The following is a 72,089-nucleotide window of genomic DNA, read 5'->3' as shown; positions in this document are numbered from 1 at the left end:
TTGCACCCCACAGTAAGCCTAACTCGTTCTATGCAATTGTTGGGGAACAATTAAGAATAATTTGCAGAACGCTGAGGACCTACGACTAAAGCAAGCGGTTTTGCGATCTCTCGATCGACAGGGTCGATATGCACGCGAGGGCAAAATAATAGTTTTCTTTGAACGCTTTAATCGGGCAATTTCAGCAAAAACTAAACAAAAAATTTTCCGTGTCGAATTCATATGTTCATATACGGATGCACTAAAGCAGGCAAAAAATGCACTGGCCTGAGGTGCAGTGATGACCAGAGGAACATTGCGTGTGATGTACGCTAGGTGGAGACTTCATTACTCACCATTACTTCACAGAAATTACACCATGATTTTGCGGAATGCTGTTACCATTGTTGTCGCAGCCAGCAAAAGAAAAAACATATGGAGGACGCTTGAGGTTTGCCTTTAAGAGGTGCGCACCCGTTTGCACCGCCAACTCATTCGCTCGGCATGCTCTTGAGTCACACAATGACGCGCCATGAAGGCGATCGCAGGGCCTACGCCCCCATGGTCCTCTATCTCGCTTGGGAGCACCACGCATACGCATGACTCCTCGCCAGCAGCTATGAAGCCCAGCAAGAGAAAGTGTAATTGTCTGCTTTTTAAATATACCTCTTTAATAATCCCTTAGGGGTGTGGTCTAGGTACTCACCCACTGTAAGACTGCTACAGCACATTTACTTTTAACTACTTATCATCCAAACCCAGATGCGCAAAAAGAAAAAGATTGGTTATCAGGAAATGAAAGGTGTGGTAACTGCATAACTTGGTGGACACCTAAACCGTGCTGTGAGGGAAGGGAGGGAGATGGTAGCAAATGAAGAAAAAAGAAGCCCTAGTCGAGTGCCCCGGACTACTGAGACTACCGGGGGATCTTGAACACCCCTGACATCGCAGAGCACAAGGGCACCGTTTGCATTTCGCCGCCGTCGAGACGCGGCCGTGTTGAACCGACCCTGTACTGTAGCGCAGTAGCCGAGCGCCCTACCTACTGAGCCACTGCGGCGGGTGCTCAAAAAGGCGTCCGTGTGCTGTGTGAAGTCGGTTCTCTTTAAGACCACCAGGAGGTATTATTTCAGAGCCCCCCATTGCAGCACCTCTTTCTTCTTTTACTTCCTGCGTGCGGTTGAGAAGTATGGACAGTTACCGACACTTTAATTTCTTCAAATCAAATTTTCATTTTCAGAAGCGCAGATGACGTCCTAGACACATTTCGAAGTGTTTCATGGCGTCTTATAGCTGGGCGTCAACGAAGGTTGCGTGATGTTCAAGGCATGGGTGTAGGCCTGAGGTGGTCACCTCAGTGGAGGAAAAAGTTGCGCAACAAAGGTAGCAGGAAACGCGTGCCTGGGGTGATCACGTGATGCAGGACAGACCTGCCTCGGTTTCGGGGCACCTTAACACACACAGCTCTAGCGGCAGAAAAGCCAGCTCTAAGTGAATCAATGACCGCAAACTGCAGCTTAATTCTTCTCCCGATGGCGTCGACCTCGTAGCTGCTGTCCCTGTTTCTCCAGCTATTGTAATTTTCCATCTTCCTTATCAGTTTAACGCTCCCAAATTCTCGGCACTCAGCGCTGCCACCGTATCCATCAGAAGGAACCAGTTCAGTTAAGAGATAGAGGCCTATGCCAACGGCAGCCTTATGTATCTGCACAGGAAGGCGAGAAGGCGGACTAACACATCGCTAAGGCTAAAGAAAAAAAAACGGCGGGGGCTCGCTATGCATCAAGCAATGAAAGCAGCGATAGATATGAGCAGCGCGGGAAATATAGGCGGATGAACTGGGCGACCCATAAAGCGCTAGAAGCGGCGGGGAACGTGTTCAGCGCTGTTTAGCAGGAAGAGAAACTGTTCAGGGCGGCGGCTCCTAAAGCTGCGAAAGCAGCCAGGGTGGGCATATATGCGCGCTGCCCACGTTGAAGACTACAAGAAAATTAAGGCAGCGGTTTGTCCAGCAGCCGAATGACCTGGTCGACACCAGAGTCTGGCTAGCGCCATCTATAGGGCATCCTAGAATGTGTTACGCCATTTCCTGCAAAGATCCGGAGTTCCCGGGTTCGAACCCGACCGCGGCGGCTGCGTTTTTATGGAGGAAAAACGCTAAGGCGCCCGTGTGCTGTGCGATGTCAGTGCACGTTAAAGATCCCCAGGTGGTCGAAATTATTCCGGAGCCCTCCACTACGGTACCTATTCTTCCTTTCTTCTTTCACTCCCTCCTTTATCCCTTCTTTTACGGCGCGGTTCAGGTGTCCAACGATATATGAGACAGATACTGCGCCATTTCCTTTCCCCAAAAAAACCAATTATTATTATTATTATTATTATTCCTGCAAAGCATTTCATCTTGACTACGAGACGTACTACGAATTTTTTAACCACTACCTCGCCTGTACAGGTCCCATGCACTCCAAGTCATCATAATGTTCCTGCCACTACGCAGCAAACATAGCCATGTTCTATGATGGAGCCGTCTGCAGCCATCTGGACACTACAGTTCCTGGCATATATCTGTAAGGGAAAGCGTAACAAATTGCAAACTGCTACCCGAAGGGCATACGACGAGTTATAAGTGTTAGCTGGTACACGAAATGATTAACGCATTACATACACAACGGCGGCTGTGTTTACATATTGCGACAGTTTGAAGAATGCTTTATGGTTTGTCAAATCTGCAGGCACGAACTTGGAGTATTTGTCGCACAGCACGCTTACGGGCATGCCGCGCTCTGAGGGCCGGCATTCATACTATGTCCTTCCTGCCTCACGTTTTTATTCTGACTGAAAACCAGCTTCCTTACAATATTTCGTGGTTAGCAATGCAAAATCTTTTTCGTCAGGATAAGTGGCGATCGGCATTTGTGATAACTTTGAAGTTTTTTAACAGGAGACCACACAGCAGACCTAGCATGCTGGAAATGCAGTGAGGTATGAATCTCAAAATGTTTCGGGTGAGCCCCAGAAACTTCATTATCGATAGTAGTTCTGGAACAGCCTATGAAATGGTTTTTTAAGGTGGCTGTTCAACGCCCGCATTGTGTAGATTACAGGGTGTTCAGTGTTTAAAGGCGAGGTATGCTATTTGCAAAATAATTTTCTCCCATTCCTTTCTGCATGGCTCATGGCGATGTCTACTGTCGGTTCTTCATGCTAACTCTGCCTTTAAACTTTGAATGGGCCCCGTGACGTCAAGGGCTGTCATTGGCTCGTCATAGCACATCGCACCCTGTAACTGCTGGCATAAAAGAGCAACATATCTCACTCTTCTGCCTCCTCCCCCCCCCCCCCCCCCCGCCACTCCTTGCGAAGGCACAATCCACGCAGGGGAGATCACTGCACTTGGCACCATTGAGGGTCTCTACATCAGGTGCCGTTAAATTTAAACAGCCCAGTCACATGCTTGCCGGTACCACTAAGTAGGTCCCCTGCTGCCTTCTTCACAATGGCATGTTGCCTTTCACAGATAATAGACAAATACTGCGAAGGAGGGCTTGAGAGGTCCGGCGACAAGTTGTTAAGCATCACGTTTCGTATGTACCCTTCTTCGTGGTACTTTCCCTTCGAGGCTTGCCGCCTGAACCGTGCTTCACTTTTCTCCGTGCGTGTATACAGCTGGATCTAGTTATGAAGCTTGAAAGCTGGCTTCTTCGTCCAACCGTTGGCAATGGGGTATAAGGGAAACCCCGCGGCACAAAGGAGTTTTCTGGAGGCTCCATGCTCGTTCACTTACGGAGTGGAGCGCTCTGCATGCGCAACTGCGTTGCAGTTATCCTTGACAGACGTGCGCATGAGCTTCGTACAGTGGCTAGAGGACACTGCGGAGCAGTGCCGCACTCAGCGCCGCCATGGCAGGTATGACGACACTGGGGAAGTGAATGTGCTGACCGCACTACCTGCTCCAAGTTTCCGCCGCGTTTTGTGTACTACCGCCAGCTGTGCTCTTGGGTTGCATCATGTGCTGTGCTTTCAAGTGTTGCAAGTGGCCTTTTCTGGTTTTATGCGCATTAAAGGCTTATAGCAATAGTGTTCCCGCCGCTCTGAAGGGTTTAATTCAGGTGAGTTTTATTTTATTGTGGAAATTCACACTTTGGCATCAGTGCAACGCAGCATTCCAATGAGTGGTGCATACAATGGTTGTTAAGGGACAATTATGGTGTATGAAAGCCTTTTATCTCTTGAAGGCCTCTTAGTTGCATAGACTCGCCTAACTATAGTAACTAGCATGCGTTTCTATTGAATTTTTTGTATACGTTGGCGAGGTGCTTAGTGTAGGTGCTTGTTGATTATTTCTTCACGAATTCGCAGTTGTCGCTTTGGTTATAATATAGGGTAAAGTAAATCGGCAACAGCTAATTTGCACTACGACGAGGTGCGTGCATGCTGCAGAACATAGTCGAACGCTAAAGTTTATGGGACATGGAGATCGTAAAAAAAAACACGATTGTTTGGCACTCGACTTAAGCATGCAGCCACGAATTGGAATGTATTTGCACTTCCCTGCGCTACCTCAACGCCTGGCCGCACCTCCTGCAGGCGAGGAAATCCAGCTTTTTTGTGATTTTGATGTTCGGAAAAATTTTGTGGTCTACAGTACGTCCTATAGGCAACAAAGCTTACGGGATGCGAGTTCTCGGATTAAAAAAAAAGCAGCGCCGCCTCTCAACCCAGTTGCATGGTGATATTATGGGTGGAAGTACACGCCCTGTCATACATTCCTACATCTGAGGTGATATGTTTGTGTGGCAATGCCTATATAATCCCCCCTCCACCCTCGTATTCTGTTACCTCCTGATTCAGACAGTATACGTACCGTCCTGTTTCAGAACATCCCAAACGTCAAAGGAACTTGAGCGCGGCGAGAAGCCGCACATGTGCTGAAAGTTTGGTTAGACGCCTGCATTAGAAAGTAGCTCTAGCACTATCAAAATTCTAAATGCATGTCGCAGGAGTTTTAACTTGTGCGTAATTTGAAAATGTAGCTTTAAATGCACGCACCTAAGACTGTCGTTGAATTTGGCACAGGATATTGACTTGACTGTCCGGACTGCTTCAATCCACTTCTCGGTCGTGCAGCTTACCCGAAAACTTGGATCGATCAAAAAATTTGAGCCTCCCGAGTCACGGGGCCAAATCTAGGGTAATCTAGTTTTCTCTTCATAGACATACAGCATTAAGATGGCTTTCATATTGCACTAGAATTGCAGAGGACACAACTGTAATGACATAAAAGACAGTTTAAACACAATTTCTGTTGTTCCTTTATTGTTTCAAGTTATCTATACAAAAGTCAGTAGCCGTTCTGTTCTAGTTCAGAAGAGAGGACTGCACACTCGTCCCACCCTTTTTCTGAACGAAGTCACACTACCAGTAAATGATGGGCACAAATTTTTGAAATTCTCACGAAAACGCTCGGGCTTAGATAGGACGTATTTTTATCACTCTGCAGTACGCCCTACCATAGATTATGGATGTATAGTGTCTGGATGCATAGTTCAGTGAGACCATCGTACCTTAAACGACTGGATACAGTACGTAACTTAGGTTTGCGTCTTTCCACTGGCGCATATAGGACATCACCCCATAAATAGCCCTTATGTAGAAACTTACGAACCATCACTTGCAGAGGGAAGAACGATGTTCATACAATCACGTGTTCATACAACCGAAACATCCGTCCACTACCTAACACATCTATGACCAAATAGTCACTAAGTGCCTATCTAGAATGCTGTTTAACAACAAAACGTAAAGCACCAGGCCGATACTTTTTCGGTTTGAAGAGATGTGCTAAAACATCGGTGTACTAGACACATTACCTGCAATTGTTAAGACGAGATCCGGTACCTCTATGGTACACTTTCCCAGCAATCTGTGATTTCACTCTTACACAATTCTGTAAAAAACAAACTCCACAACAGCATATCACAAGAATTTCTTACACTCAAGCAAAAGTACAGCTTCACAGATTCCACAACAGACGGTTCAAAAACAGATGCTTACGTTTGAAGTGCAGCGCTACAAGGGAATTGGAATAAAATAGTAAGACTTCCACAGTGCACACCGACCATGTTCACCGCCGAATGTTATGCCATCTGTGTAGTCGTAGAAAAAGTAGGAAATGAGAACCTCGCTAACAGTGTTATTTACACAGGCTCGCTAAATGTGCTTAAAGCCCTTAACTCTAGAAAAATCACTCTGCTGCTTGGCGATGTCATAACCGCCATAACTCAAGGATAAAACATAAAGCCGTGCTGGGTACCAAGTCATGTGGCCATAAAAGGCAATGAAAGAGCAGATTTCTACGCTGTTCAAGCTTGTGGCAAGCAAATCAAAAATGTAAACATGCCCTATAAAGATTGCTTGAACTTAGTACACTGTAAAGCAAGGAAAAAATGGCAGTCCGCCTGGAACAACGAAACAAATAACATCATCTCATCAGCCTTACTACACCCACTGCAGGGCAAAAGCCTCTCCCATGTCTCTCCAATTAACCATGTCCTTTGCCAGCTGCATCCACCCATTGCCTGCAAACTTCTTGATCTCATCAGCCCACCTAACCTTCTGCCAGCCCCTGCTACGCTTACTTTCGCTTGGAATCCACGCCGTTACTCTTAAGGACCAGCGGTTATCTTGCCTTCGCATTACATTAGTTATTTCAGTGGTAGAAATAAATAACCGCACTAAATAAAACCAGGTTTAGGTCAATGTAAGTCGTGTGCACCAGAAACGTTTCAAGGAAACAGTTATCTGCTGTCTCCATATAGGCCACATACAAATTACAACTTCTTGCAAACAAAACAAGACAAACCTGTTTGCAAAGAATGCGGAGATGAACTTACGGTTAACCATCTCTTATTCTCTCACGTGAAACTGGAAAAACTAAGAAGTACTTTGTTGAATTTTGTGACAAATATATTCCTTTTTATCCTACACTGCTTTTGGAATAATGGATATAATGGAAACGTACACGTCTTGCATTTTTAGCTTTTGAAGAGAAGCAGGATTTCTCAAAAAACTGAATTTTTTACCCTCTGGTCTGTTTGAATTTTAATAGACCTCAGCCAAGGGTAATTTTCACATTTCTATAAAATTCAGCAAACAATTCTTCCGATACCTTGTGGCTGGCATATGATAGCCTTAGTTGCTTATGGGCCTTAAAACAACAACCGCAATTTAATTTCATGCTCGAAATTGGAAAAGCAAAGGAAAAAGTGATATTTTTTCCATTTTTTAATCATTGCATCCTTTATCACCCAGCACTGCTCTTAGGTGTCAATGCAATTGTAGATATGTCTTGTGTCTTGGTTTTCTTTAAAAAATGTAAATCGTGACCCAGTGTTTTGTCTGAAACACCTCAGCCATTTCTCATTCCCGAGAAAAATGCTGAGGTTTTTATATGGTTGGTTGGGAGCCTCGAGATCCTTGCCCGGGCAAGGATGGCCGCTGATGTTACCAGACGCATTTAAAAGCTTTTAATAATTACGTACCCATTTATAAATTCTTTTACTTTATCAAGAGGTAGTTACTTTTTAAGCACTCTACACCGGAGACGATTTTTCACCACATTTCTATAAAATTATTCAGAACATTTCTCCTGTACCACGAGCTTGGCACGTGATGGCCTTAGTTGCCGATGCGCCATAAAAGCAGACACAATGCACAACCCATCCTGCTTTTTCTGTCCCGCTCCTGTCTGCGAGGCGGATACAAAACATTCGCCTTAGACCTGCCCCTCTTTGCATGCTATCCGTCAGAAACAGCGTCCACCAGATGTCTTAGAAGAATGGGTTTTTGGGCCGCACCACCAGATGTTACTGGACTTTCTTTGAGAGTTCAGTGTGTACCTATATTTGTAAATAATACTGTATGCCAGCAGGCACACTGCCGCAATAAAAAAAGAAAAGCATGCCATGGAAAGCTTATGGAATGCGACTTTGGTGAAGGAACTTTATTTACAGGCTGGACGCATTGGTTTATATTTAATGATTCACTGTGCAAATAGCCCACTTAACATCAGGCAGCATACAAGACAGCATGCAAAAGCGAGCATCAAGTCGTTTTTGTAGCGATAGCTAAATAACGGTAGCATTTCGAGCCTTCGAGCATTTCGAGCATGGGGTGTGGCACCGACACCCCATGGCGCCTATGCTGTCACGTGGTGCAGAGCAGCTGCCGGTGGCACGGCGCCGTGGCTAATCACGTGGTTGGTCACGTGACCAGCCATGTGGTGCACAGCAGCTGCTTCTGCCAGTGGTGCGGGGTGCCGGTGAAACCGAGCTGCCACAGCTGTGCGCATGCACCATGTCAAGTGGGACGAAGATGAAAAAGGAACGCCCAGCGAAACGGAGCGGCGAAAGACTGACTTTGCAATTCAACTGCGCACGTTCCACTCGGCCAGGTGTAGCTATCGTGTCACTCTGGGCTTAACCAGAGCTAAACCGCCACCATTTTTTTTTGTGGCGCTGTCGGAGCTCTGCCTGTCTATGAGGCTGTTTCATCTAGTGAAAATCAACATTTCTTTCTTGGCGCAACCGAAGCATTCTTTGGGATATGTAAAAATATACATTGGCTTTAGACTTTGGAGCGGAAGGGCAGTGAAGGTGCCGATGAAATTCTGTGCATGTAGTTCTCAGCTTTCGTCCTAGGCATTCTGTCATCACCCTTAGCGCAGGCGGACGAAGGACCTCAATTGATTGTGGCTTTAGTTTTCCGTCATGCTGAGTACGGAGGTTGTACAATGTACGAGGCACACACTGCCATACAAACCACTTTGATCATTCAGGCAGGGAGAAAGCATCCGTCACTTACCTTGATAAGTCCATACGTGAGCATAGGCTATCCTGTAAACCCTAACGTGAAGAAAGGAATACAGACTGCAGCAAAACTGAAAACATGATCAATCCACGTTTTTTTTTTCGTGTTTAAGGGCCATCAATAATGTTTTGTCTCTACTGCTGTGGGTTATACGAAGAAAAAGCTGTACGAAGAGCTCATACAGTTGAAGTTGAGTCAGGTCATGGCAGTCAGATCCATGTTATGCTGATCAAAGAGCATGTGCTTTTCTTTATTTGTTCACTTCTTATTGATACTGTTAGTTACAGGGACGTTACAGGGTTGGTTGAAAACGCAAGCGCAATATATACAGCAGGAAGTGCTCATAACCACAACCATAAACAGTAGTAAAAACTAGAATAAATAGCTCAAATGCCGAACTTGTTGCAACTGAGTTGCGTTGTGAAATGTCTTTAGCAAGAGCACGGTGTGAACACAATGATCACCGAATGCAAAACAACAGCGGGCAATCCGATGAAAACAATGCGATAACAGCATCGTGAGGCACGCTTTCTAAACAAGTACGAAATAAGAGTACAGTGAACATTGAAAATGGTGGAAAATGAATTTCCCTGCCAATCCCCGCCCGTCTCCTATTTTTGGCGCATGCAGAACTACACCTTTTAAAAAAACAATGAAAACAGTATCAAGCACCACTTCTTAATGGGAACAAAGCAACAACAGGACAAGGGCGAACACACTATAAGACGAGTTTACGAACAAGAAAAACAGTATATATGAAGCCGCCTATAGTCAGCGGAAACAAAGGCGCCTTCACTGTGCTCACGACGGTGCATTGGCATGAGCGCACTGAATTCAAATGCATCACGAGAAAGAGTTCAAGCAGTCAGGATTGACTGAGAACTAATATAGTAAAGAGGAATTTGTGCCAGTTTTTAATTTTATTCTTCCTCATGTTCCACTTTGGCTCAACACAGGTAAACTGCATCTCAGGCAAAGGGAATTTCTTTTCCTGTTCAGGTCTTTCTGTATGTAAATTTTTCTGTGCAGCCCGTATAGTCTTTCTCTATATGAATATATGAAGGGTCGCGCCATGTTTTTGTTCCCTTTTTATAAAAATCGCCAGCTTAACATATTCGTTGGCACGAAACTATTTTTCGCCCTCGTGCGTATCTACGTTCTGTCAAATCTTTTCAATGCTGCTGGGTTTTTGTCCTGCGTCTTGGGCATCCTATCAAGTTTTGTTCTTAATATCCTAATTTCACCAGCAGTTGCGCTACGCCACCGCCGTCACGATGCAGTCTGGGAGTTGTGGTACTCCGGCCGGCAGCGGCGTCGGCGTGGGGAGCAGTCTTATTTGCGTCGCCACACAGCGTTTCTTGGCGTGAGTGCTGGACCGATGTAAGGTTGGGGGCGAACAAGTGTGCGAAATTTTATGGTCGTATTCAGGAATCCACAATGTGCATGCTTGATGCGCATGCATTGTCATTTCTGATAATTTGAGCTGTCATAGTAGTGATAGTGCTTTCTCTATTGCATGGAATGAGAATACATGGCTAAAAACCGTAGAAATGTGTTGCCCATCGGTCTTTGTGGATATGTGACATTGCCATTTCAGCAACATGTCATTTATGCCAGAATATCACTCCCGTTTTACTGAAAATAAAAAAAGGACATTTATCTAGTGTTTACCCATAAGTCAACGTGTTCACACTCGTGTTGAGAAAATAGTGAGTGAGTCGCATGGCAGGCGCCCTGGTAGCAAATATTATATTACCTTAAATGAAAAAGAAATTAGAGTTGAAAATGCGCTCGCAAATGAACTCATTTGTCACAGTAATAAAAACCACTGGAACTTTATTTGGCGCATTCAAAACCTCCCCTACTGGCCCCTTTTTTTTAATTTTAAGCGGAACACAACCAACCCGGCGAACACATTGTGAATATATTTATATGTTGACACGAAGCAAAATAACTACTGCATGGACAGTTTTAAATGAGGACTATGATGGAAAAATAGACACCAAACGTACTGTTACACAGCTCTAGTGAAAGACGAGGTGGATGCAATGAATATTAACACGGCGAAATAAGGCGGCAAGAAATCTACACATGCTCTTAATGGCGTGCATCGTTATGCGTAGAACTGTTCTTTTCTGCAAAATGAGCCAAAGTAACGGTCAATCGCGTTTTCATCGTCACCTGCAGGACTTTTAACGACAGGGTCCGAGTAACAAGCGCAACATTGCCGAAGCGGTCAGTTGATCCACTCTCTGCTGCAACTGAATACCCTCTCAGCGCTGCGTCTGCAGTGATTAGCATTGAATCCATAAACTTCGTAGTGACGCCTCTGTTGCATTCAGCTCAACGCAGTAAATGAGACGGCGGAAAACTACTGCGACTGGGTATAATGCCAATCAAGATGCCAATAAAGTGGGCTTCCGTGCAGACAGCGCCACGAAGGACTGCAACCAAGATGACGCTTGGCTTCTTCCCGTAAACAGCCACATGCGCAGTAGCCTTTGTGAAATCGGTCTATTCTTCGCTAACTACTGCTTAGGATGACTGCCTTGGCTTTCCTTTTCTTGTTTGTTTTACACTACTTTCACGTCAGCTCTACGACTGGCATACTCTCTTCCTCGCTTTTACACGGCTTCAACTGCACTGAGTCCCTCACTCATCGCTGTACTGTGGTTGGTCATTCCCAGCAAAGCTGTTGCATGCGCGCACGTGTCTTCTCATATGGGCCACGTCCCAGCACACTCTTCCGCAGTGCGGGCAGTGCAGCTGGTACTGGCAGCTGCGCACCACCTTCTCATGTCTCACTTCACCACCGAGTCGCGTGAACCTCTTGCCGCACTGTGAGCAGGCGTGGGGCCTCCCCTCCGTGTGAGTCACAAGGTGCCTGTTGAGGTCTCCCCTCTGAGTGAACCCCTTTCCGCAGCGGGGACACAGGTGGCCTCTCCCCAGAGTGCATCAGCTGGTGGCGGGTGAGACTTGCTCCCTGAGTGAAGCACTTTTGGCAGACGTGACACATGAAGGGATGCTCGCCCGTGTGGGTCCCCTCGTGTGTGACGGCATTAGCTCTGGATGGAAGCGAACGAAACAAGGAGGGAAGAGCATGTCAGCTTTATTATTTCACGACGCAGAGGTGATAAACTAAGCCCAATGCATGCTACCACACGTGGCCGCGGATCCACCTCCTAGTGTCACTAGTTCATCCAGGAGGAGAGCCGAAAGAAAAAGCGTATTTTTTCAATGATTCAACTGCATCCTGTTGAAACACTTTCCCCTTGTAGCACCAAGCTATTGCCCCCACCTCTTCCTGCCCTTCTTGAATATGGATATTGGAACAGCATTGTTTTTGTCGCAGGTGTATCTACATATTAACAAAAAAAAAACAAGGTGTCTTACTTTTCATTGCTCGAAAAGGGGCAGCAGGCGCAGCGGTACCTTCTCTCTGGCCTCTGCGGGTGCTTGCGCCGCCTGTGCTTCTCCAAGCCGTCTTGCGCAGAAAACAGCTCGCCGCATGCGTCGCAGGAGAAAACCGGTTTCGGTTTTGCTTCGTGATTTCCATTTCCTGAGGGTATAAAAACGGACAATTTGTGGAGAGCTCGGGAACGAATTAGCAGAAGGTTCAGAATTAATCTTCAGTCATCACAAATTCACATCTATACACACGTGTTCAGAAGAGTTACTACCGCTTTGTTATCGTCACCTTGTGAAGTTGCTTGTGCAAAGTACCACGGGCGCAGCTCTGTACTGGCAAGGACAACTGCATGCACGCTGGCCGTTCTTCCGAAGGTGACAAAAGAGCGGGGGAAATAAGACGTTTATGTCAGTGTCGGCGCCAAGAGGGAGGCGAGGGTTTACGGCCACCATCCCAAAGACTTGGCAGACCTAACCAAATGTTTTCCCAGCGCTTCCTTGAGATGCTGACGAGGAGAAAGCTTTCCAATACTGAGGGCGTGGCTAAGTGCTCTCGCTGGCAGGCGAGTATTCGAAGCTCTCGAAAGTTCATTTTGTTATTTTGCTTCTCTCGTTTATTTTGTCTTCACGAGGAGTAATAGCACAAACGCATCACGTATGCTTTAAATTTGACCCTCCCTCCAATCTCACATTATTTTTCCTTCTTTAAGCTGCCCAACCACGAATATTCTGGCGCCATTCGTGGTCCATATATAGAGGGCGTATCACTGTCAGCAATGCTTTCAAACCGGCTTTTTGAGTTAGAAAGGCACTTTTTCAGCATGGCATTGTCAGCAGTGTAGTGTATGAGAATACATCTAAAGGCCAACCGACATGGAGCGAACTATGGCAGGGCGAAGCTCGCGGGGCCAGGACTAGCGCGATGCAAAACCGGCGTGCCGTCACCGTGCTGCGCCAAATGCGGTGAAACATATGTGGAGATAGCTCAGGAGATGCCATGGGGGAAGCAAGGAAAACTCAGGAGAGGCTCTCGCTGTCCGCCAGAAAAGAGTGCAAAAAATCATGCGCTTTCGCAAGTACTACTGGGAGCCACTTAAACCAGCCTGATTCAAGAGCTGGAATGGCAATAATTGACAAATCAGCAGTTGTACTGTCATTTTTTTTTCATTCCTCGCGTGACCTAAACACAGCCATCGTTGGGCTGATTAAACCGAAACAGCATCAAGAAGAAATTCAATTATAAACTAGTATGCAGCAGCCTTAGGCGATTAACACGGCGTTGTCTATGCATATCAACCTCTAACACATGATTTGAAGGAAGAAAGCACGCAAGCAAAAATTTGGTGTTTATACTCCTTTAATACGTGCTAAATACAAAGCTGGTGAACTAAACAGATTAGTTAACTGTTTAATTGTTACTGTTAAGCTTCTGATTTATTGAGAGCCGTGTAGCCCAACATAGGTGATATCCATAATAGTCCTTAGATTTTCGAAAATCTCTTGTCAACGTTAATCAGCTCACCCAACCCATTTGCGGTTGTTCATCGTTGGCGTGAAATGACGAGACCCTCACCTTCCGCGGGCGGCCGCGACCTGAGCGAACGCTGTGCCGTACCAAACGAGGAGCTCCTCTCCGGCGCCCACGGCCTTGGGCGCCCAGTAGTAAACGTTGCCGGAATGCCTGATGGCCACCAGGCACTCCTCCCGCGGACTGGCCGCGCAGTTCACGTAGCGCATCCAGTTGGATCTGTCCCCCAGGAATATCTCGCCGTCTTTGCGGATCGCCTTGGTGTTCTGTCCTCACCTTCAGCCTAGGGACACCGTGAAACAATCTCAGTGAAGCTTTTTCCTTTTCGCCTCTCCATCACAAGCCTGCTGAAAGCTACGATGAAGTAAAGGGGTCGTATATTTACTACATTTTATTTCGGAAATTTCTTTTAGTCCTTTGTCATGGCTTCCCACTGACCTGTGGACGACCCCAAAGACAGAGAAACAAAAGAAATCAGAACGAAACAAAGATCACGAAATGTGGCTCGAGTCGCTTGTATCCTCCAGCCGATGATGGTATTACCTGCTTTGCAGGAGGGTTCCTTTCTGAAAGGTCATGCTCCTGAGCACCACGTTCCATTTCTCGAGTGGCAAGAAATTGACCAGTCTTGCGAACATATTTCTATGAAGTACGCATTGAGAGTCATTGTGCGCCAACAAAAGCTATGAATAATGCTGAAAGATTGAAGAATCCCAGAAACTTTCCGAAAGAATGTATTAAGGGTGGTTTTGGTCAATCTTAGCCTAACGCCAAAGCATAGGAGACAGCAACAATGTCTACACTGATGACTTGTGAAGCTGAATTCAACCAAGGCATGGCAAATACCACGCCTTTAAACACAACTGTTTGCTGTGCTTTTTCAGTAAGCCAGATATTTCGCTAAGACAAAGACTTTGAACCTACTACCTTCCGTAATTGAAAGATCTTGCCAAGAGAGCTTCGGGTCGAGCATTTCGATCATACATCTGGCGATATGTATGTTTATCCTGGAAGGTATAAAGAGTTAGCCTACTCACTGAAAAGTTCCTTCACTTCATATGTGATGGCAGTATAGCCATTGAGTAAAAATATATTCTTTGATAACCATCAAACAGCTGTCACAAGGTGCAAAGACAAGTTCTCTAACCACTGCCTCAATAGTTCTAAAGAAGACCTGTGTCTGAAGCGCCTGCCAGTTGTAGCCATTGCTCTCTCCGTTGTTCTCCACCTTGACGCCCTCATGTGGACCAAAGTAGACCTTCCTGGGCAGTGGTTTCAGCGTGAACACGCCGTGCTGGGCCCCTTTAGTGGTAGAGCGGCTGATGGACAGGGCCCACGGGGAGGGTTTTGTTGGCATGAAGCGGGTCACAACCTCCACCTGCGAACAACGCGCCAGTTTGAGGCTCCCTGCAATGCCACTGGCTAACGTTTTTTATGCACTGGAAATGCACAGATTACACTTTTCATATTCTCTGGAGCTGAAGTTCCAGACTCGACAATTCTCTTCATTTGCGTTCGCTTGAATGTGGTAGTCTTTGAAACGGGCTGAAAGAATGAAAAGGCGTGCATGTGGTGTACACCAGTGAGGTCAAAAGGAAAGGCGCAGTTAACAGTCTCGCTCAAGCTTGGTGGGAAAGGAACCCCGCCATCAGGGCAAAAATGAAACAGGCAGTAAAAGGAGGGAGAGGAAATTTCCATAGTCGAGAGGTCCATTAAGGTGAAGGCGCGCATTTAAGCACCACTGTCTCCGCCGGGCAAGTTCGCTGTGGTAGTGTTCATCGGCTCCCTTTACGCCGGCCGCAAACAGGTAGACGTGAACGCGGTTTGAAGACAGCGTTTTATGATTGCCTTCAAAAGTTTACGTGCTTGGCACTCACCTCCACATCCTTGACGTGGGTCAATGGTCCGTGTTCGGGGCAGTCACCAGGGTAGTCGATTCCGCAGTCATCGCAAACTACAAAGTATCCAGGTCGTGGTTTCAGAAAATGATGCGAGGATGCTGACATTTTGTATGCAATGCTCGCTGACTGAAGGGCGCTCAAACTGTGCCTGAAATATGCACGCCTGGGTGACCATGGCTCATTATTCCATGATAAAAATGAAACCTTCAAGGATGCCTTCTCTGCGCTAGACATTAGCATTGTAAGAAGTTGTCCAAATGGCCGGTCCCTAGTGTGGAGCATGTAAGTAGCCAAGAGTGCCAGAGATTCTAGACAATCTGCACTGCATTTCCTATGTTCATCACTTACTAGTTCTGCTTAAAGACCCATTTACAACGAAGTCCGCATTTCCCGTCATTGTTTTGCAAGCCAGGAATAGGTTTTCAGACTCGCACAGGTATTCCTCGTCTGAGTTTTCCTCGCATTCCATGTACTTGATCTCTTTTCGCTGCCGTCTCAGGCAGCAGTACCCGCTGGAAGACGTCTCGGACGAGGCTGCATTTGATCACAAGATAGGTGCTCTAAGCATGGCTCGTGGCATAGAATCGAATAGAGCAGCTTTAACGGAACATTACGATTCCGTGCTAAAGAAACAAACAATTAAGCTGCAGCATAATCAAGTGTCTTCTATAACATTCTATGAAAGAAAAAACAGCAATCCTCATCATCGTAAAACATCGCACCGTTTGTTATCCCTAGCTATTAACGTCCGAGAACTTAAGCCCATTCAATTGCCCAAAACTCTGCCGATTCTTAGCTGGATTAGCAAGCCATCTTTATTACTTTTGCTTTATTAGCATATGTCTGCTAACGGGGCTCTGTTCCAGCGAAACTCTGCAGAAGATTAGCTGAAAACTGTGGTATTGCTTCTGTCAGAAACAAGCACTCTCATGTAAAGCCCCTCATGTGAAAAATCCTCACCCAAGGGCCATTGGAGTATCTGTAATAAATAAGTAAATAAATAAATAAATGAACGTCAAATCAAGCCTTTCCAGCTGGAAATGCCCAGTTACAACTAGAACTACAAATCGTGTCCAGCTGGAACATTTCTTGCTCTCAGTCTCCAGCTGTAAAATTTTCAGCCCCAGTAGCTACAGCTCGAGTCTCGTCCATGTACGGCGAGAAAATGTCACCCCAGCTGGAAATTCGGCTAGAAAATTTTTTTTCCAGCGTGAATACCCCTGAGGAAAGTTTACTTAGTCTTCATTTCCTCTTCGGACTGCCTTACTGTGCACATGTCATTATAGGCTCACTTTTAGCAAAGAGTGCAGGCATACATGGTCATGCACCTCAACACCAAAAGAACCCTCAATAATTCGTCGTGTATGCTCCCTGTTTAGACCTAGCTTTTAATGTACTGCCGCCCAGCTCTTTATGGCAATGGGTTCGTCACATGCTTTCTGGTCTCACTGAATACCCCTCTCTTGATATCGCTTTCACGAACATGCGAGGTGTACAGGGAATAACTAAATAACGGGGCTTCCCCCAGGAACCTCCGCACTCACAGGAGGGCTGGCCGGATGACCTCTGGTCTTCGGCGTCCTCCGCGTAGCTGACTTCCTTGACGGCACGCTTTGGGTAGCGTCTGTCATCAGCTTCAACTGCACCGAGTCAAATAATGTGGGATACATTAGGTCCCACACGGCATGCGTGTATACGTGTTCTTCGCAAAGGCCGGGAATGGATCGCGCTTTATTTATTTTTTTGTTCGTGTAAAGCAAAGTTACTCCAAAAGCGTTCCTTATGACTTCTTCAGTTGAGCGCTGAGAAAAGCCGCACATATGTAAGCTTGTGTAATCATTCATTCACCACAACCACACTGTGCCAACCAAAGGCATTTAACCCAGACCATAGAATGATAACTGAAACCAAAAAGAGGACAGTGCGATTCAGAGGGCGGCAGAGGTAGGCAAAGTAACCTTGTGAAATCCACTAACCTTCTGAGCGAGCTAATGAAAAGACAGTTATTAAATCTTAGGTCGTGAGCTAGCTAATCTGCAGGATTTCTTAGTGAACTTACATCCGCCACGGCTGAGAGTATTTTCCTGAAAAGACTTCCAATTTCGAACGTACTGTATTTAGGAAGTTTTGAAAGTGGTTGCTGAAACACCCGCCATTGTAGCAAATAAACAGATGAAATGCACATATATATTCTCTAGCAATCCTACCTTGCAAGGGTGAGGAAATTGGTAACTTACGTGTCTTTAAACGTCAATTATCCTCTGAAGGTCCTCTCTTCTCTCGTTCGGCATGATGTCCTTTGACGGGAGGAGCCCCCAGCTGACGGCACCACGCAGTGGGCTTATGTATCTGGCTTGAGCTCGCGTTCTTTGTCCGATGAGCCTGATAATGACGTGCACAAATGAATCGCAATAAGAAACAGCAAGAAATACTTTTTCTGCGGTGCAATATGTGAAGCGGGAGACAAAGATGACGCTTAAAAAGTAAACAAACACTTTGTCTAAATTATAGGAATAATATATCCGGTGGATTCGTCCGAGAGGCTGGATTGAGCTCAGAAAGCATCAGAATGTGCGATTGGCGGCCTAAGACCTTGCACTAATTAAAAGAAATAGGAGTTCTGAATTAGAACAGCCCTTTTTTCGGCATAGCATGGTCAGCGGTGGAGTATATCAGAATATAAGCTAAGGTGTGATAACTAGCAGACTGGTTAACTAATACTGAATAGTTTGTTTCTAACCATTACTGTTAGGCTCCTTAATTATTTAGAGGCATGTAGCCCACGGCAAGCAATAGCCATACCAGTTATAATTTCAGAAACGCATTCACCTCGGCGCTGTGGCCCAATAAATTTTGTCTATTTCGACGAGTTACGTGCACTGGAGAGGTTGCTTTGCCTGCCAGCTTCTCGAAAGCACACATATATTGGCATGATATCAGCCAAATTTGTTGGGCTTTGCCTACAAGCCTTCGAAAGCACATGTCTATTGGCGTGATATTGGCGAAATCTTTTCGGCGACAGCACCAGGGGCCACCGCGTTTTCGAAATTCCAAAAACTGATATGAATACAACTTACCATGGGCTACATACATGCCTTTGTGATTGAAGAGCCTTATGGTAGCAGTTATTAAGTTAATTATTCAATATTAGATACCCAGCCTGTTAGTTAGCACGCTTCACCACTGACAATGTTATGCCGAAAAAAGCGCTGCTCTAACACAATAAGCCTATTTTTAAAAACTGTAAAGTCCAAGGCACATGGTAACTAGCGCTGAAGACAAGGACAGAAGAGCGACGTACGCACAACATGAACACTGAATCGAAGCCGGGAACTACGCTAAGGCGCCCGTGTGCTGTGCGATGTCAGTGCACGTTAAAGATCCCCAGGTGGTCAAAATTATTCCGGAGCCCTCCACTACGGCACCTCCTTCTTCCTTTCTTCTTTCACTCCCTCCCTTATCCCTTCCCTAACGGCGGGGTGTCCAATGATATATGAGACAGATACTGCGCCATTTCCTTTCCCCAAAAAATCAATTATTATTATTATTATTAACTCCGGATCAGTAGCCGAGCGCGCTAACCACTGAGCCACCACTGCGGGTAACTACACAACTCCGGATCAGTAGCCGAGCGCCCTAACCACTGAGCCACCACTGCGGGTAACTACATGCTTCCAAAAACTCAGAATTAAAGGTAAAATTTATTTCAAAAGGTACTTTTTGCATTGCTAGAGCTTAATCTGGTAATAGTGTCGCGCACTTCAGTCAGGCGTCACTGCGCGCAGGCAAGGCACATCATCCGTGTCTATGTGGAGTTTCACATTTACTTAAAATGCAGCGGCAGCTTTCTTGTAGGCTGCGTTAGCTGTTAGGAATCTAAAGGCGCGTGATGAGGTTGCCTGTTGAGTGACGGACGAATACTTATCTTTAGAGCACCAGTCAATACTGTACTGCAACGTTTATACAGTCCTGCACAGCACCCCTACAGTACTGCACATTATTACAGTATATCCGTGCATTCAACACAGACCGCTTCTTCTCCACTGGTCTCAAGGTTTGAGACATTCTTACTGCACCTTAAAGAGTCCACCTAATGTTGGAGGTGAATAAAAAAAAACTATTGGCACAAAATTATTGGCTCAATATGATCGGTCTTGCTCTATATATGGTGGTAAAACGACCAAAAAATTGGCAAAGGCTCTATATATGGTGGTAAAACGACCAAAAAATGAGCAAATTGATCAGTAATTGACAACTTAAATTTACAGAGAAAGTGAGGCTAAACTCGATAGGGGCGACGTACATGCTGTGCTCAGACGTCGTCCCCTTGCTGGCAGGTGGCCTACTATTGCCTGCAGTGACGACACTAGATTTCATGAAGACTGAGTGCAATTCAAACATTTTTATTGGAAGGAACTTCAAGCGCACTGAATTTTTTTCATGCCATTAGGGAATAGTACTGTGCTAAAAGGCTTTTACTGTGTCAGTACTGTGGGGTTAACATAATTTTAACGTCCCGTAATTTGCTTAAGAATACTTCCCGCCAGAGGAGTATTCGAGGCTAAACTCACTTCAGCTTCCCAAAACAAAGACAGAAGGATGAGGTGTTACCAGCGTGTATTGGGCCAGTGTTGGCCCAATATAGGTTACAAGCAGAGCGTCGAATAAGGGACCGCCTGCGCAGAACTGAACCCGTGTCCTTGATTCTCTTGCCATAGTTGTCGGTCTGCATTCGTGAAATGAATCAGTGGGGGTGGGTATCATTAAAAACATGGATGCATATATTTTCTTCTTTTTTTTCTGGAAGAATGGGGACTGCGGGGGGAATTTCAGGCAAAGGTTCAAGTTCAAATATACCGATGATGTTTCAGTAAGTATGCAATGAAAACCATAAAAAGAAAGTGTAACAAGCTCTAAAAAGTATGCATGTGAAAATACCTAAAACCAACAACAACGCGGTCGTGAAACATGCTCTGAGAAAAGTTCCTGAGCTTTCATTGCACCTTAATAAATTGGTCTCGCTAGACATACAAGAGAAAAAAGAACGCTGCATTATGATGCAGTTCTCAAAAAGTATGGATATCCGTAGCACGCCTCTCATTTAATATTTTACCGCAGAGGTGAACAAGAGTTGTAAACTTTTCTGTCACACGCTGTACCGCAAATGACCTGTCTTTAAGCAGTCGTAAGTTTCGTTTTGTGCCGAAGTTTTGCGGTATTATTCGAGTACAGTAAACTGAAAAATGGTTTATGGTGGTTTAATGTCCCAAGGAGACTCAGGCTATGAGGAGCGCCGTAGTGGAGGGCTCTGGAAATTTCAACCGCCTGGGGTTCTTCAGCGTGCATCGGCACCGTACAGTACACGAGCCTTTAGAATTTAGCCTCCATCGAAATCCAACCACCGTAGCCGGGATCGAACCCGCGTCTTTTGGGGTCAGCAGCCGAGCGCCATAACCACTGAGCCACCACGGCGGCGATGCAAGATCGGACGTATTTCCGAACATAGGCGTACATGCCACGTGAATAGTAACGCCGAGAAAGTCTTTTGAATGTTTTCAGCATGCCAGTGTGCGCACACTGAGGGTCGGTGTGGTAAGAGGCGCAAATATGAGATCGTAACTTGCGGGGAATTGCGAGAAGCCATCGCCTACCATCAGGCATGTAGTTGTGGCGGTATAGAAGGCCGTCCCGGAGGGCAAAGTGCGGAGCTCGACGCCATAATATTCTTGAAGGCGCAACGTTTTGTGACGAAGACACAGTGTCTATTAGGGAAGGAAGCCACGGGTCTTTCCTCTGCTCCGCAGGCATATCAACGATGGTAAGAGATGAAAGCACGGGATCTGTCGCCAAGGAGCAGGCAGCGTCGCTGGGAATGTGAGACCGAGACAAAGCATCGGTGCCCATGTGCTTACGGTCGGAACGGTATATGACGCGGTATATGGTATATGTCAGTATTGAAGTCGAAGAGCTCACCGAGCGAGGCGACCGGATGGATCTTTAATAGACGATAACGATAACCATGGTGGTCTGTGACGTCAAACCGGCGACCGTACAGATAGGACTGGAATTTCGTTAGTGCCCATACAATAGCTAAAAATTCCTTCTCCGTGACGGAATAGTTGGATTCAGCTTTGGTGAGCACACGACTCGCATAGGCAACTACGTATTCTTCAAACCCATCTTTTCGCTGAGCGAAGACAGCTCCGAGGCCAACGCCACTCGCATCCGTATGGACCTCGGTAGGTGCTGTTGGATCATATCATAGTGTCGGAGTACTGGCGGGGAAGTCAAAAGATAGCGCAGCGTAGTGAACGCTTCGTCGCACTCGGCCGACCAGCCAGACATGTCATTGTTTCCGCCAAGTAGCTTCGTCAGTGGCGCAATGATCGACGCAAAACTGCATACGAAGCGCCGGAAATAGGAGCACAAACCTATGAAGCATCGATGTTGCTTGAGCGACATAGGTTTAGGAAATTGTGCCACAGCAGGGAGCTTGGCCGGGTAAGGGAGAACGCTTTCCTTGGAGACGATGTGCCCCAAGTTGATCAACTTCCGAGCTGCGAAGTGGCAATTTTTAAGATTCAGCTGCAGGCCGGCATCAGTCAGGCAAGTCAAAACCTGTCGTAAGCGTGCGAGGTGCGTGGTGAAATCGGCGGAAAAGACAACAATGTCGTCCAAGTAGCAGAGGCATATCTGCCACTTGAACTTCCGCAAGATGTTGTCCATCATCCTTTTGAATGTGGTGGGCGCGTTGCACAGATCGAGCGGCATCACACTGAACTCGTAGAGGCCGTCGGGTATAACAAATGCGGTCTTTTCTCTGCCAGGTGCGGCCGTAGGTACTTGCCGGTAGCCGGAACGTAGATCAAGGGAAGAAAAGTAGTCAGCGCCTTGGAGGTAATCAAGAGCATCGTTGATGCGGGGAAGAGGGTAATTGTCCTTGTGGGCAATTTTGTTGAAGCGGTGGTAGTCGACAAAAAATCGGATTGGGCCATCCTTCTTCTTTACAAGTACCACCGGCGAAGACCAAGGACTGTGAGACGGACGGATGACATCACTGTGTAGCATGTCCTCAACTTGTTCACTAATCACGCGGCACTCTGCTGCTGACACACGATATTGTCACGTAGTGGTGACGGCAGTCGAAGCAGCGATGAAGACGGACGAAAGGATCTTCTAAAAGAACTGTTTATTGGGCTGACTTGCACCCAAAATGGACTGAATCACTCGGCGGCGGCGAAGCGACAAGCGTGCTCGGCGGTCGTCGAACAGAATGGCCGCCGCTGTCGGCCGTGCTCAATTTAAAGCTGATAGCGAACATTCGAGATAAAGGGCGCAAAGTTACTAGAACATTCCGGAACAACGTAGAATCAGCTTTGCCTGGCTGCGATCAATCGAGATAAATCTAGTCGCGTCTTGCGTCGCAAACAAAGCGATAAGGTGGTGTCGCGGCAGATTTGAAAAAACGAATAAACACTGCAAATATTCGCGGCATTACTCCCCTCTCAAAGAAGCATCGACCCGATGCATTAAAGCAAATAATGCGACTTAGTAAGGGAAAAAAAACGGATCTTGCGAAAATAGAGCATGGAAATGCAGCGGCCTTTAGCGCGCATAATACGGCTTCAGACGGACTACATGGACAACTTCTGGTCGTACGCAGGCGTCGCTGGGATGCAGTCATTGCGTCAGGGATGACTTCATAATCCAGTTCACCCAGCCGACGAAGAACCTTGTACGGGCCGAAATAGCGGCGCAAAAGCTTTTCACTCAATCCACGGCGGCGAATGGGCGTCCACACCCAGACTTGGTCTCCTGGCTTGTATTCCGCGTTGCGTCTTCGTAGGTTGTAGCGTCTGGCGTCGGACCGCTGCTGATCTTTGATCCGTAATCGGGCAAGCCTTCGAGCTTCTTCTGCGCGTTGAAGGTAGGCGGCAACGTCGACGTTCTCTTCTTCTGTAACGTTGGGCAGCATGGCGTCTAGCGTGGTCGTGGCATCCCTGCCATGGACGAGCCTAAAAGGCGTCATCTGGGTGGTCTCCTGCACTGCGGTGTTGTAGGCGAAGACGACGTAAGGCAGGATGACATCCCAGGTTTTATGTTCGGCATCGACATACATAGCGAGCATATCGGCGATGGTTTTGTTCAGGCGCTCGGTCAGTCCGTTGGTCTGCGGATGGTATGCAGTTGTCCTCCGGTGGCTGGTTTGGCTGTAGCGCAGGATGGCTTGCGTGAGTTCCGCCGTAAATGCTGTTCCTCTGTCCGTGATAAGCATATCGGGGGCGCCGTGTCGAAGAAGAATGCACTCCACGAAAAATTTGGCCACTTCTGCTGCTGTTCCGTTCGGTAGGGCTTTCGCCTCGGCGTAGCGGGTCAGGTAGTCGGTCGCTATGATGATCCACTTATTTCCAGATGTTGACGTTGGAAAAGGGCCAAGCAAGTCCATGCCAATCTGCTGAAAGGGTCTTGAGGGAGGTTCAATGGGGTTCAGAAATCCTGCTGGTCGTGTGGGAGGAGTCTTTCGTCGCTGACAATCTCGGCATGTTTTCACATAGTGTGCGACATCGGCAGACAGTCGGGGCCAGTAATACTTGTCTTGAATGCGGCGGAGGGTGCGAGTAAACCCGAGATGTCCAGCTGTCGGCTCGTCGTGTGAAGCCTGTAGAACTTCTTCGCGGAGACAAGTAGGTACAACAAGGAGGTAGGCTGTTTTGTTCGCTGTAAAGTTCTTCTTCACAAGGACCTCATTCTGCACACAGAAAGAAGACAGTCCTCGCTTGAATGGAGCGGGGGGTGAAGAAACCTTGCCTTCCAGGTACTCGATGAGGCCTTTTAGGTTGGGGTCCGAGCGTTGCTGCTGAGCAAAAGAGCTTGCGCTGATGGGTCCCAGGAAGGCGTCCTCATCGTCGTCCAGCGGCGGTGCATCTACAGGGGCTCGTGAGAGGCAATCGGCGTCAGTGTGCTTGCGTCCGGACTTGTAAACGACGGTGACGTCAAACTCCTGGAGACGCAGACTCCATCGAGCGAGTCGGCCAGATGGATCCTTCAAATTGGCAAGCCAGCAGAGCGCGTGGTGGTCGCTGACCACCTTGAACGGCCGTCCGTAGAGGTAGGGGCGGAATTTCGACGTAGCCCAGATGATGGCAAGGCACTCCTTCTCAGTGGTCGAATAGTTAGCCTCGGCCTTGGAAAGGGAACGGCTAGCGTATGCGATAACCTTCTCCAGCCCGTCACTTTTTTGAACGAGAACGGCGCCTAGTCCCACGCTGCTTGCGTCGGTATGAACTTCAGTATCGGCGTTTTCATCAAAATGCGCAAGGATCGGTGGGGACTGTAAACGACGCTGAAGTTCTTTGAAGGCTTCTGCTTGCGGCGCTTCCCATTTAAACGGCACGTCTGCCTTCGTCAGTTGGGTCAGGGGCTCGGCGATGCGCGAAAAGTTTTTCACAAATCGTCGGTAATATGCGCATAGTCCGAGAAATCTGCGCACTGCTTTCTTATCGGCCGGCGGTTCAAAGTGTTCAATAGCGGCTGTTTTCTGCGGGTCTGGGCGTACTCCTGCCTTGCTAACGATGTGGCCCAGAAACAGCAGCTCTTCGTAGGCAAAGTGGCATTTCTCTGCTTTCAAGGTTAGGCCAGACGACTTGATTGCGTCTAGTACTGTTCGAAGTCTTTTGAGGTGCTCTTCAAAGTTCGAGGCGAAGACAACGACGTCATCTAAATATACCAGACAAATTTTCCACTTCAGGCCTGCCAGCACTGTATCCATTACTCGCTGAAACGTCGCTGGTGCGGAACAGAGACCAAATGGCATCACCTTGAACTCAAACAGCCCATCCGGAGTTATGAATGCTGTCTTCTCGCGATCTCTTTCGTCGACCTCAATTTGCCAGTAGCCGCTCTTGAGGTCCATCGATGAGAAATATTTGGCGTTGCAGAGGCGGTCCAGTGTGTTGTCGATGCGGGGGAGGGGGTAGACGTCCTTCTTTGTTATGTTGTTCAAGCGGCGGTAATCCACGCAGAATCGAAGTGCGCCGTCTTTCTTTCTCACTAGAACAACCGGTGCCGCCCATGGGCTGTTTGAAGGCTGGATGACGTCGTCGCGAAGCATTTCTTCGACTTGATCCCGGATGGCTTGTCGTTCTCGCGGAGACACACGGTAGGGGCTTTGACGGAGAGGTCGGACGTGTTGATCCGTTATAATGCGATGCTTGGCAATTGGCGTCTGTCGCACCTTCGGCGATGTCGAAAAGCACTCACTGTAGTTTTGAAGCAGATTGCGGATCTGGTCTTGTCTGTTCCGGTGCAGGGCTGGGTTGATGTCGAAAGTGGGCGAGTTCTCTTGGTCAGGCGGATCTTCTGCGGAGGGGTCGGAGAGGGCGAAGGAATCTCGTACGTCAGATATTTCGTCGTAGAAAGCAATCGTCGTTCCTCTGTTAATATGCCGGTATTCTTCGCTGAAGTTAGTCAGCAGTACTTCGGCCTGGCCATTGCGGAAATGTGCGATGCCTCTTGCGATGCTGATTCCTCGGTCTAGTAGCAACTGCATGTTCCCCTCGATGATGGCTTCAGTGTTTATGGCTTTCGTGGCGCCTACGGTCACGATAACGCTTGAACGGGGTGGGACGCTCACTTCTTCCTCCAGGACACTTAGGGCAACGTGATTTTCCCGAGTTTTCATCGAAGCGATGGCTTCGTCCGTCGAAAGCGTGATCAGCTTGGATCGCAGGTCGATGATCGCCTGATGCTCATTAAGGAAATCGATACCCAAGATCACTTCGCGGGAGCATTGCGGTAGCACAACAAAGGTCGCAGGATAGGTATGTCCTTTGACAGTCACTCGCGCTGTGCATTGTCCTGATGGCGTAATGAGGTGGCCCCCAGCGGTGCGAATTTGTGGGCCGTCCCAAGCCGTTGTGACTTTTCTGAGCTGCGCAGCGAATGTTCCATTCATCACCGAGTAATCGGCTCCTGTGTCGACTAGAGCGGTAACTTTCCGGCCGTCGATAGTCACTTCTAGGTCGGAGGTCCTGGCTCTTGCATTGCATGTTGCTCTCGGCGTCGGGTCACGGCTTCGTCGCGTATGCGAGTCACGGGTTGGGCGTGTGGTCGAAGCTCCTCTGGGTGGCGGCGTCGATTTCAAGGTAGCTTGCGTCGTGGTCGAGGTTCTCATTGTGTGCGGCGTCGGTGCAGCGAGTGTCGGTTCTTCATGCGGCGTCGCGGGTGCAGCGTCTTCATGGGGCGTGGTCGGTGGAGGATCTTCGGCGTTTAGCTCGTGAGCAACCTCACCTCCAGAGGTTGCTGCCTTTAGTTTCCCCTACGGGGGCTGGGCGACCTTCCTCGTACCGCGGCTGCGTAGCTGCGGCGTGGCGACGCAAAGCGCGAGGTTGACGGCGACGGTGAGCGCGAAAAGCGGTTCGGCGTGTACTCTTCTCGACGCAGGTACTCGTCGATTTCGTGCGGACGTTGTCCGAAGCGTGGTCGTGGGGCGTTAACGGCAAATCCTCGAAGACCGATACGTCGGTACGGGCAGTGACGAAGAATATGGCCGGCCTCACCGCAATGGAAGCACAACGGCCGGTTGTCGGAAGTCCTCCAGGCGTCGCATTTCCTGGGGCTTGAGGGTCGGTCATAGGCTGGGCGGGCGGGGGCTGGGAGGCGGCGTTGTGGACCAAGTGGCTCATCTCGGGGAGGACGTGGGGGTTGTCGTTGGGGCTGAGCAGTCCTTACTGCAGCGGCGTAGGTCATGGCCTGGGGTTCTGTGGCCGTCGGGGTGCCAAGTGCCTGTTGCACTTCTTCCCGTACCACGTCCATCAGAGTCGATGCTTGTGGCTGTGGGGAGGATGGCAGTAATCGGCGTAGCTCCTCTCGGACGATTTCGCGGATAACGTCCCGCAAGCTGTCGCTGGTGGTGGCCGGCGTGTCCGAACGGATTGCACAGACAGAGGAAGGGCGGTTGTACTGCCGAGCTCGGACGTCGAGGGTCTTCTCAATCGTGCAGGCTTCCTGCATGAATTCCTCGACCGTTTTTGGCGGCTGACGGACGAGGCTGCCAAAGAGTTGTTCTTTTACGCCGCGCATTAAGAACTGAACTTTCTTTTCCTCGGTCATCCCGGGATCGGCGCGGCGAAATAGGCACTTCATCTCCTCGACGTAACTGCGGACGGGCTCATTCGGAAGCTGGATCCTGGACTCGAGGAGTCGTTCGGCTCTTTCTTTCCTCACGACACTGGTAAATACCTTCAATAGTTCTCTCTTGAATAGCTCCCATGTCGTAAGGGACGACTCGTAGTTTTCGTACCACGTGCGTGCGGAGCCATCCAATGAGAAGAACACGTGTCCAATTTTTGCTGCATCATCCCACTTGTTGAATGACGCCACGCGCTCAAATTGATCCAACCATTCTTCAGGGTCTTCGCCTAGGGATCCATTGAAAGTTGGCGGCACCCGCGGCTGCTGCAGTATGATCGGTGTCGACATCGTCGGCGAGATTGCGGTGCTCGTAGCCGCGTCTTTTCGCTGTCTTGTGCGGTCCGGCAGTTTCCCGAACTCAGGCTCCTCTCCCTGGAGACGTCGGCTGGCTCGCTGAGCTGCTGGCTCGTCCTCGGGTGCGAGGCGCTCAGGGCTGGCTTCACGACTTGAAGGGGGCGTCCGGAACATGGAAGGCTACCCCGCACCTCCACCAGATGTCACGTAGTGGTGACGGCAGTCGAAGCAGCGATGAAGACGGACGAAAGGATCTGCTAAAAGAACTGTTTATTGGCCTGACTTGCACCCAAAATGGACTGAATCACTCGGCGGCGGCGAAGCGACAAGCGTGCTCGGCGGTCGTCGAACAGAATGGCCGCCGCTGTCGGCCGTGCTCAATTTAAAGCTGATAGCGAACATTCGAGATAAAGGGCGCAAAGTTACTAGAACATTCCGGAACAACGTAGAATCAGCTTTGCCTGGCTGCGATCAATCGAGATAAATCTAGTCGCGTCTTGCGTCGCAAACAAAGCGATAAGGTGGTGTCGCGGCAGATTTGAAAAAACGAATAAACACTGCAAATATTCGCGGTCCTTGTGGGCAATTTTGTTGAAGCGGTGGTAGTCGACAAAAAATCGGATTGGGCCATCCTTCTTTTTTACAAGTACCACCGGCGAAGACCAAGGACTGTGAGACGGACGGATGACATCACTGTGTAGCATGTCCTCAACTTGTTCACTAATCACGCGGCACTCTGCTGCTGACACACGATATGGCCGCTGTCGAAAAGGCGGGTGAGAACCGGTCTCTATGCGATGAGCGACGGTGAAAGTCTGGCCTAGAGGAGTGTGGGCGACGTCGAAAGCGGAGCGAAACGTGTGCAGAAGGGCTCAGAGCTGCGTCCGGTGGGCGGAAGGAAGAGCGTCATCGATCGCGGCTTGGAAAGCGGCGTCGGGCAATAGATCAGGTGCCGAATCGGAATGCAGAGCATTGATGGAGGAACGGCGGGAGGTCACAGGGGCATCCAGGTCAGAGAGAAGGTGGGCACGTTGAATTGAACCAGGAGATTCGCCACGTAGCAGGGTAAGCGGGCAAGGAGATGGATTGTTGATAAGCATCTTCGTGAGACCGCCGTGAACATCAAGAACAGCAGACGGCAGTGGCAGGTTATTGCGGCGGGCAAAGGAAGAAGATGGCGTAAATAAAACCGTGATGGCCGGCATGGCAGGACACGAGAAGGATACAAGCGCTGAAGCTTCCAGAGCGATATGGACGTCTTCAGTGACGGTGAGCTTCTGCGGACACACAAAATGGAGGTCGTCGGCCAGTTCGTCCCACAATGCAGAAAATTTTACCTAAGCGCGGGCACAGTAGATCATGGCGTTAATTTTTGACAGGAAGTCCCACCCGAGAATCACGTTGTGGGAACAAGACGGCAAGACCAAAGATTTAGACACTGTACAAAATGTCATCGATGACAACCCGCGCTGTGCATGTGGCCAAAGGTGCAATCCTCTCTTCGGTTGCAGTGCGAAGCGACAAACCAAAAATGACGTCGTCACTTTCCGACGGCCAGTCCAAACACCAAGTGATCTCGTGCAGTGTTGCGATGCCTCGTCTTCATTGGCGCTTGGTCAGTGATCTGCCTATGCGGCATCACACGCGGCCGTCATGGTTCACTACATTACAAATGATCACACAGCCAGTGCAGAAGTTGGCGAGGTCCGAATGCTCATCTGGCCACATTGATCTATCTTTTTTAGTTTATTTTGGTTGATATTGCGGAGCATGGAGGCTGCAGAGGCACGTCGGAGCATGCGTCAGAGGCTCATTTGTCTTCTGCGCTATATTCATGTTGCGTGTATGGAGTCGCGCGAATATGGTGCCAAGACTTGACAGGTCTCGATCATACTTACACAGCATGAAGCATAGCGCGAGTTTCATATATAATTCACCGCGCCGAAGCCATGGCCGAATGAAACAGTTCCTGTGATGAGCCGCCCCATAGCCGCTTGTTCTAACAGCGCGCTCATTTTTATTGCATGCACTTATGTTCCAGTGCTGAGGCGGGCCTTCAAAATATGGGAACATGATTTTGGTAACGTGAAACTTCCTCTTCTGAATCCGCGATTGACCTATTCACCTGATGGACTGTAGCACTGAGGGCAACTACTAAAGGTAGAACTGTAGTTTTCATCCGTGCAAGTTCGTTTATTTCTCGTGCATTTTGATGTTTAGGAAAGTATCGCGAATCATTTCTTTTCATTTATCTTGTAAGGCGCATGCTTTAAAATAAACATACAAAATCGAGTTGTACTTCCGAGTTTATTGCACAACGGTTGCCTGAATTCGCAACAATTATCTGAGGCGACTGGTTTGAGGGGCAGCTTCTGATGAATCCTCACGAGTCCACAAATTAAATTGTGTAGCCGTTTTTCTTTTTACTTTATTTTTGGTCTCAGAACATCACTGAAGTATCTTTTCCTTGGTTTTGAGCTTTTTATTCCATGCTAAAAAGCGCCTAATATGAAGAGAGTGATGAAATTTACTGAGCACAGGAGCAGTGTGAACTTTTGTTGTTCAAATATGAGATTATGTCTGTTGGTTGCACTGTCACTAGCCAGAATAAATGCTTGAAAGGCCTTTACCACTTGTTGAAATGCTCATGAACCCGTTTCCCTTTTTCGACTGCTGCTGTAAAATGTTCTCACACCCATTTTACGAACAGCCCGAAGATACAACACAGGACAAGAGATGAGCACATGATAAGGCTGAACTAACTGAAATTTTATTGAAAGAAAGCGGCGAAAGGAGACTTGCAAAGAAATGTGCATGCAGAAGACCCCAAAGCAGTAAAAGGGTGAAAAATCAATCGACAGTTACTGGCATACTAGTCAATGATGTAAAAAAAAAATTCCTTCAGGGAAGGTTCACACCACACACGTATCCTTAGCCTTGCCGATGCAGTAAGCCTCAACTCTCTCCCAACAGATTTGTTTATCACTTCCATAAACCACTGATGTGTCGCAGAAATCAGGCGCACAAAGAGACGGGTCATTCTCCGATTTGCATTCACACATAACGTCAGATTAGAATTCGTCTTCCCACCTATAGACTTAAAGTGCTCAGTCAGGCACTTATAGCAGTTTCAGCCACGAAGCAGCGGAATGCAAAAAACAGCATGATCTTTGCGTCGCTGCAGTGCCGCAATGGTTATGGCGCTCAGCTGCTGTCCCGAAAGACGCGGGTTAGATCCCAACCGCAGCGGTCGAATTTCGATGGAGGCGAAATTCTAGAGGCCCGTGTACTATGCGATGTCAGTGAACGTTAAAGAACCCCAGGAGGTCGAAATTTCCGCAGCCCTTCACTACGGTGTTTCTCATTGCCTGAGTCGCTTTGGGACGTTAAACTTTCATAAACCAAACCAAAATACAGTGCAGCCTGGCGGGAACTGCAGAGAAATTTAGACCTCCTTCATCGCTACAACCCAACCTTGACTCTCCCACTTTGCTCAACATGCGGGGCAGCCAAGGCCATCATCATGCTCTGCTGTGGGTATGCACCCAACCCATGGCGGTTTCCCCCATAACCAACCCATTTCATTCCTCACAGGAGGCCGCTCTGCGAGCTGCTCTACCAGCTGACCAAGCATGTCTAGTGGACAGAGCTCTCTGTAAAGCTCTCCGCCTGTGTACTTACAGGAGCAAATACGGGACGGAGCTACGGAGCCACAGCCGGCGCCGTCTGTGATCTCCTGTTCGCGCCGCGAGTCAGTCGGTCGCTGTCCTCCGCTTGCTGCGGAGCACTCTGGAAGTTAGTGCTCATTACAGTTCATTTTGTAGATTATGCGTGTACATTACGTTTTCTTGTGTTTACATAATTATTTCACGTGAACACGAAGCCCGCTAGGTCTACAAAAGTTTGTTAACCACGGTCATTTGAGCCTTGGCAACCATCGGCTAACTGAGGCATAAATAGAATCCACTGGCGACTCCTGGCAAGCCACATACGACTCCGGAGCATCCCAAGCGGTTTCCTGTCTCGATTTGCTTGCCGAAATTCTGGCCTGCTGACCCCACCCTCTGGCTGGCGCAAAGCAACAGATATTTTGCGAGAGCCCGGATCACATCGCAGACTTTCAAGTTTCACCAAGTTGTGTCTGTGCTTCCTCCAGAGATTACCGGAGAAATCCGAGACCTCATTCTTTCTCCACGCCAGACAAACCCTTACAACATTTTGACCGCCGCGCTATGTCTGCAGACTCCTTCATAAGTAGCAGTCCACCCTTGAGGACTTTTTGTTCTTTTCTGAAAATAAAGTTGTTCGGCCTCCTCCTCTAGTTTCCTTATCCAACAGGGGAGGGCGTCCCAGTGGCACTAGCGATAGAGGTGGCGTGATTGTTGCGGTCGCAGAGAACCCTCCCACCTCCTCCCTCTTCGCCCTCGGGAACTCTTCGCGACGGTAGGTTTTGGTGCGGCACTCCGCTGTTCGCCAGCGGGGCGAAGATTCGCGGTAACATTCTCAGCGAGCTCGTCCCGTCCGGCAAATTTTGTAGCAAGCAAGGTGTGTTCCTTCTTTGATGTAAGTGAATTCACAGTTTTGGATATAGCCAGTAATACACTATCAACCAGTTTAAATGGGGAGTACAGCCCAGGGACACAGATGAGAAAGGATTGACACGGACTCGCGTTGCTTCATTCATAGCATTTAGATGGTTGGTGGGCTTTAAAAACAAAAGAGGAGGAAACACACATCTCCATGCCAGTCCCTTTGTCTTGTTTTTCCTTGCGTTGTACTCCACCTGTTTAAAGGCACCAACTAGCCCAACAATCAGCCTTAATACAGTACCAACCATTCTCTGCTCTTTTTTAGCAGTGTTCTATAATGCTGAATATGTCCTTTCATTCTGCATAGACGCTGTTCGCACAGTCTTCTCGACAATGCAAGATGAAATTGAGGGTGTAGTGAAGAAGTGGCTCAGCACGCGCCTTGCAGTCTGAAACAGCTACAAGAAAGGGCTGCTAAGAAAGCCCAGGCAAGCTGATTCCTTTTTTTTTGCAAGCATAGAAATGTTTTTCATATACGGCAATGGCCAAAAGGGTGCATGTATACCCATGACATGGCATTCGCAAAAGGTAGATTGCATGCATTCTGCTATCCACTTTATATTAAGGTGCAAGACACTTTTAGATTTTTTTAGCAGTGCGCACAGTACTACAGGTTGTGATGTTGCTCCATATAGTTTTTACTTTTCTTGCTTTTGGTTCATAATTATTATTTTTTCACCTCCTGAGCTAATTTTCTCAAGCATAAACTGCTTTAACAGACACATTTTTCTGTACAAAGTGCATTATTCAGTTACATTACTATTTTATATTGTGCCCTATTATATTCACAGGGTGCTCGAAACGAAGATGAGCCCTCGTCAGAGTAGTGCTGGACCGACGCGAATAAATGACTTCTGGAAAAATAGCACAAAACACGAGAACAAAGAAAGGAAACAACAGGACCAGTGCTGGTCCTGTTGTGGGCGTTATGTGGACATCCACTATGATCAAAATGAACATCATATGGACGTCTAGTGGACATAAAAGTAGCTAGATATTAGGGAGGACCCATCACAGAGCCAAACCAAAGAGGACGAATCCCTTCAGTTAATATGCGGGTACACCTGCGACTTGCGACGAACAATTAATGTGTTGCAAAATTATTTCGTCGCAAGAAAACCAACTAGGACGCCGCTGCGGCAGTTCCAGGAAGAGGCAAGGGAAATAGCTGCGTATTACAGCAGGAATAAGTTAATACTATGGTGTTGCAATATTGGAAAAAACGTTTCTTTCCTCTCTCCTTCCGGACGAAGTACTGTCGGTGAGAGGTGGATCCGCGGCCCCATGTGGTAGCATATATACATGCAGCTGTGGGCTTCTAGTTTTCCACCTCTGCGCCCTCAGTGAGGCTGACATGCTCACGGTGTCTACTCTTTCCTCCTCCTTTCATTCAATTCCAAACAGAGCGGATGTGACCAGACATGAGTGGACTCAAATGGGCAAGCGTCCTATTGTGTACCCCATTGCTAGAAGGGCTTCACTCAGCAAGCACATTTCACCTGCCATCAGCTGGTCCACTCGGGGGAGAGGTTGCACGAGTGCCCCGAGGGAGGACAGCGCTTCAGACTAGCCCATCACCTGGCGCTTTGCAGCAGGGTACAACACTGGACGGTGGGGCTGCATCCCACCTGTGTCCCCCGCTGCGGAAAGGGGTTCTCCCAGAGGGGAGACCTCAACAGGCACCTAATGACACACACGGGGGAGAGGCCCCACACCTGCTCTCATTGCTGCAAGAGGTTCACGCGACTGGGTGATGTCGTCAGACATGAGAGGGCAGTGCATTGCTGCCAAGGACATTTAAGAGTATCCGAATGGGATGAGTACAGGAGTTGAAGAAACGAATGTGCCCGTCTTATTGTAATCGTTTTTTTTACTCTTGTCCTCGTGCTATTTGCGCAGTCATAAAATACCTGGAAAAGGCTACTTTACATGCAGAAGCTTCGAAGGGTATTAAAAAAGCCTGAACTTCAGCCGAAATGCATCTGCGAATGGAAGGTGTGCATTCTTGCAAAACACTGACTCAGTCACTGCCCCTTCGCAAGTGAAAAGAAGAGAAAAAAAAAAGCGGTAATTCTTGGCTTTATATTGAGAGCACTACAGGATATAATCAAGAACACGGCAAGGAATTGTCTTTGTGCGCGTTGTGCTCAGAAGAAAGAATAAAAATTTAATTGTAAAAACAAGACCGGAGCAGAAGAGACTGCCATCTAGCGGAAGGCGTTAGAACAGGGTGGTAGAGGAGCAAAGTAAAAGCGGGAGAGGGAGCCGTCGCATCACGACATGCCGAGACCCGAAAGTTGCCGAGTTGTCGCTGCTATCTGTTTCAGTGAACTTCCGATTATTGCCTCCGGTCCTGTGTGCACCGCATTCGCTGGTTGTATGGAAGGGCAACCTCTAGTAGCGCGTTTTCAGTGCACCAAGGAGCGACCGATGTTGCGTTGTTAACAGCGGCATCCTTAACTCCGACGACGCTTACATCCACTCGTCTCGCGAGTCGAGCACACCGCCTGGGCTGACGTCCGATTTCATGTAGAGGGAGCCGTCGCATCACGACATGCCGAGACCCGAAAGTTGCCGAGTTGTCGCTGCTATCTGTTTCAGTGAACTTCCGATTATTGCCTCCGGTCCTGTGTGCACCGCATTCGCTGGTTGTATGGAAGGGCAACCTCTAGTAGCGCGTTTTCAGTGCACCAAGGAGCGACCGATGTTGCGTTGTTAACAACGGCATCCTTAACTCCGACGACGCTTACATCCACTCGTCTCGCGAGTCGAGCACACCGCCTGGGCTGACGTCCGATTTCATGTCTTTGTGTAGGAAGGGAAACCCGCTTCGCTACTGGGCGTCGCGTAAGGAGTTTCGCAGATGTCGCGCGCCAATTTTTCGAACCAACAGCCGAGAAGCCGAATTGCTTTCCTGTCTCTGCGGCGTGACTGTTGCCATCTCCCGCAGTTAAGTTACCGCGCTGTTGTGCTTACACCCCGATGCGGTTAGTAGATCCCTATCCCATTGGCTATTTGTAAGGACGGGTTGTTCGAATGTTGTAATGTGATAAACCGCTAGAAACACGGGTAGCTGACATAGAAAGAAGCAGGAGCTTGAAAGGTCGCATTCGGGCCGCAAATCGGTGCCGATGGTTGTCGTTTTTCGGTTGTGCTTCTGTTCGGTGGTCGTTCTTGTCTGTTTGTGTCTGTGTGCCTAATTACAAACGGAAGTGCGTACGTCTTTGTCGAAATCGCGGGGTGCTCGCGAGTAAGCAATCTCGTGAGCACCGGAGTGCACTGGTTAAATTTTAAAGAAATTATAACTGGCTCCGACAAACGCATTTCCGGTTGGTTTCCGAAAGGTGCCCCAGCATCCTAGGCAAATGAATATAAAAGGTTTTTTAAAGGCAATGGGGGAGAGAGTAAATAACCTTCCGACTGCAGCTCACTGCAGCACGGGGAATTTGCTTGCGTGGCCCTTGCTATGACTGACTGCTTTCTTGATAAATCCTAGGTCTTGCGTGTCAGTCTATGGAATGTATGGGACTTTCCTTTAATGTGTTGAGTTATTCAATGCTACCTGCTGGCAATTTGACGCGGCGGAGGAACCCTCCGGCCACGGAGATACTTTGTTAAAATAGTACCAAGGTCGCGCTTCAGCCCGAAAGATGGTTTGGTTTACTTTGTAGGATTTGACGTCCCAAAGAGACTTGGGGATAAATTCGACTCCTGGGGCTCTTTAACATGCACTGACATCGCACACTGCGCGAGCCTCTAGTGTTTCGCCCTCATTAAAATGCGACCGCTGCGGCCTGTAATAAACCAGTGTCTTCCGGGCCAGTAGCCGAGCACCATAACCAATTATCCACCGCGTGTTACCATCGATTGTATTAGCATATAAGGTCTGCGGTCATATTCGCAGTTGGCAGTGAGGTCGTCTCACAATGACTTTACAGTGCTCTTGCAACTTCAGGGTTTTTGCCGTCATATGTAGGCATCCACTGTCAGCTCAAACGTCAGAGGCTGGTGCGAGTGCAGTATGCTCGACAACGCCTGGATTCCAGAGGTGATACACAGACTGTGGAATGGAAGCGGTGGCGGTAGTCCCAAGGGCTCCCTCTCGAAATATTTCGTAGCAGTGGTTGCAGAACCTATGTTGAAGTCTTTTGGTGGTCTACCGCTCTGATGTGACCGAATGTCATCATCAGCATGACTGCGCCCACTGCAGGGCAAAGGCCTGTCTCGATTCTCCAATTGATCCTGTCTGTCCATTTCCCGCTGCGCCCACCGTATGCCCGCAAACTTCTTAATCTCATCCGCCCACCTAACCTTCTCCCGCCCCCTGCTACGCTTGCCTTCTCTTGGAATCCACTCCGTTACCCTTAAGGACCAGCGGTTATCTTGCCTTCGCATTACATGCCCTGCCCAAGCCCATTTCTGCCTCTTGATATCGACTAGGATGTCATTAACCCGCCTTTACTCCCTCACCCGCTCTGCCTGTTTCCGGTCCCTTAACGTTACACCTATCATTTTTGTTTCCATGGCTCGCTGCGTTGTCCTTAACTTAAGCTCTGAGCCCTTTTCATTAGCCTTCACGTTTCTGCCCCGGTAGGTGAGTAGCGGTAAGATACACCTGTTGTGCACTTTTCTCCTAAGGGCATGGGTAAACTGGCATTCATGATGACAAATGCAAGAAGAAAAAAAATACGAGGTTACAATCAGTGAGCAAAACAACAAGATACAATGCTCATTCACTCAAGAAAATTCTCGAGAGGTTTAATCATATTGGAGGACTGGAAAATTGCAGTCGGAAACAACCCTTGGAAAAAAAAACTGCTTGAAAGAGTCAGTCCATGCAAAAATGAATTCGTGAATGGGGTGTTCGGCGTGACAATTGGCTGAAAATTGGAGGGCGGGGTATGATTATTTTGTGTTATAGAGTATGCACAAACAAGAGACAAGAGATTTTGTTGCGTACTGGAAGTAGTGCAATATGGTTGGTTTTCATTAGCGTTGTAGGTGAGTCTAACCTCCTGAATTTGTTATAAATAAACCTAACTGCTTTCCTCTCCACCATCTAGATCTATGTGGTATGTCTATTTATGACTGAATACCATAAACAGAAGTGAAGTCTAATTTGGACCTAATAAACTGAGTATGCAAGGTGTTTGACTTTATATGGGGCATCTTTAAAGGGCCACAGAAAAGAGTGTTCGAGCTTGGCTTTAAAATGCATGCACTATGTTGAATACAGGTGACCATGCTATGTACGAGGCCTCAAAAGCGAGCGGGAAATTTACAATACATTTGTGGGATGTCATTTCTGCTGAAGGACGAACCCCCAAGATAAAAACGTAACTCTTTATTCGATTAGCGATGGCAGCAGACGAGCATACCAACGCTAGGCTAGTCTAGGTAGCGGAAGGAAGAAAGCCGCTCTTCCCAGCCGGGTAGCCTTTTTTTGTAGCCACCGTCGGTGACGCATGCCTCGGTTGAGGCAGCGGTAGCGCTGTGTTTTATCGGTAACGCAGTAGAGCGCGTGGCCGTGTGACGCTGGGCCGGATGATAACAAGGCGGAGGCTGCGCGGAAATGTGCACAATGTGTGTTGCCACATCACCGCCCCCCCCCCCCCCTTCCCCGTGGAGTGGAGAGCCCTCAGGACTTGTAAAAATCTGTTTAGTGTGCCCGATGTCCACAGCGTGTAGTGACAGAAGCAGGCGACGATGCCCGGTGTCGTGGATGGATGCCTGTGGGTACACTGGTATTTCCTGGTTCGGCGGAATCGATGTAGGCTGGTTTCAGCCGGTCAGTAGAGACGCGGACGTCATTCCCGTTAACGCGCAGGGTGAAGGTTTTGTCGTCGCGATGGAGAACTGTGTAGGGTCCGCTATAAGGTGGCTGGAAAGGCCTGCGTACGGTGTCGTCGCGGAGAAATGTGTGGTGCACGTTGCCAGATCTTTGAAGAAGGGGCAGTCTTACAGCGGTGAGCTGCACGTGACAGGCGGAGGGCAGCGATGGTGCGTCGGAGCCGAGCGACGAAATCGGTAGGATCTGAACGTCGTGGTGGTGGATGACGGTGCAGCAAGAAATTAGCCTGGGAGAAGGAGTGGTTCCCCGCAGACAAGCTCTGCGGGTGTAGGCAGGATGTCCGGCTTGAAGGTGGCGCGAAGACCTAGGGCGACGGCTGGGATGGTTTCGAGCCAGGTTGAGGCTCGATCATCCCGTTGGCGCAGGGGTGGTAGCTGATGGTCCTCGAGCGCTCGAACCCGATGGACAGCCCGAGGAGCCTGAAAAGGTGCGATTCGAACTGTCGTCCCTGGTCGGTGGTGACACGGCGAGGGGGCCCGAAGCGAGCAATCCAGCCGGCGAAGGCCGAGGCGACATCTTCCGCGGCCCATGCCTCAGGCCGTCGAGTATACCGATCGATGGCGGTGATGGATGGCAATGATGGATGGCAATGATCCATGGCGATCGATGGCAGTAGCGATAGGCTCCACCTAAGGTTAACGGTCCTATGATATTAAAGTGTACGTGTTGAAAACGACCAGAGGGCTGGGAGAATGCTCCGAGCCGCGAAGTAATATGCCTGGTGACTTTAGCGCGCTAGCATTGAATGCAGGAGCGCGCCCAGATGTGGCAATTGCGCTGCATGCAGTGCCAGACATAGCGGTCGGCCACGAGGCGTGTATGGCGGGATGGCTGAGATTATGTTGAAGGGGCCACGGCGATGGGAAAGGGGCATGTAAGGCCTGCTTCGTGCTGTTGACATGTCGCAGTAAAAAGTCGATCCAGGTATGGGGACTTGTTGCAGCTGTAGTGAGGATCCGCCCTTAAGAAGTTATCGCAGTTCCGACATCCGTAGTTCAAGGCTCGGCGAGGACGTCAGCTGTTATCTGCGAAGAGCTGCTAGCTGCCACTCGTGAAAGCGCGTCGGCGACCACGTTGTCCTCGCTGACATGTTGAATGTCGGTGGTAAACTGGGCAATTGAAAACTAAACATTTTGAACAATTTGCCTGTCTGGTTCTATTTGAAGACGTAATAAACTGGACATCTCGAACCAAAAATTTTTTAAATTTTAACCCAAGGTTTCAAAGCCGACTCGGCTCCTTCATCAGGGGTGACTGAGAGGTGATGAACGGGCTACCTGTCCGGAATGGTGCGGGCGTTGAGGGCACGGTAGTCCATACAAGGCCGTCACTCCTGATGAAGGAGCCGAGTCGGCTTCGAAACTTTGGATTAAAATTAAAACAATTTTTTGGTTGGAGATGTGCAGTTTAGAAACTGGGCTGGTTTCGCTGAACCGGCGGGAGTTTGTCGCGCCGTTGAGAGAAGGCGTAGGTTTATGGTCGGTGTGGATAGAGCAGGTCCGTGCTTCGAGAATTTGGCAAAAGTGTTGAACTGCTTCGTATATCGCCAGAGGTTCTCTGTGGTAAGCTATCAAACTCTACGGGTCGGGGGCCGTGGTTTCATTTGTGGAACTGGCCGCAGAAGGGGGTCGTTTTCCGAGCTGAGAATATCTTGGAGAAAAACGCCAAGGGATGCCTGGTGTTGTCTATGCGTTGCATAAGGGCGGCGCCGACGGTGAAGTTAGAGGCGTCCGTGAAGAGCCCCAAAGGAGCGTCTAGCGTGGGATGGGAGAAAAGTGTGGCGGTGCAGAGAGCAGCTTTGCATACTTTGAAAAGTTCCGCTAAAGCCGGTGTCCACGTGACGGGTTGGTTTCCTCGTTAACCAGCCAAGGCATCATGGAGGGGTGCCTGGTAGTCGGCTGCGTGCGGCAAGAAACGCCTGTAAATGTTCAGCCTGCCGAGAAAACGGCGAAGGTATTTAACAGTGGTGGGTTGGGGGTAATTTTGCTGGTCTGAGATGTGTGGAGGCAAAGGCCGAGTTCCCTCTGACGAAACTTCTTGGCCGCGGAATTTGACAACTGAAGCGCAGAGCGTACTTTTTGGGACACTGACGAGTAGGCCATGGTCATCGAGGCGTTGGAAAAGTAAAAAGTATACGAAGGTGCGTGTGGTGTTCGTCGCCGTTACGGGGAAAAGACCAATATGTCGTCAAGATAGATGAAGCAGAAGTCGAGGCCGCGGACGACTTCATCGATGAACCGTTGAAAGGTTTGTCCAGCGTTCCTCAGGCCAAAGCTCATGAAGGAAAACTCTAACAAGCCTAAAGGGTTACGTAATGACTGCAGTTTTCGGGACGGCGTCTGAATTGACATCTCGCCTCGTTTTGGTTCTTTTCTGTGAGGTTTTAACTGGGAATAAATATGTTCTCCCCGATCAACCGCGGCTGACACGATTGAGAAGTGCCCGGGCCGCACCCCGTGATCGCGCGCGCCGACCAAGGCGGGCCTTGTTCTTTGTGGGAACAAAGGAACAACACTCTGGCTGACACAGTGGCATTTATTTCTGCTGAAGCAATAACGCCAGCTAGGAGCAAAATACACGAATGGATCGAGGTCATCCGACTCAACAGCACGGTTACAAGAGAATGTTCGCCCACGCTAGGGCAACCGAGAAACACCGAAGCCGGAAGGGTCGAGATGCGGGAGGGGGTTCCGAACACGACGCCTCGGCCTGTTAGCGAAGAGCCCGCGCCGAGCAGTCGATGTGCGTCGAGTTCCCGAGCCGAAGATCGAGCGCTATGCGCGGCGTGCACGCGCAGCAATCACGCCGTCCGTGGCGCTTGTTTCACTGCGATGCCGGCGCTCTTCCTTGTTAGTTAGAAATTCGGGAGGGCCCATCGCGGGAACCAAACCAAAGGGGACGAATTCCCTCAGTTAATATGTGGATACACCTGCGGCTTGCGACAAACATTTAAGGTATTCCAATATTTATATTCAAGAAGGGCAGGAAGAGGCGAGGGAAATAGCTGGGTGTTACAGCAGGAATATGCTACAACAGGATGGTGTTGCATTATTTGAAAAAAAAAATAACCCTTCTCTCCTTTCGGACGAAGTAGTGTCGGTGAGAGGTGGATCCGCGGCCCCGTGTGGTAGCATATATGCATGCAGCTGTGGGCTTCTAGTTTTCCCCCTCTGCGCCGTCAGTGAGGCTGACATGCTCACGGTGTCTACTCTTTCCTCCTTTCATTCGCTTCTAAACAGAGCGGATGTGACCAGACACGAGCGGATCGACCCACACGGGCGAGCACCCTTTCGTGTGCCCCATCTGCCAGCAAGCACATCTCGGCTACGGGAGGTGGTGGGTTCGGCTCCTGCCGCCGGCCGGTTACCCACCGGTTTCCTCAAAATGGGTACAAGCCATTCCTCGGCCTGGTGCTTGGCTCCTCAGGGTGCATGGCTTGGAAAAGGAGGCCGCGCCTTCAAATCCCAACACTGTGTGAGGCCGAGTTCAAGGCACTTCTGCGTACTCTGCACTCAGCTGGTCCACTTGAGGGAGAGGCCGCACGAGTGCCCGGAGTGCGGACAACGCTTCAGTCTAGCCCATCACCTGGCGCTTCACAGCAGGGTGCAACACCCTGTGGACGGTTTGGCTGCATCCCACCTGTGTCCCCGCTGCGGAAAAGGGTTCACATCCAGAGGGGAGACCTCTACAGGCACCTAGTGACGCAAATGGGGGAGAGGCCCCATGCCTGCTCAAGTGACTGGGTGATGCCGTGAGACATGAGAGGGCGGTGCACCGCAGCCAGCACCAGCTGCACTTCCCGCACTGCGAGAGGGTGCTTGGACATGGCATATATGAGACGGCACGTGCGCGCATTGCACGGCTCCACTGGGGAAAAAAATTAAAACAAACAAGGTGAAGCCAAGGCAGTCATCCTTAGCGAGCGCTCCTCGTGTGTCCTGTCTTGTGTTTTTTCGTGCAATTTTAACATCTGTGAAGAGTTGCACAAACCAGAATGTGTTTTTATGGCAGAAAGACACCACACGAAGAAACGAACTTGACAGTAGAGAGCGCTAACTAACAACTCGGTTATTATTGACAGATCGCTTCCTTTTATGCAGCAGCTGCTCGTATCAACAAAGTGAAAGAAAAGAATTCACTCCAGTCCTCCTCAAGGGATGACGGGATCTCAGTTGATCTGATATGTCCGTGTGTGAATTGTTTTCTTTCACTTTGCTGATACGAGTAGCTGCTGTATAAAAACAAGAGATCTGTCAGTAGAACCCGAGTTGTTAGAGCTCTGTCCTGTCAAGTTCGTTTCTTCCTGTGCTGTCTATCTGCACTCAAAACAAATTCGACTCAAGCACCAACTAGCCTGCAAACACGTTCCCGCAAGTTATAACTAGCCCCACAGCAAGCCTAACTCGTCCTATGCAATTGTTGGGGAACAATTGAGAATAATTTGCACCCCACAGCAAGCCTAACTCGTCCTATGCAATTGTTGGGGAACAATTAGGAATAATTTGCAGAACGCTGAGGACCTACGACTAAAGCAAGCGGTTTTGCGATCTCTCGATCGACAGGGTCGATATGCATGCGAGGGCAAAATAATAGTTTTCTTTGAACGCTTTAATCGGGCAATTTCAGCAAAAACTAAACAAAATTTTCCGTGACGAATTCATATGTTCATATACGGATGCACTAAAGCAGGCAAAAAAATGCACTGGCCTGAGGTGCAGTGATGACCAGAGGAACATTGCGTGCGACGTACGCTAGGTGGAGACTTCATTACTCACCGATACTTCACAGAAATTACACCATGATTTTGCGGAATGCTGTTACCATTGTTGTCGCAGCCAGCAAAAAAAAAAGAAACGAAAAACAGATGGAGGGCGCTTGAGGCTTGCCTTTAAGAGTGGAACGCGATAGCGTTATCGCACCCCGTTTGCACCGCCAACTCATTCGCTCGGCATGCTCTTGAGTCACACAATGACGCGCCATGAAGGCGATCCCAGGGCCTACGCCCCCATGGTCCTCTATCTCGCTTGGGAGCACCACGCATACGCATGACTCCTCGCCAGCAGCTATGAAGCCCAGCGAGAGAAAATGTATTTGTCTGCTTTTTAAATATACCTCTTTAATAATCCCCTAGTGGTGTGGTCTAGGTACTCACCCACTGTAAGACTGCTACAGCACATTTACTTTTAACTACTTATCATCCACACCCAGATGCGCAAAAAGAAAAAGATTGGTTATCAGTAAATGAAAGGTGTGGTAACTGCATAACTTGGTGGACACCTAAACCGTGCTGTGAGGGAAGGGAGGGAGATGGTAGCAAATGAAGAAAAAAGCCCTAGTCGAGTGCCCCAGACTACTGAGACCACCGGGGGATCTTGAACACCCCTGACATCGCAGAGCACAAGGGCACCATTTGCATTTCGCCGCCATCGAGACGCGGCCGTGTTGAACCGACCCTGCACTGTGGCGCAGTAGCCGAGCGCCCTACCTACTGAGCCACTGCGGCGGGTGCTCAAAGAAGGCGTCCGTGTGCTGTGTGAAGTCGGTTCTCTTTTCGACCACCAGGAGGTATTATTTCAGAGCCCCCCATTACAGCACCTCTTTCTTCTTTTACTTCCTGCGTGCGGTTGAGAAGTATGGACAGTTACTGCAACTTTAATTTCTTCAAATCAAATTTTCATTTTCAGAAGCGCAGATGACGTTCTATACACATTTCGAAGTGTTTCATGGCGTCTTATAGCTGGGCGTCAACGAAGGTTGCGTGATGCTCAAGGCGTGGGTGTAGGCCTGAGGTGGTCACCTCAGTGGAGGAAAAAGTTGCGCAACAAAGGTAGCAGGAAACGCGTGCCTGGGGTGATCACGTGATGCAGGACAGACCTGCCTCGGTTTCGGGGCACCTTAACATACACAGCTCTAGCGGCAGAACAGCCAGCCCTGAGTGGACGAATGACCGCAAACTGCAGCTTAATTCTTTTCCCGATGGCGTCGACCTCGTAGCTGCTGTTTCCGTGCTTCTCCAGCTATTGTAATTTTCCATCTTCCTTATCAGTTTAACGCTCCCAAATACTCGGCACTGAGCGCTGCCGCCGTATCCATGAGAAGGAACCAGTTCAGTTCAGAGATAGAGAGGCCTATGCCAACGGCAGCCTTATGTATCCGCACACGAAGGCGAGAAGGCGGACTAACACATCGCTAAGGCTAAAGAAAAAAAAAACGGCGGGGGCTCGCCATGCATCAAGCAATGAAAGCAGCGATAGATATGAGCAGCGCGGGAAATATAGGCGGATGAACTGGGCGACCCGTAAAGCACTAGAAGCGGCGGGGAACGTGTTCAGCGCTGTTTAGCAGGAAGAGAAACTGTTCAGGGCGGCGGCTCCTAAAGCTGCGGAAGCAGCCAGAGTGGGCATATATGCACGCTGCCCACGTCGAAGACTACAAGAAAATTAAGGCAGCGGTTTGTCCAGAATCCGAATGACCTGGTCGACACCAGAGTCTGGCTAGCGCCATCTATAGGGCATCCTAGAATGTGTTACGCCATTTCCTGCAAAGCATTTCATCTTGACGACGAGACGTACTACGAATTTTTTAACCACTACCTCGCCTGTACAGGTCCCATGCTAAGTCATCCTCCAAGTCATCATAATGTTCCTGCCACTACGCAGCAAACATAGCCATGTTCTATGATGGAGCCGTCTGCAGCCATCTGGACACTACAGTTCCTGGCATATATCTGTAAGGGAAAGCGTAACAAATTGCAAACTGCTACCCGAAGGGCATACGACGAGTTATAAGTGTTAGCTGGTACACGAAATGATTAACGCATTATATACACAACGGCGACTGTGTTTACATATTGCAACAGTTTGAAGAATGCTTTATGGTTTGTCAAATCTGCAGGCACGAACTTGGAGTATTTTGTCGCACAGCACGGTTACGGGCATGCCCCGCTCTGAGGGCCGGCATTCATACCATGTCCTTCCCGCCTCACGTTTTTATTCTGACTGAAAACCAGCTTTCTCACAATATTTCGTCGTTAGCAATGCAAAATCTTTTTCGTCAGGATAAGTGGCGATCGGCATTTGTGATAACTTTGAAGTTTTTTAACAGGAGACCACACAGCAGATCTAGTATGCTGGAAATGCAGTGAGGTATGAATCTCAAAATGTTTCGGGTGAGCCCCAGAAACTGCATTATCGATAGTAGTTCTGGAACAGCCTATGAAATGGTTTTTTAAGGCGGCTGTTCAAAGCCCGCATTGTGTAGATTACAGGGTGTTCAGTGTTTAAAGGCGAGGTATGCTATTTGCAAAGTAATTTTCTCCCATTCCTTTCTGCATGGCTCATGGCGACGTCTACTGTCGGTTCTTCATGCTAACTCTGCCTTTAAACTTTGAATGGGCCCCGTAACGTCAAGGGCTGTCATTGGCTCGTCATAGCACATCGCACCCTGTAACTGCTGGCATAAAAGAGCAACATATCTCACTCTTCTGCCTCCTCCGGGAACTTCTGTTTTCAAGGCGCAGAAAGTAGTCTTTTATGGGCGCGTTTATTTGGCCATCGTGAGCACCACGGCAAAAACTAGTACTGCAATCACCATTTAAAACCTGTCTGCTCGTAACGCATGTGCCGGTCTGGCGGCGCCACTATCGAATCCAGGTGGGCTCAGAACCCAACTTGACGGCCATTCACGAAAGAACAAGCAATAGCAATGACGAAAAATAATGACCGAAAACATCTAATGAGATTGCACATAAGGACACAATGAGTTTTAATACTTGAGATCATGTACGAAGCATGAATTATCCCCTTACTCATTTTTTTCGCATCACAACACCACGACAATCACAACCTCAAAAATGTGGTTAATGGAGTTTGTGGAACCACGCTTTTCAAACAACTTCAACTTCAAATATTCATTTCCGAAGAAAACAAGACGCGAACATCAAAGAGTCAATGTATGAACAACACAACCAAGTGTCAATTTGCTAACAGAACGCCATTACATCGAATGATATTACATCGGAAACCATAAGACAGTAAAGTTGCGAACAAGAACGGCATCACTCAACTTCCAACCATGACCACCCCGTACATGGTCGTTGACTTTTTCCGCACTTCTTACTTCCTTCCTCATTAAATTTGTATTTCGTGTTTTCATGCAAAAATAAATTCAGCTCTGCATCAAACGGGCGCTTTTTGTTTTGTTTCTACTCCACAGGTACAGGTGATGGCAGCATGGAAGGGAACATGTTACTGGCATTTAACCAATGGTAACTTCCTTATAGTCTAAGTAACAACCACGTCGTTTTCTAAATAATACATTTTCTCTGGAGAAATAATACCCGGATGGCATTTCTTACCTAAATATATAATTAACAGTAAAATTCGCTATTTGTCAGCAAACTAGCTGTTCACTTTCACAACGGAGCCACACCGCCGTGCTTCATCATGCACCTTAGGCGTTCCAAGTTTCTTTGTTCCTATGGCAGAATGTTACAGGCGTTAGCCTCCTGTTCGTCACATATTTTTCATTCAGAAACTTCTCTTCCCCCTATTCCCAGGGTGCTCACACCCACCATGCACATCATAGAAGAGTCGGTTTGTTGACAAAAATGCTCCCTGCTTCAACAACTAGATGACGCCACTAGGGTGAGCTCATAGTTTAGTTGAATACTAATGTTAGCACATAAATAACACAGTTAATAATACTGATAACAGTTCATATAAAATAACCGGCAAAGCTAACATAATCAAAAGCCTAATAAAAATAATGTCAGGTAATATTTTATATTGTAAGCACTGATGTCAGAATTATTAACTATGTTATTCATGCGTTAGTATTATAAATCAAATTATATATGTAACATTACCTTTAATGCATCCATTTAATGAAGTTTTAATTCAACACAAACTACGAAGTGGGAATGTGATATTCAGAGAATGTCGTCAAGAATACGTTGAAGAAAACTTAGTATGCACCCACATAGAAACTCTCTTACTAACCATGCAGAAACAACAAAGTAATAATAATAATAATTGGTTTTTGAGGAAAGGAAATGGCGCAGTATCTGTCTCATATATCTTTGGACACCTGAACCGCGCCGTAAGGGAAGGGATAAAGAAGGGAGTGAAAGAAGATAGGAACGAATAGGTCCGTAGTGGAGGGCTCCGGAATAATTTCGACCACCTGGGGATCTTTAACGTGCACTGACATCGCACAGCACACGGGCGCCTTAGCGTTTTTCCTCCATAAAAACGCAGCCGCCGCGGTCGGGTTCGAACCCGGGAACTCTGGATCAGTAGTCGAGCGCCCTAACCACTGAGCCACCGCGGCGGGGCAGAAACAACAAAGGAAAACTTATTTCGGTTATGCGGCAGAATGTTGAAATACCCCCCCCCCCCCGCCACTCCTTGCGAAGGCACAATCCACACAGGGGAGATCACTGCACTTGGCACCATTGAGGGTCTCTACATCAGGTGCCGTTAAATTTAAACAGCCCAGTCACATGCTTGCCGGTACCACTAAGTAGGTCCCCTGCTGCCTTCTTCACAATGGCATGTTGCAGATAATAGACAAATACTGCGAAGGAGGGCTTGAGAGGTCCGGCGACAAGTTGTTAAGCATCACGTTTCGTATGTACCCTTCGTGGTACTTTCCCTTCGAGGCTTGAAAGTTGGCTTCTTCGTCCAACCGTTGGCAATGGGGTATAAGGGAAACCCCGCGGCACAAAGGAGTTTTCTGGAGGCTCCATGCTCGTTCACTTACGGAGTGGAGCGCTCTGCATGCGCAACTGCGTTGCAGTTATCCTTGACAGACGTGCGCATGAGCTTCGTACAGTGGCTAGAAGACACTACGGAGCAGTGCCGCACTCAGCGCCGCCATGGCAGGTATGACGACACTGGGGAAGTGAATGTGCTGATCGCACTACCTGCTCCAAGTTTCCGCCGCGTTTTGTGTACGACCGCCAGCTGTGCTCTTGGGTTGCATCATGTGCTGTGCTTTCAAGTGTTGCAAGTGGCCTTTTCTGGTTTTATGCGCATTAAAGGCTTATAGCAATAGTGTTCCCGCCGCTCTGAAGGGTTTAATTCAGGTGAGTTTTATTTTATTGTGGAAATTCACACTTTGGCATCAGTGCAACGCAGCATTCCAATGAGTGGTGCATACAATGGTTGTTAAGGGACAATTATGGTGTATGAAAACCTTTACTCTCTTGAAGGCCTCTTAGTTGCATAGACTCGGCTAACTATAGTAACTGGCATGCGTTTCTATTGCGTTTTTTGTATACGTTGGCGAGGTGCTTAGTGTAGGTGCTTGTTGACTATTTCTTCACGAATTCGAAGTTGTCGCTTTGGCTATAATATAGGGTAAAGTAAATCGGCAACAACTAATTTGCACTACGACGAGGTGCGCGCACGCTGCAGAACAGTCGAACACTAAAGTTTATGGGACATGGAGATCGTAAAAAAGAAGCGTGGACATGGAGATCGTAAAAAAAAAACACGATTGTTTGGCACTCGACTTAAGCATGCAGCCACGAATTGGAATGTATTCTTTGCACTTCTCTGCGCTACCTCAACGCCTGGCCGCACCTCCTGCAGGCGAGGAAATCCAGCTTTTTTGTGATTTTGATGTTCGGAAAAATTTCGTGGTCTACAGTACGTCCTATAGGCAACAAAGGTTACGGGATGCGAGTTCTCGGATTAAAAAAAAAAGTTGTAGCGCCGCCTCTCAACCCAGTTGCATGGTAATATTATGGGTGGAAGTACACGCCCTGTCATACATTCCTACATCCGAGGTGATATGTTTGTGTGGCAATGCCTATATAATCCCCCACCACCCTCGTATTCTGTTACCTCCTGATTCGGACAGTATACGTACCGTCCTGTTTCAGAACATCCCAAACGTCAAAGGAACTCGAGCGCGGCGACAAGCCGCACAAGTGCCGAAAGTTTGGTTAGACGCCTGCATTAGAAAGTAGCTCTAGCACTATCAAAATTCTAAATGCATGTCGCAGGAGTTTTAACTTGTGCGTAATTTGAAAATGTAGCTTTAAATGCACGCACCTAAGACTGACGTTGAATTTGGCACAGGATATTGACTTGACTATCCGGACTGCTTCAATCCACTTCTCGGTCGTGCAGCTTACCCGAAAACTTGGATCGATCAAAAAATTTGAGCCTCCCGAGTCACGGGGCCAAATCTATAGGGTAATCTAGTTTTCTCTTCATAGACATACAGCATTAAGATGGCTTTCATATTGCACTAGAATTGCAGAGGACACAACTGTAATGACATAAAAGACAGTTTAAACACAATTTCTGTTGTTCCTTTATTGTTTGAAGTTATCTATACAAAAGTCAGTAGCCGTTCTGTTCTAGTCCAGAAGAGAGGACTGCACACTCGTCCCACCCTTTTTCTGAACGAAGTCACACTACCAGTAAATGATGGGCACAAATTTTTGAAATAAGTTTTCACAAAAAGTCACATTCCTGCCACACATAAGCGCCCTCAAAAAGAAAGCCTAGTCCCTGAGTAAACTCAAAGTTCTCTCACGAAAACACTCGGGCTTAGATAGGACGTATTTTTATCACTCTGCAGTACACCCTACCATAGATTATGGATGTATAGTGTCTGAATGCATAGTTCAGCGAGACCATCGTACCTTAAACGACTGGATACAGTACGTAACTTAGGTTTGCATCTTTCCACTGGCGCATATAGGACATCACCCCATAAATAGCCCTTATGTAGAAGCTTACGAACCATCACTTGCAGAGGGAAGAACGATGTTCATACAATCACGTGCTCATACAACCGAAACATCCGTCCACTACCTAACACATCTATGACCAAATAGTCACTAAGTGCCTATCTAGAATGCTGTTTAACAACAAACCGTAAAGCACCAGGCCGATACTTTTTCAGTTTGAAGAGATGTGCTAAAACATCGGTGTACTAGACACATTACCTGCAATTGTTAAGACGAGATCTGGTACCTCTATGGTACACTTTCCCAGCAATCTGTGATTTCACTCTTACACAATTCTGTAAAAAAACAAACTCCAAAACAGCATATCACAAGAAGTTCTTACACTCAAGCAAATGTACAGCTTCACAGATTCCACAACAGACGGTTCAAAAACAGATGCTTACGTTTGAAGTGCAGCGCTACAGGGGAATTGGAATAAAATAGTAAGACTTCCACAGTGCACACCAACCATGTTCACCGCCGATTGTTACGCCATCTGTGTAGCCGTAGAAAAACTAGGAAATGAGAACCTCGCAAACAGTGTTATTTACACAGGCTTGTTAAGTGTGCTTAAAGCCCTTAACTCTAGAAAAATCACTCCGCTGCTTGGCGATGTCATACACAACATAATAACCGCCATAACTCAAAGACAGAACATAAAGCCGTGCTGGGTACCAAGTCATGTGGCCATAAAAGGCAATGAAAGAGCAGATTTCTACGCTGTTCAAGCTTGTGGCAAGCAAATTAAATATGTAAACATGCCCTATAAAGATAGGTTGAACTTAGTACACTGTAAAGCAAGGAAAAAATGGCAGTCCGTCTGGAACAACGAAACAAATAACATCATCTCATCAGCCTTACTACACCCACTGCAGGGCAAAAGCCTCTCCCATGCCTCTCCAATTAACCCTGTCGTTTGACAGCTGCATCCACCCTTTGCCTGCAAACTTCTTGATCTCATCAGCCCACCTAACCTTCTGCCGGCCCCTGCTACGCTTACTTTCGCTTGGAATCCACGCCGTTACTCTTAATTAAGGACCAGCGGTTATCTTGCCTTTGCATTACATTAGTTATTTCAGTGGTAGAAATAAATAACCACACTAAATAAAACCAGTTTTAGGTCAATGGAAGTCGTGTGCACCAGAAACGTTTCAAGGAAACAATTATCTGCTGTCTCCATATAGGCCACACAAAAATTACAACTTCTTGCAAACAAAACAAGACAAACCTGTTTGCAAAGAATGCAGAGATGAACTTACGGTTAACCATCTCTTATTCTCTCACGTGAAACTGGAAAAACTAAGTACTTTGTTGAATTTTGTGACAAATATATTCCTTTTTATCCTACACTGCTTTTGGAATAATGGATATAATAGAAACGTACACGTCTTGCATTTTTAGCTTTTGAAGAGAAGCAGGATTTCTCAAAAAACTGAATTTTTTACCCTCTGGTCTGTTTGAATTTTAATAGACCTCAGCCAAGGGTAATTTTCACATTTCTATAAAATTCAGCAAACAATTCTTCCGATACCTTGTGGCTGGCATATGATAGCCTTAGTTGCTTATGGGCCTTAAAACAACAACTGCAATTTAATTTCATGCTCGAAATTGAAAAAGCAAAGGAAAAAGTGATTTTTTTTCCATTTTTTAATCATTGCATCCTTTTTCACCCAGCACTGCTCTTAGGTGTTAATGCAATTGTAGATATGTCTTGTGTCTTGGTTTTCTTTAAAAAATGTAAATCGTGACCCAGTGTTCTGTCTGAAACACCTCAGCCATTTCTCATTCCCGAGAAAAATGCTGAGGTTTTCATATGGTTGGTTGGGAGCCTCGAGATCCTTGCCCGGGCAAGGATGGCCGCTGATGTTACCAGAGGCATTTAAAAGCTTTTAATAATTACGTACCCATTTATAAATTATTTTCCTTTATCACGAGGTAGTTACTTTTTAAGCACTCTACACCTGAGACGATTTTTCACCAATTTCTATAAAATTATTCAGAACATTTCTCCTGTACCACGAGCTTGGCACGTGATGGCCTTAGTTGCCGATGCACCATAAAAGCAGACACAATGCACAACCCATCCTGCTTTTTCTGTCCCGCTCCTGTCTGTGAGGCGGATACAAAACATTCGCCTTAGACCTGCCCCTCTTTGCATGCTATCCGGCAGAAACAGCGTCCACCAGATGTCTTAGAAGAATGGGTTTTTGGGCCGCACCACCAGATGTTACTGGACTTTCTTTGAGAGTCCAGTGTGTACCTATATTTGTAAATAATACTGTATGCCAGCAGGCACACTGCCGCAATAAAAAAAGAAAAGCATGCCATGGAAAGCTTATGGAATGCGACTTTGGTGAAGGAACTTTATTTACAGGCTGGACGCATTGGTTTATATTGAATGATTCACTGTGCAAATAGCCCACTTAACATCAGGCAGCATTCAAGACAGCATGCAAAAGCGAGCATCAAGTCGTTTTTGTAGCGATAGCTAAATTACGGTAGCATTTCGAGCCTTCAGTGTGGCACCGACACCCCATGGCGGCTATGCTCTCACGTGGTGCGGAGCAGCTGCCGGTGGCACGGCGCCGTGGGTGATCACGTGGTTGGTCACGTGACCAGCCATGTGGTGCGCAGCAGTTGCTGCTGCCAGTGGTGCGGGGCGCCGGTGAAACCGAGCTGCCACAGCTGTGCGCATGGACCGTGTCAAATGGGACGAAGATGAAGAAGGAATGCCCAGCGAAACGGAGCGGCGAAAGACTGACTTTGCAATTCAACTGCGCAAGTTCCACTCGGCCAGGTGTAGCTATCGTGTCACTCTGGGCTTAACCAGAGCTAAACCGCCACCATTTTTTTGTGTGGCGCTGTCGGAGCTCTGCCTGTCTATGAGGCTGTTTCATCTAGTGAAAATCAACATTTCTTTCTTGGCGCAACCGAAGCATTCATTGGGATATGTAAAAATATACATTGGCTTTAGACTTTGGAGCGGAAGGGCAGTGAAGGTGCCGATGAAATTCTGTGCATGTAGTTCTCACCTTTCGTGCTAGGCATTCTGTCGTCACCCTTAGCGCGGGCGGACGAAGGACCTCAATTGATTGTGGCTTTAGTTTTCCGTCATGCTGAGTACGGAGGTTGCACGATGTACGAGGCACACGCTGCCATACAAACAACTTTGATCATTCAGGCAGGGAAAAAGCATCCGTCACTTACCTTGATAAGTCCATACGTGAGCATAGGCTATCTTGTAAACCCTAACGTAAAGAAAGGAATACAGACTGCAGCAAAACTGAAAACATGATCAATCCACGTTTTCTTTTTCGTGTTTAAGGGCCATCAATAATGTTTCGTCTCTACTGCTGTGGGTTATACGAATAGCTCATACAGTTGAAGTTGAGTCGGGTCATGGCAGTCAGATCCATGTTATGCTGATCAAAGAGCATGTGTTTTTCTTTATTTGTTCACTTCTTATTGATACTGTTAGTTACAGGGACGTTACAGGGTTGGTTGAAAACGCAAGCGCAATATATACAGCAGGAAGTGCTCATAACCACAACCATAAACAGTAGTAAAAAATAGAATAAATAGCTCAAATGCCGAACTTGTTGCAACTGAGTTGCGTTGTGAAATGTCTTTAGCAAGAGCACAGTGTGAACACAATGATCACCGAATGCAAAACAACAGCGGGCAATCCGATGAAAACAATGCGATAACAGCATCTTGAGGCACGCTTTCTAAACAAGTACGAAATAACAGTACAGTGAACATTGAAAATGGTGGAAAATGAATTTTCCTGCCAATCCCCGCCCGTCTCCTATTTTTGGCGCATGCAGAACTACACCTTTTAATAAAACAATGAAAACAGTATCAAGCACCACTTCTTAATGGGAACAAACCAACAACAGGACAAGGGCGAACACACTATAAGACGAGTTTACGAACAAGAAAAACAGTATATATGAAGCCGCCTATAGTCAGCGGAAACAAAGGCGCCTTCACTGTGCTCACGACGGTGCATTGGCATGAGCGCACTGAATTCAAATGCATCACGAGAAAGAGTGCAAGCAGTCAGGATTAACTGAGAACTAATATACTAAAGAGGAATTTGTGCCAGTTTTTAATTTTATTCTTCCTCATGTTCCACTTTGGCTCAACACAGGTAAACTGCATCTCAGGCAAAGGGATTTTCTTTTCCTGTTCAGGTCTTTCTGTATGTAAATTTTTCTGTGCAGCCCGTATAGTCTTTCTCTATATGAATATATGAAGGGTTGCGCCATGTTTTTGTTCTCTTTTTATAAAAATCGCCAGCTTAACATATTCGTTGGCACGAAACTATTTTTCGCCCTCGTGCGTATCTATGCTCTGTCAAATCTTTTCAATGCTGCTGGGTTTTTGTCCTGCGTCTTGGGCGTCCTATCAAGTTTTGTTCTTAATATCCTGATTTCACCAGCAGTTGCGCTACGCCACCGCCGTCACGATGCAGTCTGGGAGTTGTGGTACTCCGGCCGGCAGCGGCGTCGGCGTGGGGAGCAGTCTTATTTGCGTCGCCACACAGCGTTTCTTGGCGTGAGTGCTGGACCGATGTAAGGTTGGGGGCGAACAAGTGTGCGAAATTTTATGGTCGTATTCAGGAATCCACAATGTGCATGCTTGATGCGCATGCATTGTCATTTCTGATAATTTGAGCTGTCATAGTAGTGATAGTGCTTTCTCTATTTCATGGAATGAGAATGCATGGCTAAAAACCGTAGAAATGTGTTGCCCATCGGTCTTTGTGGATATGTGACATTGCCATTTCAGCAACATGTCATTTATGCCAGAATATCACTCCCGTTTTACTGAAAATAAAAAAAAGGACACTGATCTAGTGTTTACCCATAAGTCAACGTGTTCACACTTGTGTTGAGAAAATAGTGAGTGAGTCGCATGGCAGGTGCCCTGGTAGCAAATATTATATTACCTTAAATCAAAAAGAAATTAGAGTTGAAAATGTGCTCGAAAATGAACTCATTTGTCACAGTAATAAAAACCACTGGAACTTTATTTGGCGCATTCAAAGCCTCCCCTATTGGCTCCTTTTTTTTAATTTTAAACGGAACACAACCAACCCGGCGAACACATTGTGAATATATTTATATGTTGACACGAAGCAAAATAACTACTGCGTGGACAGTTTTAAATGAGGACTATGATGGAAAAATAGACACCAAACGTACTGTTACACAGCTCTAGTGAAAGACGAGGTGGATGCAACGAATATTAAAACGGCGAAATAAGGCGGTAAGAAATCTACACATGCTCTTAATGGCATGCGTCGTTTATGCGTAGAACTGTTCTTTCTGCAAAATGAGCCAAAGTAACGGTCAATCGCGTTTTCATCGTCACCTGCAGGACTTTTAACGACAGGGTCCGAGTAACAAGCGCAACATTGCCGAAGCGGTCAGTCGATCCACTCCCTGCTGCAACTGAATACCCTCTCAGCGCTGCGTCTGCTGTGATTAGCATTGAATCCATAAACTTCGTAGTGACGCCTCTGTTGCATTTAGCTCAACGCAGTAAATGACACTGCGGAAAACTACTGCGACCGGGTATAATGCCAATCAAGATGCCAATAAAGTGGGCTTCCGTGCAGACAGCGCCACAAAGGACTGCAACCAAGATGACTCTTGGCTTCTTCCCGTAAACAGGCACATGCGCAGTAGCCTTTGTGAAATCGGTCTATTCTTCGCTAACTACTGCTTAGGATGACTGCCTTGGCTTTCCTTTTCTTGTTTGTTTTACACTACTTTCACGTCAGCTCTACGACTGGCATACTCTCTTCCTCGCTTTTACACGGCTTCAACTGCACTGAGTCCCTCACTCATCGCTGTACTGTGGTTGGTCATTCCCAGCAAAGCCGTTGCATGCGCGCACGTGTCTTCTCATATGGGCCACGTCCCAGCACACTCTCCCGCAGTGTGGGCAGTGCAGCTGGTACTGGCAGCCGTGCACCACCCTCTCATGTCTCACTTCACCACCCAGTCGCGTGAACCTCTTGCCGCACTGTGAGCAGGCGTGGGGCCTCTCCTCCGTGTGAGTCACAAGGTGCCTGTTGAGGTCTCCCCTCTGAGTGAACCCCTTTCCGCAGCGGGGACACAGGCGGCCTCTCCCCAGAGTGCATCAGCTGGTGGCAGGTGAGACTTGCTTGCTGAGTGAAGCACTTTTGGCAGACGTGACACATGAAGGGATGCTCGCCCGTGTGGGTCCTCTCGTGTGTGACGGCATTAGCTCTGGATGGAAGCGAACGAAACAAGGAGGGAAGAGCATGCCAGCCTTATTGTTTCACGACGCAGAGGTGGTAAACTAAGAAGCCCAATGCATGCTACCACACGTGGCCGCGGATCCACCTCCTAGTGTCACTAGTTCGTCCAGGAGGAGAGCCGAAAGAAAAAGCGTATTTTTTCAATGATTCAACTGCATCCTGTTGAAACACTTTCCCCTTGTAGCACCGAGCTATTGCCCCCACCTCTTCCTGCCCTTCTTGAATATGGATATTGGAACAGCATTGTTTTTGTCGCAGGTGTATCTACATATTAACAAAAAAAAACAAGGTGTCTTACTTTTCATTGCTCGAAAAGGGGCAGTGGGCTCAGCGGTACCTTCCCTCTGGCCTCTGCGGGTGCTTGCGCCGCCTGTGCTTCTCCAAGCCGTCTTGCGCACAAAACAGCTCGCCGCATGCGTCGCAGGAGAAAACCGGTTTCGGTTTTGCTTCGTGATTTCCATTTCCTGAGGGTATAAAAGGTGACAAAAAAGCGGGGGAAATAGACGTTTATGTCAGTGTCGGCGCCAAGAGGGAGGCGAGGGTTTACGGCCACCATCCCAAAGACCTGGCAGACCTAACCAAATGTTTTCCCAGCGCTTCCTTGAGACGCTGACGAGGAGAAAGCTTTCCAATACTGAGGGCGTGGCTAAGTGCTCTCGCTGGCAGGAGAGTATTCGAAGCTCTCGAAAGTTCATTTTGTTATTTTGCTTCTCTCGTTTATTTTGTCTTCACGAGGAGTAATAGCACAAACGCATCATGTATGCTTTAGATTTGACCCTCCCTCCAATCTCCCATTATTTTTCCTTCTTTAAGCTGCCCAACCACGAATATTCTGGCGCCATTCGTGGTCCATATATAGAGGGCGTATCACTGTCAGCAATGCTTTCAAACCGGCTTTTTGAGTTAGAAAGGCACTTTTTCAGCATGGCATTGTCAGCGGTGTAGTGTATGAGAATACATCTAAAGGCCAACCGACATGGAGCGAACTATGGCAGGGCGAAGCTCGCGCGGCCAGGACTAGCGTGATGCAAAACCGGCGTGCCGTCACCGTGCTGCGCCACATGCGGCGAAACATATGTGGAGATAGCTCAGGAGATGCCATGGGGGAAGCAAGGAAAACTCAGGAGAGGCTCTCGCTGTCCGCCAAAAAAGAGTGCAAAAAATCATGCGCTTTCGCAAGTACTACTGGGAGCCACTTAAACCAGCCTAATTCAAGAGCTGGAATAGCAATAATTGACAAATCAGTAGTTGTACTGTCATTTTTTTTTCATTCCTCGCGTGACCTAAACACAGCCATCGTTGGGCTGATTAAACCGAAACAGCATCAAGAAGAAATTCAATTATAAACTATGTAGCAGCCTTAGGCGATTAAAACGGCGTTGTCTATGCATATCAACCTCTAACACATGATTTGAAGGAAGAAAGCACGTAAGCAAAAATTTGGTGTTTATACTCCTTTAATACGTGCTAAATACAAAGCTCGTGAACTAAACAGATTAGTTAACTATTTAATTGTTACTGTTAAGCTTCTGATTTATTGAGAGCCGTGTAGCCCAACATAGGTGATATCCATAATAGTCCTTAGATTTTCGAAAATCTCTTGTCAACGTTAATCAGCTCACCCAACCCATTTGCGGTTGTTCATCGTTGGCGTGAAATGACGAGACCCTCACCTTCCGCGGGCGGCCGCGACCTGAGCGAACGCTGTGCCGTACCAAACGAGGAGCTCCTCTCCGGCGCCCACGGCCTTGGGCGTCCAGTAGTATACGTTGCCGGAATGCCTGATGGCCACCAGGCACTCCTCCCGCGGACTGGCCGCGCAGTTCATGTAGCGCATCCGGTTGGATCTGTCCCCCAGGAATATCTCGCCGTCTTTGCGGATCGCCTTGGTGTTCTGTCCTCAGCTTCAGCCTAGGGACACCGTGAAACAATCTCAGTGAAGCTTTTTTCTTTTGGCCTCTCCATCACAAGCCTGCTGAAAGCTACGATGAAGTAAAGGGGTCGTATATTTACTACATTTTATTTCGGCAATTTCTTTTAGTCCTTTGTCATGGCTTCCCACTGACCGGTGGACGACCCCAAAGACAGAGAACCAAAAGAAATCAGAACGAAACAAAGATCACGAAATGTGGCTCGAGTCACTTGTATCCTCCAGTCAATGATGGTATTACCTGCTTTGCAGGGGGGTTCCTTTCTGAAGGGTCATGCTCCTGAGCACCACGTTCCATTTCTCGAGTGGCAAGAAATTGACCAGTCTTGCGAACATATTTCTATGAAGTACGCATTGAGAGTCATTGTGCGCCAACAAAAGCTATGAATAATGCTGAAAGATTGAAGAATCCCAGGAACTTTCCGAAAGAATGTATTAAGGCTGGTTTTGGTCAATCTTAGCCTAACGCCAAAGCATAGGAGACAGCAACAATGTCTACAGTGATGACTTGTGAAGCTGAATTCAACCAAGGCATGGCACATACCACGCCTTTAAACACAACTGTTTGCTGTGCTTTTTCAGTAAGCCAGATATTTCGCTAAGACAAAGACTTTGAACCTACTACCTTCCGTAATTGAAAGATCTTGCCAAGAGAGCTTCGGGTCGAGCATTTCAATCATACATCTGGCGATATGTAGGTTTATCCTGGAAGGTTGGTCGTTTTTTCGATAGTTCTTCTTGTTCCTGCCGCTGCTGCCAAGGCTACCGTTGAGTGTCACGCAATTATCATGTTACGCTGTTGCGCATGTCGACAACCTGTTGATGACAGCTGTCAATCACTGTGCTGCTCAGAGCGTGAATTTACGTACCATGTCGGATCATGTTCAGGCGTTTCGGAAGAAACGTTCATTTCGAAACGAGCAAAGGCTTGGAAGGCCTGGAGGTGCGAAACATGTAAGGGCAGCCGTAAAGCTGAGGATACACTGCACGGGCAGCAGTCCGATAGAGAACTAATCACTAGGCTGTTTTCAATGGAAAGTAAAATTGACTCCCTTCTGGCCATGTCCAGCAAGCTTGAGTCGCTTGAGTCATCCGTCAGCCTGCTCTCAGATAAATTTGATGAGTTTCAAACACGTCTTCTAGCCCAAGAAAAGTCGACAAAGGATGTCACGAAGCGTGTAGAGTGGCTTGAGAAAGCTGAATGGGCCTGTGAAATTGCACAGCTCAATAAGGACGTTGACAGTCTAGAATGGCGCAGTCGTCGACTGAACATCGAAATCCATGGTCTACCAGAGACGGAAAACGAGGACTTACTAAAGAAAGTGAATGAAATAAGCACAAAACTAAAACTTGATGAGGTGTGCTCGAGTGACATAACAGCCCTGCACAGGCTTCCCGCGAAGCCGGGCAAAACACGGGGCGTAATTGTTCGCTTCGCAAAGCAGGAGGTTCGTGATGCCTGGCTAGCAAAAAGGCAGGCGCTACGTGATGACAACACCGGAAAGTACATGTGTGAAAATATGACTCGGTACACTCGCACTCTTCTGACAGTTGCCAAAGAATGGGCTAAGGAATACAGCTACGCGTTCGTTTGGCACGTAAATGGAAAGGTGCTTGTACGGAAACAAGCCGGTGCACGAGCAGTTGTCATCCGCGATAAGGATGACCTCGCCAATCTGAGGTGATAGCGCAGGCAATTGTATTTTCAAGCAAACGCGATGCCATTCATGTCCAATTTTGCTCACCATAGTGAGCAACTCAAGGATAAGCAGAAGTTTTCTTTATTTCATTTAAACGCCCAAAGTTTGCGAAATAAATTTGATGAGGTTACTTTGTTTTTATCAGATTTAAACCACGAGTTTGACTTTATTTGCTTTAGTGAGACGTGGTTCACATCTGACGACTGTTTTCTCTTGCCGGGATTTGATTGTGTGTCAGCGTGCCGTTCATCAAAGCGCGGAGGAGGTGTTGCTCTGTATGTGCGTTGCCAACTACCGTATCAAATTCTAGCAAACTATAACATTGTGAATGAAAATTTTGAGTGCGTCATTATTCACTGTTATAATATACTACTTGCTCTTGTGTACCGAACGCCATCTGGGTGTTTAAAGCAATTTATGCAGTTTGCAGAAGAAATATTTGAACGTAGCCTCGAGCTCAACCTCGAATGTGTCTTTGTTGGGGATTTCAATATAAATGCTTCTCCAAATAATATTACTTTTTTGCATTTCCAAGAGCTCTTTGAGTCGTATGGTTTTTCAAATGTGATTAATGATCCTACTCGCGTCACGTCAAATTCTGAAACAATACTTGACCTGTGCATTACAAGCTTCTGCCCCGATGAAGTTAAATCAGGTACAATTATATGCGATCTTACTGATCATTTACCCATTTACTGTCTGATACCTTCGAAGCAAAAACGCTCTTTTCTGGAGAAAGAAATATTGATTAGAGATTACTCGGAAAGAAACATGTCAAAGTTCAAAGAACTCATTATGCAACAGGACTGGGATAGCGTTACAAAGGAAAAGGATTCTAATAACGCTTATAAGGCATTCGTGATGTTTTTTTATTTCTGCGTACAATGAATCCTTCGGTTTTAAAACTCTTAAGAGACACAAGAGAGCAAGAAAGCCCTGGATCTCGCACGACCTGTATAACAGAATAAAAAACCGCAACATCCTTTTTCAAAAGTTTTTAGACACACGAAGTGAAGGCGATCTCCGCGCATTTAAGAAAGCGAGAAATAAATTGAATGCTGATATTAAGAAAGCAAAGAGATCATACTATGTGAACAAGTTTTCCAATATTGCAGGAAATCCTCGTCTGGTATGGCAAGCGGTCAGAGACATCACGTGTAAATCGAACTCCCCAAAGCGGGTTTCTTATCACAGCGAATCTATGAGTGAAGAAGTGGTTGCAAACCTGTTCAACGAACATTTTATTAACGTGGGTGCTTCTGCAAATGACTGCGCTGCGATACCATGCGAGAAATTCGTCAAAGCACATTGTGAAAATATTGTATTTTTGTTGTTGTTTTGTTTTTTGTTTTTTGTCCCCAACTGATGAATATGAAATACTGGACGTCATTTTGGGTTTAAAGAACCATTGCGCCTCTGGAGCTGACAATATTAAACCCGGTCCACTAAAAGCCGTGGCAGAAATAGTTAATAGTCCACTCACACATATTCTGAACCTTATTCTTTCCACCGCAGTGTTCCCAGACGCAATGAAGTTAGCTCGTGTGGCTGTTATACACAAGGGCGGTTCCACTAACGATATGAACAATTACAGACCAATCTCGGTGCTCTCTATCTTTGCGAAGGTAGCGGAAAATATTATACATAAAAGACTAGTAAGCTTTCTGAGTGTAAATAACATAATAGCAAGTGAACAATTCGGCTTTAGAAAAAATAAGTCCTCCGAAATGGCCCTTCTTGAAGTGAAAGAACATATACTCGAAAACATTGAAAGGAAAATATTTACCCTCGGAATATTTCTGGATTTTAGAAAGGCCTTCGACTGTGTCCAACACGACGTGCTTTTAAGGAAGTTGCCATTGTATGGATTTCGCGGCAACGCATGGTCTTTAATAAAAAGCTACTTAACATCTAGAGCCCAGTTCACATGTATAAATGGCACAAAATCCGACAGCAGACTTGTAAAACAGGGCGTACCTCAAGGGTCATTACTTGGTCCGACACTATTTTTACTATATATAAAGGACATTGTAAACATAATAAATAACACTAAGTTAATTTTATATGCAGATGACACGAATGTGTTTTTCTCGGGCGCTGACGTTGTGGACGTGTTTCATCAGGCCAACGAATGGTTAACTGGACTGAACTTATGGTTTGTTTCGAACAGACTCTAATTAAACACAAGTAAAACTAAACACATACTGTTTAGACCGAGGGGAACCCATCCACCCACGAACTTGCACTTAAAATTTCATAACGTTACTATCGAACAATCGACTACAGTTAGATTTTTGGGGGTAATATTCCAGGAGAACCTTTCATGGACGCCTCACGTTGACGTACTGCGTAGGGACCTTGGGCGAGCCGTGGGAATTTTAAACAAGATAAGATACCATGTTCCGTCTGCTGTAAAAAAGCAAATCTACTATGCGCTTTTACATTCACGCTTCTGTTACTGTTTCCTAGTATGGGCTACAACGACTAAGACAAATTTGGATTGTCTTTTCTCTTTGCAAAAGCGAGCAGTGAGAGCAATAGGCAATTTGGATCTTTCGGAGGACACTGCACCTCATTTTAAAAGTAATAAAATAATGCCCATTCACAAACTCCATAAACACAAACTGGCCCTGGAAATTTCGCGTCTTCACCAAACAGATATAACATTTAAAACTAAATATCATGCCCAACCTGGTCCTTATTATCTACGACATAACTTAATACCAAGGCCCCGTTCGCGTACAACATACGGTGATCAAAAACTAAGTTATTTGATTCCGGATTTCCTCAATGCGCATCCTGAATTAGCTGAGATACTGTTTACTGCCGCCAAGGTGCAACGACTGAGAAGAACACTTAGAGACATTTTCTTAAATGAAAACTAAATACCATGCTGTGCTGATAATTTCGTTCGCCTTCACTCCGATTCTTTACCTTCACTGTGATGACTGTTTTTCATAACACCACGCTACTGATCCAACTTATTGTTTCTTATGTACCTGTATTTTTGTGTTTTTCGTGCCCTTTCATATCATGCAGTATTGATGTTTCTTTTGCTTTGTAATTATTGTGCTTATGTTATGTTGTTTCCGCCGCAGCCAAGGGGGGCGCGGCCCCGTCAGACATGTTCTATTGCCTTTTGTCGCGTCCCCCAAGGCATTTCTGTAATGGAATGTCTTCAATAAAGAAAGAAAAAAAAGGTATAAAGAGTTAGCCTACTCACTGAAAAGTTCCTTCACTTCATATGTGATGGCAGTATAGCCATTGAGTAAAAATATATTCTTTGATAACCATCAAACAGCTGTCACAAGGTGCAAAGACAAGTTCTCTAAACACTGCCTCAATAGTTCTAAAGAAGACCTGTGTCTGAAGCGCCTGCCAGTTGTAGCCGTTGCCCTCTCCGTTGTTCTCCACCTTGACGCCCTCATGTGGACCAAAGTAGACCTTCCTGGGCAGTGGTTTCAGCGTGAACACGCCGTGCTGGGCCCCTTTAATGGTAGAGCGGCTGATGGACAGGGCCCACGGGGAGGGTTTTGTTGGCATGAAGCGGGTCACAACCTCCACCTGCAAAAAACGCGCCAGTCTGAGGCTCCCTGCAATGCCACTGGCTAACGTTTTTTATGCACTGGAAATGCACAGATTACACTTTTCATATTCTTTGGAGCTGAAGTTCCAAACTCGACAATTCTCTTCATTTGCGTTCGCTTGAATGTAGTAGTCTTTGAAACGGGCTGAAAGAATGAAAAGGCGTGCATGTGGTGTATACCAGTGAGGTCAAAAGGAAAGGCGCAGTTAACAGTCTCGCTCAAGCTTGGTGGGAAAGGAACCCCGCCAGTCAGGGCAAAAATGAAACAGGCAGTAAAAGGAGGGAGAGGGAATTTCCATAGTCGAGAGGTCCATTAAGGTGAAGGCGCGCATTTAAGCACCACTGTCTCCGCTGGGCAAGTTCGCTGTGGTAGTGTTCATCGGCTCTCTTTACACCGGCCGCAAACAGGTAGACGTGAACGCGGTTTGAAGACAGCGTTTTATGATTGCCTTCAAAAGTTTACGTGCTTGGCACTCACCTCCACATCCTTGATGTAGGTCAATGGTCCGTGTTCGGGGCAGTCACCAGGGTAGTCGATTCCGCAGTCATCGCAAACTACAGAGTATCCAGGTCGTGGTTTCAGAAAATGATGCGAGGATGCTGACATTTTGTATGCAATGCTCGCTGACTGAAGGGCGCTCAAACTGTGCCTGAAATATGCACGCCTGGGTGACCATGGCTCATTATTCCATGATAAAAATGAAACCTTCAAGGATGCCTTCTCTGCGCTAGACATTAGCCTTGTAAGAAGTTGTCCAAATGGCCGGTCCCTAGTGTGGAGCATGTAAGTAGCCAAGAGTGCCAGAGATTCTAGACAATCTGCACTGCATTTCCTATGTTCATCACTTACTAGTTCTGCTTAAAGACCCATTTACAACGAAGTCCGCATTTCCCGTCATCGTTTTGCAAGCCAGGAACCGGTTTTCAGACTCGCACAAGTATTCCTCGTCTGAGTTTTCCTCGCATTCCATGTACTTGATCTCTTTTCGCTGCCGTCTCAGGCAGCAGTACCCGCTGGAAGACGTCTCGGACGAGGCTGCATTTGATCACAAGATAGGTGCTCTAAGCATGGCTCGTGGCATAGAATCGAATAGATCGGCTTTAACGGAACATTACGATTCCGTGCTAAAGAAACAAACAATTAAGCTGCAGCATAATCAAGTGTTTTCTATAACATTCTATGAAAGAAAACAAAACAGCAATCCTCATCATCGTAAAACATCGCACCGTTTGTTATCCCTAGCTATTAACGTCTGAGAACTTAAGCCCATTCAATTGCCCAAAGCTCTGCCGATTCTTAGCTGGATTAGCAAGCCATCTTTATTACTTTTGCTTTATTAGCACATGTCTGCTAACGGACTCTGTTCCAGCGAAACTCTGCAGAAGATTAGCTGAAAACTGTGGTATTGCTTCTGTCAGAAACAAGCACTCTCACGTAAAGCCCCTCATGTGAAAAATCCTCACCCAAGGCCATTGGAGTATCTGTAACAAATAAGTAAATAAATAAATAAATGAACGTCAAATCATGCCTTTCCAGCTGGAAATGCCCAGTTACAACTAGAACTACAAATCGTGTCCAGCTGGAACATTTCTTGCTCTGTCTCCAGCTGTAAAATTTTCAGCCCCAGTAGCTACAGCTCGAGTCTCGTCCATGTACGGCGAGAAAATGTCACCCCAGGTGGAAATTCGGCTAGAAAATTTCTTTTCCAGCGTGAATACCCCTGAGGAAAGTTTACTTAGTCTTCATTTCTTTTTCGGACTGCCTTACTGTGCACATGTCATTATAGGCTCACTTTTAGTAAAGAGCGCAGGCATACATGGTCATGCACCTCAACACTTAATACACCTTTAGTTCCAAAAGAACCCTCAATAATTCGTCGCGTATGCTCCCTGTTTAGAGCTAGCTTTTAATGTACTGCCGCCCAGCTCTTTATGGCAATGGGTTCGTCACATGCTTTCTGGTCTCACTGAATACCCCTCTCTTGATATCGCTTTCACGAACATGCGAGGTGCACAGGGAATAACTAAATAACGGGGCTTCCCCCAGGAACCTCCACACTCACAGGAGGGCTGGCCGGATGACCCCTGGTCTTCGGCGCCCTCCGCGTAGCTGACTTCCTTGACGGCACGCTTTGGGTAGCGTCTGTCATCAGCTTCAACTGCACCGAGTCAAATAATGTGAAATACATTAGGTCCCACACGGCATGCATGTATACGTGTTCTTCGCAAAGGCCGGGAATGGATCGCGCTTTATTTATTTTTTTGTTCGTGTAAAGCAAAGTTACTCCAAAAGCGTTCCTTATGACTTCTTCAGTTGAGCACTGAGAAAAGCCGCACATATGTAAGCTTGTGTAATCATTCATTCACAACAACCACACTGTGCCAACCAAAGGCATTTAACCCAGACCATAGAATGATAACTGAAACCAAAAAGAGGACAGTACGATTCAGAGGGCGGCAGAGGTAGGCAAAGTAACCTTGTGAAATCCACTAACCTTCTGAGCAAGCTAATGAAAAGACAGTCATTAAATCTTAGGTCGTGAGCTAGCTAATCTGCAGGATTTCTTAGTGAACTTACATCCGCCACGGCTGAGAGTATTTTTCTGAAAAGACTTCCAATTTCGAACGTACTGTTTTTAGGAAGTTTTGAAAGTGGTCGCTGAAACACCCGCCACCCAGGTGAAAATTTCCTGCTGGGAATCTGCTGGTCCCAACACTGCTGGGATTTTGGCAGATTCCCAGCAGCTGCTGGGACCAGCAGGAGCTGCTGGGACCAGCAGGCGTTGCTGGGACCAGCAGGCGTTGCTGGGACCAGCAGGCGTTGCTGGGACCAGCAGGCGTTGCTGGGACCAGCAGTTGTTGCTGGGACCAGCAGGTGTTAGTGGGACCAGCAGGCACTGAAATTAGCTTTTGACCTCTCGAAATTCGTGAAAGAATAACATCAGTAGAAACGAGGCAAATACCACAAATACAGTGCTGTCTGGTATTTGTATCACTTCTATTGTTCTAGTTCCTTCACGCAGAATTTGAGGAACCTAAGCTAAACTAACATGCCAGTTCTGCTCATCCGAGACTGCCGAGCAAACACAGCTCATTGGACACAGGTTCCCACTTGCTGCTTTGACGCATACTAATGCATTGCATGTTCTCAACAGCAGGAGAAGGCAAGAAGCTCTACTTGTCTTGTGCAGTTTAGCATGTTTATTCTCATGTGAATGGACAGTTCACTGCATATCCTTCCTCTTGGATTTTACGACATCTTGAATCTTCTCGCTGAGGATCCTGTTGATGTTTTTTTACGACGGGGTCCACGTCCACGCCCTTTTGTAGACCCCAGTGCTTGACCGTGGCTGCAAAAACGTATTTACAACAGTTAATAAGGTGCTGCAGAGATAGCTGCCATATGAAAGAAAGGAGGGGTGTGACACAGTAGGATCCAGCAGGTGATTGCAGGGGCATAGTGCGCATGATCCAGCAGGTGATTGCAGGGGCATAGTGCGCATAACTCCCAACTTGCTATAATAACTAAAGAACTTTAGCCAACTCGCTTCTTGGCCTATAAAGAATTATCATTCACGGTTTCAGATTTATTCTGATGTTTAAAGGTGTCTGATAATTATAAGGCAGCTTATAGCTAAGCAGGCGTACTACTTACCACTTGGCGGCTGTCGCGGCTTTGAGCTGCCAGTGTTTTGCTTCTGGCATCGTCCATGTTTTTTTTTAGCATGGTCTCATCATACTCTGCTTTTTTGGATGCCAGCAGAGTTCGCTTTTGCTTCTAAAGAACGAAAAAACTAAAAACACAGGATGTGCTGCAACAAGCATACACTACAACACATCGCAGGTTAAATTTCACGAGATTGCACAATGAAACAAGATATAACACTGCACAATGCAAGCACACCTTCTTCTTTTGGGCTGCTGTTTCCTCTTCACATGTCTCGAAGAATCATGCGGATCTAGAATTTTTGGCATCGCAAGTCTTTTTTTTTTCATCCTTTCCTGGATTTCTTTCTCCAACTCTGCAGTGAGAAATTCAGACATACACACACATATATTATAGTAACCCAGTTCGCGTGGCAAAATCTCATGCAATTAAGGTGCACAAAACTGAGCCATTACCTCCTAGCATCAGGACTTGGGTGCTGTAGTGACTGCTGTCCTTTCCGTCCAGCGGATCTCTCCAGAACGCGGTATACACAGACCGCGTATTGAAGTCTGTGTTGTTTTTCGGGTTGAAATTCGTAATATCCTTTGCAGGAATCACGTACAACTTATCTATATCGTGCGCGAACCTGACAACGGCAAACATCGCACGTGTCTGTGGAGCGTGATGCACACCAAGGATCACTAATAACTCTGCAAGCGCAGATCAGCCGCAGATTATTTAACTGAATAAGTTCGGATTAGCGAAGTAATTTAAAAAGCTAAAAGCCGCCACAGTATGATAGAACAGAGAGACGGGGATCGATACTCGTCCGTGCACTCCGAGAAGACAGGGAAAAAGGGGAAAAGAAAAGTAAACAGGTACCCAATGTTGCTATCTCCAAAAATCGATGCGACAAACTTCGGACAAGAAAAAAGGTAGTCAGTAAGCAAGTTTTTCAAAACTGGTTTAAAACAAAACAATTGATACACAGTTACTTATTAAGTTTTAGTGGCGTGTTCATGTAAACAAATGTGCTAATTTACTCGTAAATCAGTTCAATGAGCTCTTGAAGGATAGCCACATCGGCATTTTCACCAGTCCAGGTTGTCTAAATCCAATCCAAATCCAACTAGACGCTTCGTTCAACTCGACGACTGTAGTGCAGTGAACTAGTATATTTTCTGTAACTGTAGGGCCTCCTGCAAAATAGGCTAGGACACGAGTTTTTTTTTTTTTGTAAGGGCCGCCCGATACAAAGAGAAAGCCCCATATCCAAATCCTGCAGCAGCAACAGCAATCCCCGCCTAGTGCTTCTCTTCGGTCGACGTTCAAGTGCTATTCGGATGGTGGCCGTGGTATTATTGTCACAGTGAGCTGAAAGAATGGGCCGCAGGAATAAGCGGTACCGGCGTTGTCTTGACCCAGGCTGCGATGCTGGTCTTCCGACTTCCACCAGAAGTTATCTTCGGATGTCTGCGCACCCACCGTCTCTAGCTGAAGGGCCTACGCGGTAATCGTCACCAGTGCAAGGGGATACGCACCCGACGTCAACAGCGCAAGGATCTCCGCGGCCGCCACCATCGCCAGCGCAAGGATCTACACGCTAAGCTTCGCCAGAGCAAGGACCTATGCGGTCATCTTCACCAGCGCAGACATCACCACAGGCCACGCATCATGATGGGGATGATTATGGCAGCAGCTATAATTGGTCAGGTCCTACGGAAACTCCTACATCGTCGAGCAATCACACGCAACTGCCTGACTTTTCCGAGCACCCTGAGACGTCAGATCAGACGCAATGCAGTAATTTAACTGTTGAGGACTTCCTTGCACTGACTGTGAATTTTGCCATTGAGTGTGGATTGTCTTGGAAGGCAATCAAAGCGCTTCAAAGACTGATATTATATATTCTTGATAGGCATGATCTTCCATTGACGAAGTATCGTTTTAAGAAAAGCGTTGGAGTTGGAATTCACAAGGCGAAGTTCCACTTTTACTGCTAGCCGTGCATGAAGCTTGTCGCAGAAGCTTGTCACTGTGTTTCTTTATTTAGTTACACCTGTCTCCCAATAAATACTCAAGTTTCAAGCGCTGAAGCAGTTGCCAAATGGCTGTTAATACACACCTTCTGAATGAAACTAGTCATGTCTAGTTGGTTTCCAACTAGCTAGGTCATCTGGTCCAATACACGCCAGGTTGAATTCCCAGCTGATCAGTTTTTCTCCAGGCAAGTAAATAATAATCTCAATATAAAGCCGGTTTCTTCTCTACTGAGACCAGTAGAACCCTTCTGACGACCGGCTACTTGATTTTAAAAGCAACAATATGTTTCAGTTGACTGAGTACAAAACCAGCAGGTTTACTGCTGGGACCAGTTGATCGAGTACAAAACCAGCAAGGTTGCTGCTGGGACCAATCCGCCAACACAAAACCAGCAAGTGGTGCTGCTGGGACCAGCAGGCTCAGACATCAAAACCAGCAAGGTTGCTGCTGGGACCAGTTCCCAACACAAAACCAGCAAGTAGTGCTGCTGGGACCAGCAGGTTCAGACCAAAACCAGCAAGTGGGCTGCTGGGACCAGCAGGCCCAGACCGAAACCAGCAAAGTTGCTGCTGGGACCAGTACAAACCAGCAGATTCCCAGCAGGAAATTTTCACCTGGGCATTGTAGCAAATAAACAGATGAAATGCACATATATATTCTCTAGCAATCCTACCTTGCAAGGGTGAGGAAATTGGTAACTTGCGTGTCTTTAAACGTCAATTGTCCTCTGAAGGTCCTCTCTTCTCTCGTTCGGCATGATGTCCTTTGACGGGAGGAGCCCCCAGCTGACGGTACCACGCAGCGGGCTTATGTATCTGGCTTGAGCTCGCGTTCTTTGTCCGATGAGCCTGATAATGACGTGCACAAATGAATCGCAATAAGAAACAGCAAGAAATACTTTTTCTGCGGTGCAATATGTGAAGCGGGAGACAAAGATGACGGTTAAAAAGTAAACAAACACTTTGTCTAAATTATAGGAATAATATATCCGGTGGATTCGTCCGAGAGGCTGGATTGAGCTCAGAAAGCATCAGAATGTGCGGTTGGCGGCCTAAGACCTTGCACTAATTAAAAAAAATAGGATTTCTGAGTTACAACAGCCCTTTTTTTCGGCATAGCATGGTCAGCGGTGGAGTATATCAGAATATAAGCTAAGGTGTGATAACTAGCAGACTGGTTAACTAATACTGAATAGTTTGTTTCTAACCATTACTGTTAGGCTCCTTAATTATTTAGAGGCATGTAGCCCACGGCAAGTAATAGCCATACCAGTTATAATTTCGGAAACGCATTCACCTCGGCGCTGTGGCCCAATAAAATTTGTCTATTTCGACGAGTTACGTGCACTGGAGAGGTTGCTTTGCCTGCCAGCTTCTCAAAAGCACACATATATTGGCACGATATCAGCCAAATTTGCTGGGCTTTGCCTACAAGCCTTCGAAAGCACATGTCTATTGGCGTGATATTGGCGAAATCTTTTCGGCGACAGCACCAGGGGCCACCGCGTTTTCGAAATTCCAAAAACTGATATGAATACAACTTACCATGGGCTACATGCCTTTGTGATTGAAGAGCCTTATGGTAGCAGTTATTAAGTTAATTATTCAATATTAGATACCCAGCCTGTTAGTTAGCACGCTTCACCACTGACAATGTTATGCCGAAAAAAGCGCTGCTCTAAATCAATAAGCCTATTTTTAAAACCTGTGTAAAGTCCAAGGCACATGGTAACTAGCGCTGAAGACAAGGACAGAAGAGAGACGTACGCACAACATAAACACTGAATCGAAGCCGGGAACTCCAGATCAGTAGCCGAGCGCCCTAACCACTGAGCCACCACTGCGGGTAACTACATGCTTCCAAAACCTCAGAATTAAAGGTAAAATTTATTTCAAAAGGTACTTTTTGCATTGCTAGAGCAAAATCTGGTAATAGTGTCGCGCACTTCAGTCAGGCGTCACTGCGCGCAGGCAAGGCACATCATCCGTGTCTATGCGGAGTTTCACATTTACTTAAAATGCAGCGGCAGCTTTCTTGTAGGCTGCGTTAGTTGTTAGGAATCTAAAGGCGCGTGATGAGGTTGCCTGGTGAGTGACGGACGAATTCTTATCTTTAGAGCACCAGTCAATACTGTACTGCAACGTTTATACAACTGCAACGTTTATACAGTCCTGCACAGCACCCCTACAGTACTGCACATTATTACAGTATATCCGTGCACATTCAACACACACCGCTTCTTCTCCACTGGTCTCAAGGTTTGAGACATTCTTACTGCACCTTAAAGAGTCCACCTAATGTTGGAGGTGAATAAAAAAAAACTATTGGCACAAAAGTATTGGCCCAATATGATCGGTCTTGCTCTATATATGGTGGTAAAACGACAAAAAAATTGGCAAAGGCTCTATATATGGTGGTAAAACGACCAAAAAATGAGCAAATTGATCAGTAATTGACAACTTAAATTTACAGAGAAAGTTAGGCTAAACTCGATAGGGGCGACGTACATGCTGTGCTCAGACGTCGTCCC

General features: G+C 47.2%; 1 protein-coding gene and 1 long non-coding RNA gene across 2 annotated transcripts; both read right to left on the bottom strand.

Moving 5' to 3' along the window:
* Nucleotides 1-12,279: 12,279 nt before the first annotated feature.
* LOC144135150 (uncharacterized) lies at nt 12,280-16,104 on the bottom strand. The gene is made up of 4 exons (XM_077667890.1): nt 15,661-16,104; nt 14,958-15,161; nt 13,829-14,066; nt 12,280-12,406 (listed from the first exon to the last, which is right to left on the bottom strand). The coding sequence occupies exons 1-3, from the start codon at nt 15,964-15,966 to the stop codon at nt 13,980-13,982; spliced, it is 597 nt and encodes a 198-aa protein (XP_077524016.1). The 5' UTR covers nt 15,967-16,104; the 3' UTR covers nt 12,280-12,406; nt 13,829-13,979.
* Nucleotides 16,105-67,045: 50,941 nt separating this feature from the next.
* On the bottom strand, nt 67,046-67,804 carry LOC144135149 (uncharacterized). Its single transcript, XR_013315396.1, has 2 exons — nt 67,523-67,804; nt 67,046-67,217 (listed from the first exon to the last, which is right to left on the bottom strand). It is a non-coding gene; the product is annotated as an uncharacterized LOC144135149 (long non-coding RNA).
* Nucleotides 67,805-72,089: the final 4,285 nt, after the last annotated feature.

This window comes from Amblyomma americanum, chromosome 5, assembly GCF_052857255.1.
Source record: "Amblyomma americanum isolate KBUSLIRL-KWMA chromosome 5, ASM5285725v1, whole genome shotgun sequence".
NCBI classification, from domain to species: Eukaryota; Metazoa; Arthropoda; class Arachnida; order Ixodida; family Ixodidae; genus Amblyomma; species Amblyomma americanum.
This window is presented reverse-complemented; position numbering and strand designations above follow the sequence as displayed.

What these genes read in the sequence shown, in the direction of transcription:
- LOC144135150 (XM_077667890.1), bottom strand. Translation starts at nt 15,966, where the DNA reads ATGCTCCACACTAGGGACCGGCCATTTGGACAACTTCTTACAATGCTA. An exon ending in CCCACGTCAAGGATGTGGAG is followed by an intron (nt 15,162 to 15,660) that starts GTGAGTGCCAAG and finishes CGTTGTTCGCAG; the next exon opens with GTGGAGGTTGTGACCCGCTT. An exon ending in GGCAGGCGCTTCAGACACAG is followed by an intron (nt 14,067 to 14,957) that starts GTCTTCTTTAGA and finishes CGGTGTCCCTAG; the next exon opens with GCTGAAGGTGAGGACAGAAC.